At 41.1% G+C, this 72,089-nt stretch overlaps 2 protein-coding genes across 5 annotated transcripts; one reads left to right on the plus strand and one right to left on the minus strand.

The window, feature by feature from the left end:
* Window positions 1-2,234: 2,234 nt before the first annotated feature.
* LOC140719793 (dnaJ homolog subfamily C member 5B-like) lies at window positions 2,235-27,279 on the minus strand. 3 transcript variants are annotated; one of them, XM_073034666.1, is made up of 6 exons: window positions 27,037-27,279; window positions 21,803-21,923; window positions 19,219-19,355; window positions 14,085-14,298; window positions 10,047-10,143; window positions 2,235-2,835 (listed from the first exon to the last, which is right to left on the minus strand). In XM_073034666.1, exons 3-6 carry the CDS (start codon window positions 19,323-19,325, stop codon window positions 2,744-2,746), a joined length of 510 nt encoding a protein of 169 aa, XP_072890767.1. In that variant the 5' UTR covers window positions 19,326-19,355; window positions 21,803-21,923; window positions 27,037-27,279; the 3' UTR covers window positions 2,235-2,743. The 3 variants fall into 3 exon arrangements, with proteins under 3 accessions (XP_072890767.1, XP_072890768.1, XP_072890769.1); XM_073034667.1 differs by having other exon boundaries at window positions 19,219-19,369; XM_073034668.1 differs by having other exon boundaries at window positions 19,219-19,448.
* Window positions 27,280-30,525: 3,246 nt separating this feature from the next.
* LOC140719544 (glucocorticoid modulatory element-binding protein 1-like) lies at window positions 30,526-59,782 on the plus strand. 2 transcript variants are annotated; one of them, XM_073034230.1, is made up of 9 exons: window positions 30,526-30,820; window positions 34,472-34,560; window positions 44,473-44,585; window positions 45,267-45,370; window positions 49,430-49,587; window positions 51,126-51,251; window positions 54,601-54,738; window positions 56,486-56,608; window positions 58,036-59,782. In XM_073034230.1, exons 1-9 carry the CDS (start codon window positions 30,696-30,698, stop codon window positions 58,755-58,757), a joined length of 1,698 nt encoding a protein of 565 aa, XP_072890331.1. In that variant the 5' UTR covers window positions 30,526-30,695; the 3' UTR covers window positions 58,758-59,782. The 2 variants fall into 2 exon arrangements, with proteins under 2 accessions (XP_072890331.1, XP_072890332.1); XM_073034231.1 differs by lacking the exons at window positions 30,526-30,820; window positions 34,472-34,560 and adding an exon at window positions 42,962-43,226.
* The last annotated feature ends 12,307 nt before the right edge of the window (window positions 59,783-72,089 follow it).

Below are 72,089 nucleotides of genomic sequence, written 5' to 3' on the forward strand. Positions count from 1 at the left end.
GTACTTACTTTTTTTTGTATTTGCCTAATTTGTCTTCTTTTGCATGTTGATTGTTTGAGTGTGGTTTTTCATTGAACCTATTGTATTTATTTGTTCTGCTGTGCGTGTCTGCAAGAAAATGAGTCTCGGGGTAGTATATGGCGACATATGCATACTTTGAGAATAAATTTGCTTTGAAATTTGTGCCACCCAAAAGACTGAACCTTTAGAACTGTGAAGTTATTTATGGACTGTTACTGTGAAGGCATGTTTATTTGGAATAGGAGTTTATGAAAGGGAAATTGAATGTTTTATACATATACAGTTTTATGTGGCATTGATCTAAAGGAGGAGGAAGTGTAATGTTAGGGTCTATTTCTTTTAGAGAAATGACCCCCTCCCTTAGCAATATATATTGATCTGTTGTCTACATATGTGCATTGTTCTCTCTCTCTCTCTCTCTCTCTCTCTCTCTCTCTCTCTCTCTCATTGCCATGTGAATACATCAGTTAAAACCATCTCCTGCATGTGTGCTTTTATTTAATCACTATGTGGTTGTGCACCAACACAACTGTGATCTCCTGAAAAAATTCACTCAGTCAGGTTGCAGTTGATTAGTCAATGTAGGAGATCACATTTCTCAATGAGGACAAAGAGTAAGTTTGACTGTTGATGCTTTTAATCATAGTCTTTCAGGTGAAATGGATTTCCTAAGACTTGTTTGATCCATGCCAACACACACACAATTATGGAGGAACTCAGCAGGCCAGCCAGCATCTATGGAAGGAAGTACAGTCGACTTTTCAGGCCGAGACCCTTCGGGAAGACTGGAGAAAAAGAGCTGAGGAGTAAATTTAAAAGGTGGGGGGAAGGGAGAGAGAAACACAAGGTGAAAGGTGAAACCCAAAGCGGGAGGGATGAAGCAAAGAGCTAGGAAGTTGATTGGTGAAAGAGATACAAGGTGTGAGAAGGGGAAGTCTGATCGAAGAGGATAGAAGCCCATGGAAAAAAGAAAAGTGGGGAGGTGATGGGTGGGCAAGGAGATAAGGTGAGAGAGGGAAAGGGGGATGGGAAAGGTGAAAGGGGGGCATTACTGTTAAGTTTCAGAAGTCAGTGTTCATGTCATCAGATTGAAAGCTACTCAGATGGAATATAAGGTGTTGTGTTCTCCCCCCTCAAGTTTCACCTATCTCCTAGCATTTCTCTCTCCCCTCTCCCCACCTTTTAAATCTACTCCTCAGCTTTTTTCTCCAGTGCTGCCGAAGGGTCTCGGCCTGAAACGCCGACTGTACTTTTTTCCATAGGTGCTGCCTGGCCTGCTGAGTTCCTCCAGCATTTTGTGTGTTGCTCGGATTTCCAGCATCTGCAGATTTTCTCCTTGTTTTGGTCCATGAGTAGTGTTTCTCAAGACACTAAGGTTGAAAATCTCACTCACTGCAAACGGATTTTGTGTGTTGAATTTTAACTAAAGGGTTTTTTTAATACTAGAAGAGATATGCTAAGGAGAATATAAATCCTTCCAGGAAATGAAGTGATGAAGTTCCTGTAATAGAGTCATAAAGTCATGGAAAAGTATAGCACAGAAACAGGCCCTTTAACTTATTTAGTCCATGCTGAACCATTTAAACTGCCTACTCCAATCGACTGGCACTGGGATCATAGCCCTCCATACCCCTACCATCCTTTAACCTATCCAAACTTCTCATAGACATTGAAATCAAGCTCGCATGTACCACTTGCCCTGGCAGCTCGTTCCACACTTCCACCGCCCTCTGAGTGAAGACGTTTCTTGTAATGAGTGTGAAAATTTTGTTTTCCTTCACATTAACTCAACAATGGATCTAATTGAATTTCTAATCTGCCTCTTAATCCAATTTTACTTAGCCTTCAAGGACAAAGGAGAAATAGATAAATGGGTGTTCTATCAGCTGATAAGCCAAAACCTACCTAGTCAAGTGCTCCATGGAGGTTGATGTTTCCTTATCTGCGTGAATAATGAAATGGTCATGGCTAATATTGTAGGAGACGTGGCACTGGTTTACCTCCAGAGAAACGAGAACTTCTTTAGGATTCAGATTTTTTTTTGAGCATGTGTTATGAAGAAACAAGTTCATGAGTTTGGTGAAATAGAAGACACTGATTACAAATAATCATTTATTTACAGACAAACAGTAAAACATTCAACCAAACATCTAAGTCACCCTAAATTAAGCAACTACAAAAATAACCATTCGACAAACAAATATTCTGCTGAGGGTGTGCATAGGCCCTCTGTACCTGCAGCATACTTTCCCAATGGTTCTTTTGCATTAGTCGTGACCTCAATGTGATGTTGAGTGCCCTGAGACAAAGGAAATGCCTGAGACTGGGACAGAGCTTCTGCATCCTTTGAGTGGGCCAATCAGTGACTGACACTGCAGAAGCAGCTTTCAACCGACAAGTAAACTAACCTTTTGTGCTACAGCATGGAAGGGCAATTTTGGGATTTGGAGACTAGCGAAAGAAAACCTGGTTTGGCTACAGTCTTCATTCTGTTGTGGTTGCATTTTTAAATGGCCATAGTCCATGATGGTGTGGATTTTACATGGTCTGCGCATGTAATGAACTTCAGGGACCAAATGGTCTTCTGTTCTTCAACCCTTGAGATTTTTTTAATCAAATGCTAGATGGTGGAGAAAAGTTACTCATAGTAGAAGTTCTATCAAGTTGCCAAGGGTTGAAACAGCCTACAATTTCCATTGAAAGTAAATATCTCACTTCTTATTTAATTGTTTTCGCTGAGATCAAACTCTTGGCTTACTGGACTGGTTTCTCTGTTCACAGTGTACGGTTGGACCAGAATAGGGTTTAAGTCATCTGAAATATAAAATAAATTACATATTCAATGTAAAATCATTGAAGAAGCCTGTCTTATATTCAGTAGGAACTACAACAGAGTTCAACAATTAGCATCTTGGTCCTTGATGCAGAAATCTCAAGTCCAAGTCTAGAATCTTGTGATCATTGTTTTCATTTAAATTCCTCTACAGATACAATTTTCACCTTTGGCTTCAAATTGTTCTGTAGTCTCTACACCTGCATGCCACAAACCTTCCCCACCAGCCTTCGAAAACTCAAACGCGCTTCCATTTCCGGCCTCTTGAGTATGCCCAGTTTTAACTGCTTCACCATCAACTGTTTCCTTTCAGCTGCTGAGGCCCTGAGAACTAATCCATTTCTCTCCTTAAAAGCCATGGCTCTCCTTGTCCGTGTCTGTGATCTATTGGTTCAATGCTGCAGTTAAAATGTAGCTGACACTGACGTTCAATACTGATGGAGAACTATAGAGTTAGATGTGCCCTTTGTTACACGAGACCCTGAGGCACCCTTAGATGGACAGTAAATTCCATGGGACATTTTCAGAGAAGAACAGGAAGGTTATTACCAGGGGTTTACCAAATATAAATCTTTCAACAATAAGAAACAGTTTCATCCCTTTAGACAGAGATTCACCATCCAATCATTTGACTGACAAAACCTCTCCTAGTTCTTCCATCTTACTTTGGGACCTCTAGCATCTCCATGGTTCACTTTCAGAGAAGCAAGGCTCTTTCCACTTAGACTAGGAGAGATAAATATGAGAGGACATGGCTTTAGGGTGAAAGGGGAAAGGTTTAGGGGGAGCTTCTTCACTTAGAGAGTGGTGGGAGTGTGGAATGAGCTGCTATCTGACGTGGTAAATGCGGGCTCACTGTTAAGTTTTAAAAACAGATTGGATAGATACATGGATGGGAGAGGTCTGGAGGGTTATGGACTGGGTGCAGGTCAAAGGGGCTCGCGGAATAAAGGCACAGGCACAGACTAGAAGGGCCGAATGGCCTGTTTTCTGTACTGTAGTGTTCTATGGTTCTAAGGAAAGTTATTATCAGTGGTTTAGCTAATATAACTCTCTCAGGGTGAGCAAGCCCTCCACATCTAACGTTATGAACCCCAGGAATGAAAGGGTTAACATATGAGGAGTGTTTGATGGCTCTAGGGCTGTACTCTCTGGAGTTTAGAAGAATGAGTGGGGTGGGTGGGGGGATCTGACTGAAACCTATCGAATATTGAAAGGTCTAGATAGGGTAGTTGTGGAGAAGATGTCTCCTATAGTGTGGACCAGAGAGCACAGCCTCAGAACTGAGGGACGTTAACTTAGATCAGAGATGAGAAAAAATTTCTTTAGTCAGAGGCTGGTGAATCTGTGGAATTTTTTGCCATAGATGGCTGTGCAGTCCAGGTCATTGGGTACATTTAAGGTGGAGGTTGATAGGTTCTTCATTAATCAGGCTGTCAAAGATTACAGGGAGAAAGCCAGAGAATAGTTGAGCGGGATAATATATCAGTCATGATGGAATAGTGAAGCAGACTCAATGGGTTGAATGACCTGATTCTACTCCTGGGTCTTATGGTCTTATAGAGCAAGGACACAGGCCCAATTCATCCATGCCAATCAAAATGTCTGTCTCAACGAGTCCCAATTACCTCCATTTGGCCCACATGCCTCTAAATCAGGGGTCCCAACCATTTTTATGCTAATAGACAATACCATTAAGCAAACAGTCCATGGACCCCAAATTGAGATCCAACCCCTGCTCTAAGCATTTTCTGCTCATGTACCTGGAGAATACCTGAGGAGGAAGGTAAAGCTGCACAAGCGCAGGTGATGTCAGCGGTGAGCGCGGGCTTTAAAAAGCGACCCACTTTCAGGAGCGGGCAGCGTCGGTGCGGGCAGCGGAGTGCGCAGGAGCAGAGTGCTGGGCTTTGGCTCAGCGGGCTTCAGCGCAAGAGGACTTCGGCAAGAAGCCTGCTTTTCATTTATTCTGACTAATCTGGGATCAGGTAATGGGGGAGACGGTTAGAGCAGTGGTGTGCTCCGTATGCAGTATGTGGGAGGTCAGGGTCAACACAGTTGTTCTTGATGACCACACCTGCAATAGGTGCATCCAGCTGCAGCTCCTATCAGACCGAGTTAGGGAATTGGAGCAGGAGCTGGATGAACTACGGATCATTCGGGAAGCAGAGATAGATAAAAGTTATCGGTAGGCAGACACACCGAAAAGAAAGGAGGTAGGCAAATGGGTGACAGTCAAGAGAGGCAGGGGGAGCAGACAGAGAGAGAAGAGCAGCCCTGTGGCCGTTCCCATCAACAATAAGTATACCGTTTTGGACACTGTTGGTGGGGATGACCTACCAGGAACAAGCTGCAGTGGTCCTGTCTCTGGCACTGAGGTTGGACCCGCGACTAGGAAGGGGAGGAGGGAAGAGAAGGGAGCAGTAGTGATAGGGGATTCTATAGTCAGGGGGGCGGATAGGAGATTTTGTGGGGAAGATCGGGAGTCTCGGATGGTATGTTGCTTCCCTGGTGCCGGGGTCCGAGACATCTCAGATCGGGTGCAGGTTATTCTTGAGAGGGAGGGCAAGAATCCAGATGTTGTGGTCCATGTAGGGACCAATGACGTGGGTAGGATGAGTAAGGGGGTCCTGCGTAGGGAGTTCAGGGAGTTAGGTGCAAAGCTGAAGAGCAGGACCTCCAGGGTAACAATCTCAGGATTGCTACCTGTGCCACGTGTGAGTGAGGCAAGGAACAGGAGGATTATAAAGATTAATACATGGCTGAGAGGATGGTGCAGGAGGGAGGGCTTCAGGTTTGTAGATAATTGGGCCTTGTTCCAGGGAAGGTGGGATCTGTTCCGAAGGGACGGTTTACACCTGAACTGGAGCGGTACTAACATTCTTGCAGGGGAGTTTGCTAGAGCTTCTTGGGGGGGGGTTTAAACTAAATTTGCAGGGGGTGGGGATCCAGAATGTGAGAGAGGATAGCGAGAGGAAGAATAAAGGACAGGTGGGGACTACACGGTTCCGGAATATTAAGTATGTAGTAGAGGAAGGTGGGGCGGAACAAGTGATAAGGAGGACTTGTGTACAGAGGGATGGTCTGTCGGAACATGGAGTTAAATGTGTTGAAAGAATAAGTAAATGTAGGAAGGACAACAAAATTCTAGGGGCGTATAGCCCAATGGGAGTTCGGGGAGCAGGGTTAAGCACAATAGGCAGCGATTCAAACAGAGAGAGGAGAAATGGGTTAAAAATTCTATATCTGAATGCACGAAGTGTCAGGAATAAGGCAGATGAGCTTGAAGCCCAGGTGCGAATGGGTAACTATGATGTTGTTGGGATAACAGAGACATGGCTGCAGGGAGATCAGACCTGGGAAATGAATGTACAAGGGTATACGTGCTATCGTAGGGACAGAAATGTGGGCAGAGGGGGTGGAGTGGCCCTGTTGGTGAGGAATGAGATTCAGTCCTTTGCAAGGGGGAACATAGGATCAGGAGAAGTAGAGTCTGTGTGGATAAAACTGAGGAACAGTAAGGGCAAAAGGACCCAAATGGGTGTTGTCTACAGGCCACCAAACAGTAGCATGGATATTGGGTGCAAGTTGAATAGGGAGTTAACATTGGCATGTGGCAAAGGTAATGTCGCAGTAGTTATGGGGGATTTCAACATGCAGGTGAACTGGGAGAATCAGGTTGGTGCTGGACCACAGGATAGGGAGTTTGTAAAGTGCCTACGGGATGCATTCTTGGAACAGCTTGTACGAGAGCCCACCAGGGACAAGGCTATTCTGGATTTAGTGTTATGTAATGAACAGGATTTGATAAGCGATCTTGCAGTAAAGGAGCCATTAGGAGGTAGTGATCATAATATGATAAGTTTTTGTCTGCAATTTGAGAAGGATAAGGGCAGCTCGGAGGTGTCAGTGTTGCAGTTGAACAGGGGAAACTATGGAGCCATGAGGGAGGAGCTGGCCAAAGTTGACTAGACGGATAGCCTAGCAGAAAAGACAGTGGAACAGCAATGGCAGGTATTCTTGGGAATAATGCACAAGGTGCAAAATCAGTTCATCCCCCAGAGAAGGAAGGATTCAAAGGGGGGAAAGGGGCCACAGTGGTTGACAAAGGAAGTCAGAGATTGCATAGCATTTTAAAAAAAAAGGAGGTATGACAGAGCTAAGGTGAGTGGGAGGACAGATGATTGGGAAGATTTTAAGGAACAACAGAACTTAACTAAAAAGACAATACGGGGAGAAAAAATGAGGTATGAACGCAAGCTAGCCAGGAATATAAAGGAAGATAGCAAAAGCTTTTTTAGGTATGTGAAGAGAAAGAAGATAGTTAAGAACAATGTTGGGCCCTTGAAGAATGAATTGGGTGAAATTGTTATGGGAAACAGAGAAATGGCAGAAGAATTTAATGAGTACTTTAGATCTGTTTTCACTAAGGAAGACACAAGCAATCTCCCAGATGTATGGATGGGCCAAGGACATAGGGTAACAGAGGAAATGAAACAGATTGACATTCGGAAGGAAACGGTGATGAGAAGACTGATGGGACTGAAGGCTGACAAATCCCCAGGTCCAGATGGTCTGCACCCTAGGGTACTAAAGGAGGTGGCCCTGGAAATTGCGGATGCATTGGTAATCATTTTCCAATGTTCCTTAGATTCAGGATCAGTTCCTGAGGATTGGAGAATGGCTAATGTTATCCCACTTTTTAAGAAAGGAGGGAGGGAGAAAACAGAGAACTATCAACCTGTCAGCCTGACATCGGTGGTGGGAAAGATGCTAGAGTCCATTATTAAGGATGAAATAGTGGCATATCTAGATAGCAGTGATAGGATTGGGCTGAGCCAGCATGGATTTACCAAGGGTAAATCATGCTTGACTAATCTGTTGGAGTTTTTCGAGGATGTAACCAGGAAGTTAGACAGGGGAGATCCAGTGGATGTAATGTACCTCGATTTTCAGAAGGCATTTGATAAGGTCCCACATAGAAGATTGGTGGGTAAAATCAAAGCTCAGGGCATCGGGGGAAAGGCATTGACATGGATAGAAAACTGGTTGGCAGATAGAAAGCAAAGGGTAGCAGTGAATGGGTGTTTCTCAGAATGGCAGGTGGTGACTAATGGGGTGCCACAGGGCTCAGTATTGGGACCACAGCTGTTTACGATTTACGTTAACGATTTGGATGAAGGCATAGAAAATAACATCAGCAAATTTGCTGATGATACTAAGCTGGGTGGCAGTGTGACATGTGATGAGGATGTTAGGAGGATTCAGGGTGACTTGGATAGGCTGGGTGAGTGGGCAGATACTTGGCAGATGGTGTTTAATGTGAATAAGTGTGAGGTTATCCACTTTGGGAGTAAGAACAGGAAGGCAGATTATTATCTGAACGGTATAGAGTTGGGTAAGGGAGTAATACAAAGAGATCTCGGAGTCCTTGTTCATCAGTCACTGAAGGTGAATGAGCAAGTGCAGCAGGCAGTGAAGAAGGCTAATGGAATGTTGGCCTTTATTACAAAGGGAATTGAGTACAAGAGCAAGGAAATCCTCTTGCATTTGTACAGAGCCCTGGTGAGACCACACCTGGAGTATTGTGTACAGTTTTGGTCTCCAGGGTTAAGGAAGGACATCCTGGCTGTAGAGGAAGTGCAGCGTAGATTCACGAGGTTAATTCCTGGGATGTCTGGACTGTCTTACGCAGAGAGGTTAGAGAGACTGGGCTTGTACACGCTGGAATTAAGGAGATTGAGAGGGGATCTGATTGCAACATATAAGATTATTAAGGGATTGGACAAGATAGAGGCAGGAAATATGTTCCAGATGCTGGGAGAGTCCAGTACCAGAGGGCATGGTTTGAGAATAAGGGGTAGGTCATTTAGGACAGAGTTAAGGAAAAACTTCTTCTCCCAGAGAGTTGTGGGGGTCTGGAATGCACTGCCTCGGAAGGTAGTGGAGGCCAATTCTCTGGATGCTTTCAAGAAGGAGCTAGATAGGTATCTTATGGATAGGGGAATCAAGGGATATGGGGACAAGGCAGGAACTGGGTATTGATAGGAATTGATCAGCCATGATCTCAAAATGGCGGTGCAGGCTCGAAGGGCTGAATGGTCTACTTCTGCACCTATTGTCTATTGTCTGTAAATGTCTTTTAAACATCGTGGTTATACAAGCCTCTTCAGCTTCCCCAGCAGCTTGTTCTATATACATGCCACACCCTCCAAGAACTTTGGATCTTTCAATGAGGTTACCTCTCATTTTTCCAGACACAAAAGACTAGGTAGCTATCCTATGAACCTCTTCTCATCTTTTCTCTACTCTTATTACAGAAAGCATTTCTTTATAGGTACCATGCAAAATGCTGAAGGAATTCAATGGGTCTGGAGTAGCCGTGGAGGGAAATGGACAGTCAATTGAGGGGTCTCGACATGAAACGTCAACTGTCCATTTCCCTCCATAGATGCTTACTAATTTCCACCAGAATTTTCTTTGTAGTTCCAGATTCCAGTACCTTCCATCTCTTGTGTCTCTTTCACAGGCAGAGCCATCAAAACTGTACTCAATATTCCAGATCTGGTGCTATACAATTGTACTTCTGGGCATTTGAGGCTCTCCGTTAGTCACGGTCAACCATGGATGTTGTATCCTAGCTGTATGCAAGCTCGGGCAGTACGATATGGAGTGCAAGCTATAGCCCATGCAGCAGCCTCCTGCTCTGCACACAGTTGATGAATCCAAAGGAATGGTAGAGACTGATTCAATTTGGCACCAGTGGTGTCACAAGGGTTGCCAGTCAGCATTGAACTTAATCTAGGACTGCCTTAGGGACTTAAGCTTTGGACTTTTCCTCAGGGTTTAGTCCCAAAGCCTTGCCCATGAGTGGGTATGGCCGGCAGCACAAGATCAGATGAGCTGCCCACCGTGGCCGATGAGCCCCGTCTGCTTGGAGCAGTTTGTTTTAAGGCATCAGTAACCTGCCTTTGACCCTTCTCCTGTCGTTGAAATGGTTCCACCAGGCTTAGTAGCTAAGCCACATGTGAAGGCCAGGAGCTGGACTTGGCCTGTCAGAGTCTATTTGAGATGCACACCATTGGGAGCATTCTATCCCCACTACCTCCCCCAGCTTAAGGTTGTCTGGGCAATAGTCTTTTGGAATAAGTTGTAAGGCTAATTAGTACACATCATTATCAGTGGCGTTCCTTACCTGTGTGCATATCTTTTCGCAAACATTTGCCACAGCAGTAACAACAGCAGCAGCAGCAACAACAGCACGTTACGATTGCACAGAAATAGGTCACAAACTGCAAGATAAGCAAACAATTCAACATGCAGTTAGAGTCAGGTTAAACTGGAGCTGAACGTACGTATCTGCAAACCTTTATTTTCTGCTTCCATAGCCCAAAGCCCTGTCCCAGTAGTCAGGCAACACGATTCAATATTGTTTCATGTCATTTATAGAGTCATGGAAAAGTACAGCACAGAAACAGGCCCTTTAGCCCACCTAATCCAATGTGAACTATTTAAACTGTCTACTCCCATTGACCTGTACCTGAACCATTGCCCTCCATACCCCAACCATCCATGTACCTATCCAAACTTCTCTTAAACATTGAAATCGAGCTCAGATTCACCATTTGCACTGGCAGTTGGTTCCACAACCCCCTGAGTGAAGAAGTTTTCCCTTATGTTTCCCTTAAACTTTTCACCTTTCACTCTTAACACATGACCTCTAGTTGTAGTCCCACCCAACCTCAGTGGAAAAAGCCTGCTTGCATTTACTCTATCTATATCCCGCATAATTTTGTACTCCTCTATCAAATCTCACCTCAGTCTTCTAACGTTCTAAAGAATACAGTCCTAACCTATTCAATCTGCCCTTGCAACTCAGGTCTCCAGTCATGGTAACATCCTTGTAAGTATTCTCTGTACTCTTTCAACCTTATTTACATCTCTCCTGACCAAAACTGCACACAGTACTCCAAATTAGGTCTCACTAACATCTTTTACAACTGCAATATAATATCTCATATCCTGTACACAGTACTTTGATTTATGAAGGCCAATATGCCAAAAGGTTTTTAATGACCCTATTTATCTGTGCCACCACTTTCAATGAATTATGGACCTGTATTCCCAAGATCCCTTTCCTCTACCACACTCCTCAATGCCCTACCATCCACTGCGTAAGACGTAGCTAGGTTGGTCCTATTAAAGTGCAACACCTCACACTTGTCTGCATTAAACTCCATCTGCCATTTTTCAGCCCATTTTTCCAGCTGGTCCAGATCCCTCTGCAAGCTCCGATAGTCTTCTTTGCTTCCTCACTGCACCCCAAATCTTGGTGTCATCTGCAAATTTGCTGATCCAGTTAACCACATAATTATCCAGATCATTGATACAGATGACAAACAACAACAGACCCAGCACCAATCCCTGTGGCACTCTGCTAGTCACAGGCCCCAGTCAGAAAAGCAACCATCAACTGCCACTCTTTGGTTTCTTCCACAAAGCCAATGTCTAATCCAATTTACGACCTCATGTTGAATGCTGAGCAACTGATCCTTTTTGACCAACCTCCCATGCAGGACCTTGTCAAATGCCTTGCTAACATTCATGAAGACAATATCCACTGCCTTGCCTTCGTCAACTTTCCTGGTAATTTCCTCAAAAAACCCTATAAGATTGGTTGGACGTGCCCTACTACACACAAAGCCATGATGTCTATCCCAAATCAATCCCTGCCTATCGAAATATTCATATATATGGTCCCTTAGAATACTTTCGAAGACCAAGATTCCTTAAACCTGTTACCTTTACCTTTTTATTCTGACTGGTACATACAAGCTTTGTACTCTTAAAATTTTCACTTTTGAAGGCCTCCCCATTACCAGGTATACTTCTGCCAGAAAACAGCCTGTCCCAATCCTCACTTGCCAGATCACTTCTGATACCATCAAAATTGTCCTTCTCCAATTTAGAATCTCAAAGCGAGGACCAGACCTGTCCTTTTCCATGCTTACTTTGAAACTAATGGCATTGTGAACACTAGATGCAAAGTGTTCCCCTATTCAAATGTTTGTCACTTGAACTGTTTCGTTCCCTAATTGGAGATCAAAGATTGCACACTCTCTCATTGGGACTTCTACATACTGATAAATGAAACTTTTCTGAGCACATTTGACAAACTCTATCCTAACTAGTCTTTTAACAGTATGGCAGGACCAGTCAATCTGTGGAAAATTAAAATCACCTTCTGTAACAACCTTATGTTTCTTGCAACAGTCTGCAATCTCTTTACAAATTTGTTCCTCTAAATCCTATGACGTGTTGGGTAGTCTATAATATAGCCCCTTTACATAGTCATACCTAAACTATTGCTCAGTTCCACCCATAAAGCCTCACTGCTCGAGTTATCCGGTCTGTCCAGACTGAGCACTGCTGTGACATTCTCCCTAAGTAGTAACACCACCCCTTCTCCTTTAATCCCTCCCATTCCATTGTGTCTAAAACAAAGGAACCACAGAATTTTGAGCTACCAGTCCTGCCTCTCCTGCAGCCAAGTTTCACTACAATATCACAATTCCATGTGTTGATCCATGCCCTGAGCTCATCTGCTTTTCCTATACAATACTTCTTCCACTGAAGTATACACAATTCAGAACATCAGCCTCACCAAACCCAATCTTTTGATTCCTGACTTTGACTGGGGTCTTAGCAACATCTCTGTCTCCACAACCTCTCCAGTATCTGTTCTGGCACTCTGGTTCCCATCCCCCTGCATCTCTAGTTTAAACTGTACATAAGTGTAAAGAAGAACAAAATAATTGTAATTCGGGATCCGATGCAGCACAGAACAAAAGCACAATAAAATAAAGAACAACAACACTATACATATGATAGCTCACAGACCAGGATTGATTGTATGTCCTTAAAATGAACCGAGGCACAGGAGTGTCTGTACATACTGTGACTCTCAGAAATCATGATTGGGGGTGTGGAGGGGTGAGTCAGTGGGTGGAGGGGCTAATCAGCCTTACAGCTTGGAGAAAGTCACTGTTTTTAAGTCTGGTGGTCCTGGCATGGATGCCTTGTCCCTGATGGGAGTGGGACTATCGGTCCAAGAGCAGGGGGGCTGAGATCCTTCATGATGTTACTGGCCTTTTTCCAGCTCCGCTCGGTGTATGTGTCTTTGATGGTGGGTTTGCTTGGGCCAGTGATTACTTCTATTTGATTTCAGAATCTGCAATGTTGCTGTCAATGATTTTATAGTAATTTCTTTATGCGGTGATGTTCCAACGCCATCTGTATGAATTATAAATGGAACAGCCATTTGTTCCCTCCTCCCTGTCCCCTGTACTTGTTTAAAAACAGCAAATAGTTTCTCACAACCTTCTCTAGAGCATCAGTCTTTAATTCCTGGACATCCACATGAGATGACAACTAATGAGATGATTAGTTCCACAGAATCCTCAGTTAAGGTGGGGGTCCATGGCATAATAAGGGTTGGGAACCCCTGGCCTAATTCAACACAGGCCTGAGCCAGGGTTGTCATCTCATGTGGATGTCCAGGAATTAAAGACTGATTCTCTAGAGAAGGTTGTGAGCAGGCAGTCCAGAGGAAGGTGTTTGCTAACAAATCAACGGGTTACACTAAGGCAAGGACAGATATGAGTTAGGCTGTAAAACTAATACTGTTGAAAAGCCTACCAAGCCTCACTGGTTCAGCCTGCTCATGGATATTGGCTGAGGTCCAGGAGAGACACCCAACATTCAGTCTTTAACTTGTTCAGGAGGGAACAGAAAACAAAGGAGACAAAAATAGATGTGCAAGCTGACTTATTCACTCGACCATGACACTTCCTGAATAAGAATAAGGCACATTTATACTGCAGGCCAAAAACAGGGGTTCCCAACCTGGGGTCCACAGAATCCTCAGTTAAGGTGGGGGTCCATGGCATAATAAGGGTTGGGAACCCCTGGCCTAATTCAACACAGGCCTGAGCCAGGGTTGTCATCTCATGTGGATGTCCAGGAATTAAAGACTGATTCTCTAGAGAAGGTTGTGAGAAACTATTTGCTGTTTTTAAACAAGTACAGGGGACAGGGAGGAGGGAACAAATGGCTGTTCCATTTATAATTCATACAGATGGCGTTGGAAAGTGGGTGAAGTGAGCGATTTCTCAAACATCCAATGACAGGAGCTTAAGGGTTAGAAGGCGAAAGGTCACATTGTGTAGCTTACCTTCATGAAGCAGTGGTTCCTTGCGGCCATGAAGTTCTCCCCATCCTCCCCTAGCATGGAGGCCATGTGTAGCCCAGCTGAACCGTACGAGTCATAGATACGTTTCTTTCTTCGATCAGAGAGGATCCTGTGGGCTCTGTTTATTTCCTTGAAATGCTCAGCTGCCGTGGGGTCATCGGGATTTTTATCTGGATGGTACCTCAGAGCTAGCTTTCTGCATTGCAATCAGACCAATCACTAGCAGCCAGCCAAAACAAATTGTTTTGATAAAAGCACAAATCCTCCTTGTTAAACGAATCCAACTTCCTTGGTCAGCCTTTCATCTAAAGCTGATTCACCCAAGACCCCACTTTGATTCTCTCTGTACCAAGTACCATCATTATTTATTTACTTATTCTTAGAAATACCGTACAGAGTAAGTCCTTCCAGCCCTTCAAGCCACACTGATCGAACTCTAACCTAATCATTGGACAATTTACAATGATCAATTAACCTCCAACAGGCATACCTTTGGATTCTGGGAGGAATCCAGCGCACACATTCCACGAGGAGGACGTACAGAAGATGCCAGGATTGAACTCCAAATTCCAATGCCCTGAGCCTCATTTACATTCATCTGCTTTCCTTCTCGGTGCACAAAAGCCCAGATTTAAAAATTCTGCATCCTTCTCTCTAAGCTCCCCACCCAGTCCCATGTCCCTGTCTCTGCCTCACCGTCCCTGCACCTTTTCACCTTACCATAAGACACAAGAGCAGAATTAGGCCATTCAGTCATTTGAGTCTGCTCTGCCATTCGATTATGGCTATTTATTGTCCAACTAAACTGCATTGTCCTGCTTTCTCCCCATAACCTTTGAGCCCTGGCTAACCAAGGACCTATTCTTATAGTGCTTAAAATTTTCTCTGCCTATATAGGCTGCTCACTAACTTCTGAGTTGCATTGTTACACTTTAAGCCCACCTACAGGTTCCCTAAGCTGTAATAGCTGGGGGTGGTAATGGGGATAAGCTCCAACTACCTATTAAATGCTCCCAGTGGTGTGTACCTCAAATAGCCTCTGACAACAAAGTCTAGCACCTGGTCTTTACATGTGGCTTGGATACTAAGCCCAGTGGAACCATTTCTATTGACAGGACAAGGGGCAAAGGTGGGTTACTGGCGCCTTAAAACCAGTCGCTTCAGGCAGATGGGGCTCATCGGCAGTGGTTGGCAGCTCATCTAGGAGAAGGAAAGGTCTAATCTCAAGTGTGCACTGCCTTGCGACTATACCCACTCATGGGAAAAGTTTTGCAAGTAAACCCCAAGGGGAAGACCTGCAGCTGGAGTCCCTAAGGCAGTCCGGTGTTGAGTTCAACACTGGCTGGCAACTCGTGTGATACCACTGTACCAGTTTCTGCCGTTCCTTTGGGTTCATCAGATGCGTGGAGAGGGGAGCTTGCTACGTGGGCAACAGCTTGCTCTCCATATCGTACTGCCCAAGCTGGACAGCTGGGCCGCCACGCCGATGGTCAATCCTGACCGATGGAGGCCTCAACAGCTCAGCCCACTGACTGAACTCTTCCTCTGTGTCGCACTGCTTCCCTGCCTCTTTCAGTTCAGACACTCCTGGTTATGTAGTTTACAGCCAAATCTTATTGGGATAGAAACACAAGCAAAAGCAGCACATAAGTGCAAGTTGTTATCAGTTATGTTGGTAATATGTGTCACTTTTAGAGTACAGTACTCAGTCACACAGATCAATTCTTGAAGGTAGCTCTTCACTGAATTGCAGAGAAAATTTCAATACCTGGGACATGCTCGACTTAACTAATTCCAGTTACTGAACTTACCTTATCAGTATTATTTATTTGTTTATTTAACATTTATTTTTGTATTTGCATAGATTATCTTCTTTTGCATGTTATCGGTCTTGGCATGCAGTTTTTTATTGATTCTGTTGTAAACCTTTGTTCTATTGTGAATGCCTGTTATACAATGAATTTCAGGCCGGTATATGGTAACATATACATACTTTCAAAATAAATTTACTTTCAACTTAGAACTTCTGAACTTTGAATTGTGTCACATATTTAAGAACTATTCCAGCCATTCTTACAGCACAGTTACTCCTTCACATTTTTTTCTTTTTTTTATATTTTCCCTCCCCCCCTTCCCTCTTCTATTCCCTGCTCTGTCCTCCTACCTCTTCTCACTTGCCTATCACCTTCCACTGGGTCCCCTCCTCCTTCCTTTTCTCCCATGGTCCACTCTCTTCTCCTATCAGCACACACAAACTGCTGAAGGAACTCAGCAGGTCAGGCAGCGTCTATGCAAAAACATAAACAGTCAACCTTTCAGGCCTTCTGGTTTCCTGAAGAAGGGTCTCGGCCCAAAGGTTGACTGTTTATTCATATCCACAGATGCGGCCTTAGCAACTCAGTTCCTCCAGTATTTTGTGTATGTTACTCCTTCCGCCAGATTCTGCCTGCAGTGTGTCATTTCTTTAGTCCTAACCCCTCCCCTGGCCTGGCTGGTGGCTGAGTGTGGTGCCTTCCTTCCTCTGCAGGCCTGTGCCTCAAAATAGCTGCTTCCTCTGCTCTCTGCTTGATCGCTCCCCTCACTAGGGTTTTTCTCTTTAGAGCGAAAGAAGATGAGAGGTGATAAGAGGCATAAATAGAGTGGACAGCACACACCTTTCTCCCAGGGCAGCAATGGGGCTCATTTTAATTCAAGTCAAGTCAAGTTTATTGTCATTTCGACCATAAACTGCTGGTACAGTACACAGTAAAAATGAAACAACGTTCCTACAGGACCCTGGTGCTACATGAAACACAAAACTACACTAGACAGCAGAAGGCTACACTAGACTATGTGAGACAGCACAAGGCTACACTAGACTACGTAAAAACAACATAACAGACCAGCACAGGACTACATAAAGTGCACAAAACAGTGCAGGGCAGTACAATAATTAATAAACAAGACAATAGGCACAGTAGAGGACAAATTACAATATAATAATAAATGACGTAAATGTCAGTCTAGACTCTGAGTATTGAGGAATCTGATGGCTTGGGGGAAGAAACTGTTGCACAGTCTGGTCGTGAAAGCCCGAATGCTTCGGTACCTTTTGCCAGATGGCAGGAGAGAGAAGAGTTTGTGTGAGGGGTGCATGGAGTCCTTCACAATACTGTTAGCTTTGCGGGTGCAGCGTGTGGTGTAAATGACTGTAATAGTGGGAAGAGAGACCCCGATGATCTTCTCAGCTGACCTCACTATCTGCTGCAGGGTCTTGCGATCCGAGATGGTGCAATTTCTGAACTAGGCAGTGATGCAGCTGCTCAGGATGCTCTCAATACAACCCCTGTAGAATGTGATGAGGATGGGGGGGTGGGAGATGGACTTTTCTCAGCCTTCGCAGAAAATAGAGACGCTGCTGAGCTTTCTTGGCTATGGAGCCGGTGTTGAGGGACCAGGTGAGATTCTCCGCCAGGTGAACACCAAGAAATTTGGTGCTCTTAACGATCTCAACGGAGGAGCCATCGATGTGATTGGAGTGGTGTACAGCGGGATGTCAAAGATAGATTTTTTTTCACACGGAGCGTTAAGTGCATGGAATGCACTGCCAGGTCTGGTGGCAGAGAAAGATAACTAGGGACATTTCAAAGGCTCTTAGGTAGGCACGTGGATGAAAGAGAAATGGAGAGCTGTGTGGGAGGTGTAGGAGCCAAGTATCTATTTTCTGTCTGCCTGTATTGTATTTTGTGTTGTGCGGTTACTATGGGTGGATTGGGTTGCGGTAGAAGCAAAAGAGTACAGTTACATATTCACACTTTGTTTCAGGTCAGTGTAGTCTGGTTAGAGGCAGGGAGTAGGCCGGGGAATTGTTTTTTTTTTTGTTGAACACCAACGCTTAAAAACCTTAAGATTGCTATTGCTATCGCTTAGACCACTTATTTCATTATATCACTAGTTTTCATTTCATTAGTTTTGTATCGCTACAAAATTGTTCATCTTTGCTGGTTTCTCATTAAAGGATTGAATATACTGTTGTGATCTTTGGAACTTTGTTATTATGGATAGCATGTACTACCATGTCAAACCCCATGCTTAGTCTCCGAACAGTTTTGGTTTGTTTTCAAGTAACCACTACAGGAGGGAAGGGCTAGATTGATAGAGTCGTAGAGTCATAGAAAAGTACAGAACAGAAATAGGCCCTTCAGCCCATCAAGTCAAAGTCAACCCATTTAAACGGCCTACTCCCATCAACCTTCATCAGGACCATACCCCTACCATCCATGTACCTATCCAAACTTCTCTTAAATGTTGAAATTGAGCTTGCACGCAGCACTTGTGCTGGCAGCTCGTTCCACACTCTCTCGACCCTCTGAGTGAAGAAGTTCTTCCTCATGTTCCTCTTCACCTTTCACTCTTAAACCATGACCTTTAGTTGTAGTCCCAGCTAACCTCAGTGAAAAAGCCTGCTTACATTTACCCTATCTATACCCCTTAATTTCTTGCATACAAAATGAGCTTGGAGCAGAGTGAAAGGTCAGCACGACATTGTGGGCTGAAAAGCGTGTATTGTTTTATGTTCCATGTGTCTTCTATGTTGGTACAGCCCCTCTGTCTGAGTCCATTGAAGCAGAGTGCAATACAGTACAGAAATAGCCTTCAATCCAGCTTGTCTATACCAATCAATATGACCAACTAAAACAGTTGCATTTGTCTGTGTCTGGCTCATATTCTCAACCTTTCTTATTCATAATGCTGTCCAATTGTCAGCTCAGCTCCTTTCTCTGAAATGTCCGTGAGTAGAATGCCCTGGATTTTGATGTACCGGACATCCACAGACGTATTGTGTCTGTTTTACCAACTTGTCCAACATCCAATGGAAGGAAACAATTTCACCTGCTGGAGGAGTCCAGAAGAAACGCACGTAAAATGACACTGAGACCTAGGTCACTCTCCAACCAAATACACTGTTAAAGCCAGAGGTCAGTTGGAAGTTGAATACTGAGATCAGTAGATTTGCACAGAAAACAATCTAAAAGTACCAAAGAATGTGGTAAGGATTAAATAAATAGAAAAGATACAAAAACACTTTGATCTAATTTTAGAATGGAAGATCTGATTGGCCCCCTTATAGTCTTACCTGTATGCTGCCTTGACCTCTTCCGGTGAAGATTTCCTTGGCAATTGTAAAATTCTGTAAAGGGTTTCACCTTGCATTGAGTTGGATCGCTCCAGTCTGTTGGTCATTGTTGACTTGCTTTGCAAAGTGAAGATAACCTGACAGAGGATAACTTTCAAAGTTCAAAGTAAATTTATGTCACCACGTACTAATCTGAGATTCCTTCTCATGTGGGCAATCACACTAAAGTTCTAGAAACACAATAAAATCCATGAAAGACCACATCCAACAGGATGGTCAACAACCAAAGTGCACAAGCAAACAAACTATGAAAATCCAAAAAGAAAAACAAAACAATAATAAATAAATAAGTTAAATAAGTAGGCAATAAACATCAAGAACGTGGGATGAAGAGTCCTTGAAAGTAAGTCCAGTTCAGTGGGAACATTTCAATGATGGAGCAAGTAAATATGAGTGAAGTTATCCCCTCTGGTTCAAGAGCCTGATGGTTGAGGGGTAATAACTGTTTCTGAACCTGGTGATGTGAGTCCTGAGGCTCCTGTACCTTCTTCCTGATGGCAGCAGTGAGAAGAGAGCATGGCCTTGGTGATGGGAATCCCTTATGATGAACTTAAGATTGTAGGCTTGCACTCTTAGCAGAATAAGAGGTGAGCTCATGAAAGTAAATTCTTAAGGGGCTTGACAGAGTAGTGGTGGGGCTAATGTTTCCTCTTGACTGGAGTGTCTTCCCAGAGGAAGGTGTGGAACAATCAAGACAGAAGTGAAAAGTTAATGTTTTATCCTGTGTATGGAATTCACTACCCAAGAAAACTGTGAAGGTTCAGTCTCTAAAACAGATTGAGATACTTTATCTCTAGATGTTAAATCAACCTAAGGCTAAAAGTTTAGTGCTGGACAGTGGCACTGAGCTAAAATATAATCCCGAGGAGGTTCACGAGAATGATCCCAGGAAAGAAAGGGTTAATATAGGAGGAGCATTTAAAGGTTCTGGGCCTGTACTCACTAGAGTTTAGAAGAATGAGAGGGGTGGGTGGGGATTGTATTGAAACCTACTGAATGTTGAAAAGCCGAGATAGAATGGACATGGAGAGGATGTTTCCGGTAGTGGGAAAACAGAGCAGACAGCCTCAGAGTACAAGGGCATCCCTTTAGCCAACCTTGAACTTTAGTCAGATTATTAATTTTACTGTATCTCACATATACCGAGAAACAGTAAAAAGCTTTGTTTTTTACATGCCATCCATATAGATCGTTCAAAACATAAGTATATCGAGGTAACAAAAGGCAAAACTGTAACAGAATGCAGGTTATCAAGGTTCAAAGTTTAAAATAAGTTTATTATCAAAGTAAGTGAACATTATACAACTTTGAGATTCATCTCCTTACAGGCAGCCACAAAACAAAGAAACACAAAAGAACCCATTATAGAAAGACCGAAAAACCACTAATGTGCAGAGAAAACTCCAAAACGTGCAAGCAATAAAGGTAAGCAAATTGCATTTCGAATGAAAGTGAGTCCTCAGACACAAAGCCTGCAGCAGCCTGCGCAGGCCCACATTCTCCGCCTCAGTGTTTCATTTAGGGTTACAGTTACGTAGAAAGTGCAGAGCAGTGAGGCAGCTGAAATGGAAGGACCATGAACAGGTAAATTGTGACATCAGGAGGTCACGGTGGATGAATTTGGACGACATGGCTTTGTGGCCTTGAGATAAGCCTTTGAGTATTTGGTCGTCACACCTTGCTAGGCGTTTCACATGAATGGTCTGTGCCTACAGAGGTCACTTACAATCCCTGGCCCACACAGAGTGAGAGAAGGGGCAAGATGGAAGAGAGCACAAAATAAACAGGAATCAATCTCTGGACCAGTTAAAATATTTGAGGAGATTAAATTTAATTGGTGTCAATGAGCAACATGCATGAAGCCCAGACTTGACCACATCACATATTACATATTGTGGTGACTAATCTGTACAAATTTCACTCAAATGGCTGTCACTGGAAGCTCTATGACTGGCTAGTCCTGATTTAGATTCCAGATTGTCATAAATTTCCAAATTTTGTTGTCCAAACTTTATTCAAATCTCTGTTGTACTGCTCATTTTTAACCAAAATTAACCGGTGTCTTTAATGATATGTCAACCCTTGATGTAATTTCCACACTCCTTCCTCTCTCTGTACGTTCTCAAATTCAACTTTACATTTTCCATATCTGTATTTTCCCTCTTCTCATTCCTGCTTTCTCATTTCAACCTCGTATATTTTCACCTGCAAGTTCCCCCTCCTTTTGATCTCCTCTCCCCTATTCTACAGTCCATCACTCCCTCTCTCCCCCCTCTTCAGCTTAGCAATGCCCTCTTCCCTCACACTCATAATCTTTGTCACTCCATTACTCTGCTGCTCTCTCTCACCCCATCTTCCATCAGCGTCACCTTTGTAATATCTCAACCTTGCATTTTACTTGGTTTCCGGGAACAATCACAGGCTGAATTTGGTAAACACAACGGCTACACCTGAGACACCTGCACAACATGCAGCTGAAAGCTTTCAATAGAGTTATGCCAAACATTCACTCTTCTTTTCATACCTGAAATTTTTGCTATTGTTGAGACAAAGCAGTTCGTGTATAACGGGGCTGAAAATCTTGAGCACTGACTTCTGCTTCCAAAGCTTTGTTCTGTATGTGCATTTAGTCTTGTGACCAGTATCTAATAGAAAGCAAAATCACTTTCCTCATTAGGGAGCATAAGACACGCCCTCCTGACTGACTGACTGACTGTATAGAAAGCAAGAATAACGCACAATGCTGGAGGAACTCAGCAGGTCAGGCAGCATCTACGGAAAGGAATAAACAGCCGAGATGCTTCATCGGCACTGGAAAGGAAGGGGGGAAGAAGCCAGAACAAGGGGGTGGGGGGGAAAGAAGTACAAGCTGGAAGGTGATAGGTGAAGCCAGATGAGGCGAGGCGGTAGGTAGGTGGGGGTGGGGGAGGGGGAGGGAGGAGGATGAAGTGAGAAGCTGGGAGATGATGGGTGGGAAAGGTAAAGGGCTGAAGAAGAAGGAATCTGATAGGAGAGGAGAATAGGCGATGGGAGAAAGGGAAGGAGAGGCACCAGAGGGCAGGTGAGGAGAAGAGAAGCAGAAGAAGGGAGCCAGAATGGACACTGGGAAACAAGAGAAATGACCAGAAGTATAGAAAGCAATATATTCTTTCAACCTTCAAGCATGGTTCTAGTTGTGAACAGGCCACCTAGCCAGGAACTGATCTATGCTTTGGATAGAATCAGCCTTGATTTCTGACCAGTCCAGTTAATGGGTTATAGCCCGGAGAGTCAATAGGGCATGTAATTGATCCTGATGCCCTGACCTGTATCGTCAGAAAGCAGGAACAAGGCACAGGCTGTAATGCTCTTTGTGGTTGAGTAGCCAATGCAGGTTTGCCTCCATGGCTCTTAATGAAAAACAGGTTGTTAGTCAAGTTATCAAAGAACATCTAAGTATTTACCGCAGTTGGTCTTGAGATGGAAAAAGAATAAAAGTATGCAGATATACACTACGAAGGAAGACATTAAAATATTTCATGATACTTATTCAAAAAACTACACAGTTTTATTTGATTGGATTGAATTTGCAGGCAAAGAATTCCATGTAATTCAGGCTTACATTTGAGCACTTACAAACACAGTGGATTCCAGTTAATTGGGACTCATTGGGCTCAACTAAGCAGCTGGCCCAATTAGCCGAAGCTTCATGAAATAGTTAACAGGTATAAAAAAGATAAAATAAGTATCAAATTATGTAGTTAAGTGAAAAACAGAATAAATTAGAAACATAGAAAACCTACAGCACAATACAGGCCCTTCGGCCCACAAAGCTGTGCCAAACATGTCCCTACCTTCGAAATTACCTAGGGTTACCCATTGCCCTCTATTTTTCTAAGGTCCATGTAGTCACCCAGGAGTCTCTTAAAAGATCCTATTGTTTATGCCTCAACGCTGCTGCCGGCAGCCCACTCCACGCGCTCACCACTCTCTGCGTAAAAAACTTACCCCTAACATCTCTCTGTATCTACTTTCAAGCACCTTAAAACTATGCCCTCTCGTGCTAACCATTTCAGCCCTGGGGAAAAGCCTCTGACTATCCACACGATCAATGCCTCTCATTATCTTGAACACCTCTATCAGGTCACCTCTCATCCTCCGTCACTCCAAGGAGAAAAGGCCGAGTTCACTCAACCTATTCTCATAAGGCGTGCTCCCCAATCCAGGCATTATCCTTGTAAATCTCCTCTGCACCCTTTCTATGGTTTCCACTTCCTTCCTGTAGTGAAGCGACCAGAACTGAGCCCAGTACTCCAAGTGGGGTCTGACCAGGGTCCTATATAGCTGCAACATTACCTCTCTGCTCTTAGTACTACTATCAGTACTACTAGAGCACTATAAAACTGAGTATTAGTTCCTAATAGTTATCGATAGAGGAATTCATCCACTGTACACTGCTTTGTTCTCTTGATTGACTGTAAATGAACAAAATCAGTGCAGACCCATAGTGCAGACAATGGACTGCCTTCGTACAATGCTTTTGATGATTGCATGCTCCAAATCTTCATTTTTGTTGTGACGTTCAAGGTGATTGTTGATACCTTCCAATTCTTTGGAGTTTTCCCCTTATTGAAGTAGTGAGATCATTTCATTTTCACTCCCACCTATTTCTGGCATTTTCAATCATAAAGTTTGAAACCGCGGGTGAGCAAAAACAGTTTTGGTTTGTCTTACTACTTATTTCTAGCCAACTATCAGTGACAGAAATTACTGCTTTTTGAAGACAAACACATGCAACTGACACAAGTTAAAGTTCAAAGTCAATTTATTATCAAAGTATATATATGTCACCATTACAATGCTGAGATTCATTTTCTTGTGGGCATTCTGAGTAAATCCCAGAAACATAATAGAATCAGAGAAACCCATTTGCTCTCAGCATGTTGTAGTGTCCAATGGCCATGTATGGACATGTGCCTGATACTAGTTAGAAACAGTTTGGCAACAGGCTTCTGTCCCAATTAAGCAGCATATTGTCCCAAATAAATGAAGGGAATCCTGGATATTTTTTCAATTAGTTTTTGTTCTTTAAGAGTTGGCCCAAAAAAGTAAGTGCTCTGATTAACCAGAATCCACTGTATTATCTTTGAAATAAAATCAGAATGTTCTGTCATGAAGGGCTAACTAATTATGAAGTCAGCACATTCTATTGCTATGGTTTCAGTAACAAGTTCTGATGGGCATAATGAATTCTCATGTGAAAGATGTTGTGAAGGTTATTACAAAACAACAAGGCTGTGGAGATTTATTCATAGGTCAAGCCGATACTGGAGATCTGAAGCAAGGGTTGGGTGCTGGAGGGTAAATGAATGCTTGTGGAACTGGTCTGTCACATTGGCTATGCTCTTTAGAAAGACTATTATCGAGAAAAGGCAACATTTAAAAATGGCAGAAATACCACAGTATTTGCAACCAAATAACGAAATCTGCAGTGGTTGACCGTTTCTAGTAATGTACCAGTGTACTTTGCCAATCACGGTTACCTTAGCCTCTGCTGTTTTATGTTTGCTGGTACTCTGTTTCCAACAGCCTTTTCATGAAGAATGTCCTGTTCCAGAAAGGTGCTGTGCAGGGACACATACAGGAGAGCGAGCAGATAGAGATTGTCGTCAAACTTCTGTGCAATGGAGTAACTCCTGTTTATCCATCAACCCATCATTTGTTGACTGTCACACTGGGGTATAATATTGTTACTTTTCTTGTAGCTTAACTTATATAAACGGATTATATAAACAGATAAGATTCTACAGATGCTGAAAATCCAGTGTAACACACGCAAAATGTTAGCGGAATGCAGCAGGTCAGGCAGCATCTCTGGAAAGGACTAAAGTGTTGATGTTTCAGGCCAAGAACCTTCATGAATGGTCTCAGTCTGAAATGTTGACTCTTCCTTTTCCACTCTCTTTGGGTGACAGAATGGAGATCCGCCTCTTTGACCTTATGACTCGATAACATCGTGTGCGCCGGAATGTGTGGCGATACTTGTGGGCTGCCCCCAGCACGTCCTTGGGTGTGTTGGTTATTAAACTAAACAAAGCATTTTACTGAATATTTATGTACATGTGATAAATAAATCTCATGGTAATCATCAGCTTAGCTATTCTCAAGCCATCTGGTAGGCCAATCTCCCACAGTGCCATGGATATCACTGATCATCAAAAACAGCCCAAGTATTCACTCTGATCTGCATATCAACTGGTCACTAGCATCAATGCTCTGTCCTTCCAGTCAAGATGGTGCCTTCGGTCAACATCTTCTGGATAGATCATGAAACCATATATTTCACTTCTTTTATGTCTTTTAAGATTGTTTCTCATCTTAAGTGTGACTCTGGAACTGTTGGGAGACTGTGATTTGCAGTTTGGAGATAATTTGGGTGTTTCAGCACTCTGCAGTCTCCAGGGGGATTCCAGCAAGCAGAGGTAGTGTGCGGGACCCTGGTGGTGAGAAGGTTGTAATTTCACCAATTAAAGCTGAGGAGGAGGGATCTGTGGGATGATGATCATCCTGCTGTTTGTTTCTTTCTTGGTTTCATGGTTATTAGGAGAAAAAGAATTTCAGGGTAATATACTTTGATAATAAGTGAACCTTTTGACCTTCGAATCTTGATTCATCCTAAAGTATCTGATCTCATCTGAAGTCATGTTAGGGATGATCAGTTTTGTTTTCAACATCCCTTTGGCATTCTAAGAGGTTCACATAACCCCATTATGCTACACTGGTCAAGTGATGTGCATACCTTTTGTCTATCTCCTTCCCAGTTAAGAAACAGATCATGTTTTGTTTCAGTCAGCATAACTTTCCTCTCCAAAATACAAGGAACATGGAAGAGAGCGACAACATTGTGACCCCCTGGAGAATTACTGTCGAATCCCAAGCGGGTGTGTGAAAATCGTAGGGGTTGATTACCCAGACACCAACAGGTTTCGCAAATTTCAGCCCAATGACTAGCTGCTGCCCCCTACTGTACAGTGTGTGTATCTAACCGTTCCATCAGATGAATTTACAGATTGCATATCTTCATTTGTCAGTACATGAGTGTAAAGGGGGATGAATTGATTGTTACTCCAGATCTGATGCAGCACGAAAAAAACACACAAAAGATAGAGAACATAAATAACAATAATAAATATAAATACAAAAGATAGTTTATATATATATGATTGATTGTACGTCCATAAAGTGACGCTAAGCTGTACATAAGGTGACACAAGCAATAAAGTAGTGGTGGAGTTAGTATAAAGAAGAATGAAATGGGCATAAAAATATAATAAAACTCAATAAATATAAATTCATGATATTAGCTTATATTGTATGTCCATAAAGTGACACTACGTACAGGGGTGAAGCCAATAATCTGCAATGGATTTCCTGCATTCTCATTTTATCAGTTACAATTCAGACATGATCTGGAGAGTCTGCGGGGATGTCCGCATCTAAGGAAATCATTACTGGGAGAGAAAAGGAACAATTAAAAGTGGATTACGTAAAGGAAACTCACTTATACAGACATCAGTCTGTGTTTGCATTGCAGATGGATGAGACAGTTAATCTACATCAGATGTGTCTCACACTCATACAAAGTACATTCAACCATAAATAAATACACGATCTTTCCATCAGTTATACATAAATGGACATGGCACCCATATGTATAGAAACTCTGATATTCAAATTCTCTCTCCCTCTCTCTTGGACACACATACTCCCCGTACTTACCCGTTCTTCTACAGTGCCAGACAGGGTGATTTGATTATCTCAGAAATTGCTGATCTCTTGCAATTTCCACGCACATCAGACTGGAGTTTAGATAGAGTGGTGCAAAACACAAAATAAAAATCCAGTGAACGGCAGTTCCGTGGGCAAAAACACTTTGTTAACGAGAGAGGTCAGAGGAGAACGGCCAGACTGATTCAAGCTGACAGGAGGGCAACAGTAACTCAAAATAACATGTGTTACAACAGTGGTGTGTATAAGAAAATCTCTGAACACAAGCACGTCCAACCTTGAAGTGGATGGGCTACTGCACATGAAGACCAGACCAGACCAGACTCGACTCCTGTATTTAATAAAGTGACCACTGAATGTGTAAACACACAAGGCAGCCAAATGTACAGACATTTAGTGGTACTTTCACATACATGTTCTCCTCTCTCTCTCTTACACACACATCCTCCACATTTTTCTCTCACCCACACATACTCAACCATGCACTCATTTTCGCAAAGAACAACCTCAATTCGAGGACAGTTTCTCAGTGCATGGGCAATGTTAAAATGTCAACTCTTTGCAGATATTAAGGAGCTGGTGTGGAATGAGGCATTCTTAAATTCAAAATTTAAAGTGATGAGGGATGCACGAAGTTCATCCACTTAAGGAGGCTCCGTCAACAGGCGCGTGCATGGTCCCGGAAGGAATGCGGATTGAGAAACAATGTGGTGCTAGGGGAATAGTGGAAACTCTGCCATGGACAGTCCCAAAATGGCAGCGAAAGAAGGAGGGTTGGGCAGCCCCATCCGATAAAAGCACTGAACTACAGGAATGTCATCAGAAGCTTCAAAGATCTCATCCCTAGGAGAGGAAGGATCTTCACCAATAAAACATATGAAGTCATGTGGCAAATGTGGAAGCCCCGAAGCCCATCACTGGCAATGGAAAAGCACTTCTGTAGAAAGATTTGCCAAGCAGAATCATGGTCAAGACCACGATCACCCACATGTAACACGGCATGTAATGATGATGTTTATATGTGCGTGTGTGTGTGTGACAGAGAGTAAATTCAGAGACAGCCAGACTTCCCCACTTCAATACCAATTTACTATAGATGCTTTGAAATATAAATGACTGTAGTTTACAGACACTTTATATAGCTGATAATAAGCCGTGGGCTTACATAAGGCAGAGATAGCGACAAGGAGGACGAGAGAGAGAAAGAGGGAGAGAGAGAGGGAGAGGGAGAGAGAGAGGGAGAGAGAGAGAGAGAGAGAGAGAGAGAGAGAGAGAGAGCGAGAGAGAGAGAGAGAGAGAGAGAGAGAGAGAGAGAGAGAGAGAGAGAGAGAGAGACCGCATTAAATTAAATTGTCTTGTGGAATAGTGACCCCTGTTGTGCACAGTTATCATATAAGGATCAGTCAAAGCAATCATGCACCTTTTAGGTCTCATAAATAATATCCAGGAGTAAATGAATGCAAGTGGCTGCCAGGCAAATGTTCTGGCGCTTATTCTCTCAGTCTTATCAGCTATTGCTAATTTCTACATGGACTTCATGGAGAGGGCTCAGAGTTCATCACCCTTACGCCTTAAATGCTTCTTCAGATACCTCGACGACACTTTCGTAGTGTAGCCTCATGGACTCCAGGCACTCCAACAGTTCCATGACCATCTGAGCAGTATACATCCAAACATTCAAATTACAATGGAGATGGAGAAGAATACTGTGGTTGCCTCCCGTTCCTGAACATTCTGATATGACAGAAACAGGATGGTGGCCTCAGCCCTAGCGTCGATCAGAAACCCACTCACACAGACTTACACATCAGCAATAATAGCCACCGTCACTCCTCCCAACATAGAGCGGTTCCTTCTACTTTGATTTACCATGCGAAAACTATTTCGGACTCAGAGAGTCTTCCTGAGGAAATAAGACAATTACACACGACTTTCCTGTAGGATGGCTACAAGGTGAAGGAAATCAATCGGGCCCTTAAAAGGAGCAGGAAACTTAACAATGAGGAGGAACCCATCACTACCGCCTGTCTTCCCGATGTTTACACAGTTTCTGGAAGGATTGCTAGGAGCCTGAAGAAATACCAGATTAGTACTATCCACAAGCCTGTTAGGAAACTCAAGTCACAGCTTATGCAGGTCAAAGATGACCTACAACTCAGTTTGGCTGGCATTTACAGGATTCCCGATGAATACAGAGCAGTGTATATCGGCCAGCTGGGATGCACAGTGGAACCTGTATCAAAGTGCACAGGAGGTGTATCAGTTTGGATTACCCAGAGAAATTAGCAGTAGCAGAACCTTGGATTTGCAATGGCCATTGGATTGGCTTCGACAACACAATGCCACTGTGCCATGACAACGGTTTTTGGGATCGCCTCATAGAGGAAAACATTGAAATAAAACTGGAGGGAAAGAATTCCAACAAAGACAAGGGTCTCACTCTAAGCAGGAACTGGAATTTGATTGTAAGCAAAGTGGGAGAGCAGAAACCTGGTTGGATCAGGACTATCAATCAGGAGGGATGGACTACTGGGGCTGTAAGTACTGGACTAGACATGTCCAGGCATCATCCTTGAAGAAGATGGCTGTCGTCAAAATGTTGGTTATAATCAATCCCCGTATCTGGCTGGAAGCCTGAGAAGAGTTTATTAGTCTTATTCAAATCTCAATGATTTGCAGAACATTTGCACGTGGGAATTTGAAGTGCTTTAGCTTCTCTTTTGGAATCTGAGCCATCGGTATGGCAGTTTTGACTCTTTACTGACCAACTTCAAACCTTCACAATCAGCGCCAACAGATCAAAACAAAAATAAATTGACTTCTCTTCAAGACCAGAGTTCTGCTGTCTCTAACCTATGTTAGGAAATTCAGAGACAGCCAGGCTCTCCAATTCAATACCAATCTAGATGCACTATAATCCATGCAATGCATGAAGGTTGTAGGGCCAAGGGTTCCTCAATAGAATTATGTGTTTGTTCCATTTTTGGGTAAAATCTAATAAATTAATCCTAAAACATTGTCACTGCTGTACATGTTACATGGCCTGCAGATTCGCCCTGGATTTCTTAAATAATATTTAGATTTTTTAAATGAGATTAGGCCAAAAGTTATGTGGCTCCAGAAACTCTTTCCTACGCTATTTTACATGCCGTCCAGTTAGATCTTTTCAGCACACCAGTACATTGAGGTAGTGCAGAAGAAAACAATAACAGAATATAGTTCAAATTATACAGAAAGTGCAATGCAAACAGACAATCAGGTATAAGGCCATGAGCAGGTAGATTATGAGGTCATGAAACACAGCTTGAATTGCTAATGGAGCAGAAATATTTCTAAAAATCGAAATACTGTACATTCCTGCCATAGTAACTTCACGCCAATATAAACATGGCGGCGATTAAGGTAGTCACAGTTGGTTGGAGCAGCGGAGGGTTCCAACGTCACATCCTGACGTTCTACGCGATGACGTTTGCACGTCTTTGGCGCTGTCTGGGAGCCGTTAGTGACGGAAAAGCGCCGAAACAGCGACGGTGAGGCCTCGGCGATTTCTCGGTGGTTAGCGGCGCTCGGAGGCCGCGAGTGGGCCGGTGGGCCCGGCAGCCTCGCCCGCAGTCGGCAGTCGGTCGTTTCGGGCGGAAATAGAGGGGGAAATGGCGAGCGCTGTGCCTGTCGGGGATGTGGTGGTGGTGACGGCCGAGGCCACGAGCCTGGAGGGGGAGAGCTCGGAGGAGAACAAGACCCAAGTCATCCTGCAACTGCAGTCGGTGCAGCACGGGTAAGCGGGGCCGCAGGCCCAGCGGCTCAGTCCGCACATTCAATACATTGATAGATACGTATGTGAATAAATAAAATAAACTAAAAACCATTGAAATACGAAACTTTTAGTGCATGAGGATAGTTTTAAATATCACTAAATCGTTCATAAATGTAAATAGATTGAAGAATGTGTATTTGAACAAAGTTCTTCAAGTTACCGTAATTTACGGAAATGTAAACAGCTAAATATTAGAATAAGCTTCATTATTATTTTTCAAAGCAATACACAAAATGCTGGAGGAGCTCTGCAGGTCAGGCAGCATCTGTGGAAATTAACAGATTAGCAGTCGATGTTTGGGGCTGGGACCATTCAGGGCTATATTGCATACTTTCGTTTATACATTACTCTAAACAGCTTATTAAAATATGAAGAAAACTTTGCAATGAATTAATGTAAAAACTTGAATTATAAATGTAGTGAAGAAATCCAAACTGGAAAACAGCATTATTAAAGCCAAATTCAAATTTAACTGTAAATACAAAAAGTATTAGCTATGTAATTCTGATAGTTAAGAGTACAATAGTAACCTATTAAAATAGCCTATTATAAATCTTATTATAAATCTCATTTTAAAATGAGATTGTAAAGAGTTTGTTTCCTGTTTAAAATCTGCAGTTAGAATGTGAGATTAAACAATATGCTGTAAATATATTGTGCTCCGGACAGTATTATGAAGAGCTTATGCTCTGGGAGAGGGTTACGTAAGTTTAAGTTGATCGCTAGTAAATCTAATAGGGAGTTGAGAAGAAAGCCCTTTAACAAGAGTTACTTCCTGGGGTGGTTCTCTTGGCTGATCCTTTTAAGGAAAAGCTGCATGAATACCTTGGGGAGAAAAGAACAGGTTATGTTGTTTGTGCTGGATGAAGTCAGGTGGGACAAGGTGCTATGGTGTATAAACACAGACCAGTTGGGGTTAATGGCCTGTTTCTGTAATTGTAAAATCATATAAAATCAAACATGTAGTTGAATGCAACTTTTAAAGCTCTATTGGCAAAGCATTATATACTAAACCTGACTTATAAATACTGTATAAAATACAGATGATCTAAAATTAAATGTTTTAAAGCAAGCTTAAATTCTTATAGCAAATTTATTAATATTTGGTAAATGTAATCTGAAATCATGTTTAAAGTCCTATATATGGTACAACATTTACAATGCAGGTATATTTGAAATGTTATATGTTGAAAATTCAAAGCTGATGCCCTCCTCTGGACTGTTGAGCACAAGATCTAAGGTGTTCAGAAAGAACAACACACAATTGGAATTACCACCTTAAGTCCAGGTCTTCTGGTGTAAATAAAAAATAAATTCTATACCTGTTGGAAGTTATGTACAAGTGAATTCTGTGTGTCAGCCAATATAAATCATTCAGCCATTAATTGGTCAAAACAGATGATCTGCTCATTATCCTATTGTGCAATACTCCCTACAGTTCAAGCAGAAAATAGTTTTAATTGGCTGAAAAGCACTTAGATGTATTGAGACCAGGAACTTTCTGTTCAAATCATGCTTTTACAATTCACCATATTACCCCTGATGCCTTCAGCCTCCTTGATTCTACATTGGATGAATATGTCTTTGATTGTTATTTCATTTACCTTGGAGCAATTAGAAATGCCTGATCAAGTTCCATATTGCTAACTCAATACTTTTTGCATTTTGACTGGTCATCTTCAGAAACAATTACAGTGCCGTAATTTGGAGACCTGACCATGGAAAGAAGAGTTGGGGAATTCTTTACTAGAATAACATTAGAATCAATATTGTTCGCTATAAAATGATTGGGATGCAAAATATTGCTGTCAGTGAATGCTCCTGAGGGAGGGAAATCTGATATTGTTCGGCTGGTCCAATATCCTACCATTGTGATTCTGAGAGGCTGTGTCATGCCACTTGACTATTAGACCCATCACAAAATGTCAAAAAAGCTGGGCAGGTCATCCAGTATCAACAAGAGTATACCCAGAGCACTTGGTCCTGCAAAATTCTCTTCATGAGTAGCTGAAGTAGGAGAGCTGCCTTTCACGTTATTTGAAACAATAGCCTGACTTGGTCATGCTTATTGTTTTAGCCAACATCCAAGACTAGCTTCAGTGGCATAGTTGGAATTGGCTATGGCATCTGCAAATTGCTTAAAGCTTTTTTTGTAGCATGGAATGAAGCCTGTTAGACTGTTTATTATCGATACATAGCCGTATAGATAGCCCTGAATTATCCTCATTTATTTCCACATTAAGAGCCCTATTTATGTTGAGAGCAAATAAATGCACGTTAATCCATCCATTGATGATACCACTCTAAAGCATATACCCACAATTTCTTGGCACCATTAGCTATCTAGAAGCTTACTGGACCAGTGAAATACTGTCTTGATCTAAGTTGGAAGGGGACAGTGGAATTTTGTTGTTCTGCTCATCAGAGTTGTCCAGTATCTCAGGCCATTATCTGAAATGACACCAGGAACAGCACACAAAGCTGTGATGTGACAGATGTTGTAAGTACATCATGGAAACCCTCTGCTTTATTCTGTGCTCGAGGCTTAGTTGGTCAAATGGAGGTGATAAATGGAAGTTGGCTAGTCCATTAAATATTTCCAGGAAGCATACAGATATTTCTGAATGCATTAATTCCAAAGGCTTGCCAAGGTGTTTGTCATGGTCCATACATACGTTAAGAAACAATTTTGCTAAGATACTGAAGGACTTGCCTTTAGACCTGTCACAGCAAAATGACCTAAAATGAAGAGCATTTCAGAGGTCAGTTTCAACAGTTTGATGAAGTTCTTCAGGTAGATGAGGCTCATTTCAGCATCATTTGTCATTTAAATGCTGTCATTATCAATATATTAGTGGATAAGAAGATTGAAGTGACTGAGAGAATGGGAGAAATCCCTTCTGTCAGAAGTCTGTAAATTGAAGTCTTACACTAGCGATCTAGGTTAGCATTAGAGTGCAATAGAATGTCTTGCTGTACTTTAGTCCAGACTTTAAACTGTGTTCTCAGATGTTAAGACTATCCAAGTTCCCATGGCACTGTTTCAAAATGGAGTTGGACTTAGTTGGTACTGTAGCCAAAATTCTTTCTCTGCAAGAGATGCAGCCACAAATAATTCATTCAGTATAGTATTGAGAGAAGTTTTACGTGTTGAGATGCTGTTCAAATGTGAGTAATTTTGTATATAATATACCAGTATCTTATGATTGATCCTCAGTCTTGCATTACATGAATGATTTTTCACTAAAACTACTTCCACTGTTCTTCAGAATCTGAAATATATTTTTCAGACTGCTGCAAGTTTGGCTAGATTAAATCTTTTTCTATTTTGAAGGGTGAGGGTTTATGTTTGCTTAACATATTGGTTCTCAGGGATACTTGGAGATCTTTTACTGCAGTAGTAGTGTGAACTGGACAAAGAGTAAGTAAATTTAATTGTTGCCCACACCAGCATAAATTCAATATATAGACGTCAAACTTGAAGAATTTTTTTCTCTCAGAATTCCCAGAGGCACTACTATATGTTCTGTCCAAGATGCTTTTTATTTTTCTTTGTGTAGTTAGTGAGTTCTTTCTTTTGCCTCTAATGCCCATTTGAAATTATTTCAATAGCATGTGTGAAGAAGGAACTGAATCGAACTGCAATGCTTCAGTTGTTACTGTGGAGACTCACACTTTACAGAAGTTAGCAGATGGTGAAGGTAAGAGTTTGAGAACTTTTCCTTCTTTGTTTTAATTGTTCGCATGATTTTTTTCTCTGAACATTGGGGTTGGTCTTTATTTTTTAATTGGATTTTTTCGGGTTCCATTTAATCAAACATTGAGATAACTTTTGTCTTCAAGTATCATATCCCCTGAATGCTGAGTTGAACAATTTATGAATGCAGCAATTTTTAAAACAACTCATTAACCTTGTCAGGTAAATGTATGAGTGGTTATGGTGGTAACCTGTAAACGTAAAAAGGATAAAAAGATGGGAATTACCGAATTTAGAGGATAGAAGAATGCTGTTTTTCCCTAACATTTGTTGGGATCAAAATAAATAACATTTCAATGACACTCTGACCTCCGATAATATCTTGAAGGTATATAGAATAATATGTGATAGTTTTCTAAGTAGTGTCATTCAGTAGCTCAGGCTATTTGCCTTGAGTTGGCCTGACTGGGTGTGTGAATGGAAAGGTTGGGAAAAGGGCTTGTTTTGCTCTTGTTGCTGTGCTGCCTCTGCTGTTCTTCGGAACATTGTTGCCATGATGTGCTGGTTTGCGGGCTGCCCCCAGCATATCCTCAGGTGTGCTGGTTATCAACACAAATGACACATTCCACTGTATATTTTGATGTACATATGCTAATCTGAATCGGAATATTTTTTGAACTCTAGCAAACGCTGCAACTTCCCTAAATTGCTTCAAATTCTGCTTGAAGTGTTACTATCCTGGTATTAGTTATGTTGATGGGGTTAGTTATGTCTGTGTAAATGCTTAAAATCTAGATTTTTTTCATTACAAGCACCAACGTCATAGAATGTTTATTTGTGAAATTGCATTTGTTCTGTGATTTCATTATATACTCTGATTTCTACAGATGTTTCATCATTCATGGGAGAACCTGTCCTTTTATAGATTCCAGGGGCCCTTTCAGGAGATGTTTCCTACCATAATATGTATCAAAAGTTCAATTTGTTGCATGGCAAAACTCTAATGGCTGGATGAAGTTGTGCTGTTTCTTAGATCTCGCTATTTGTTGCCTTTGACATCAGATAGAGAGTAGGGGTCAGGCAATTGTTTCAGCTCCCTAATATGAAAAAAAATTCAGCAAATCAACGTGCCACTTGTTCATTGAGTTTAACAAAATGCTCCTAGCTGGCATATTACTTTGGATCTACTCAATCTCTCTTGTAGTTAGTAGGTTTGCAGTTAGGACTTGTGCTCAAAATGAACCCCTTTGTATTTAAAAAAAAAAACAAAGAAATTATCTATGGCTGTCCTTTTGAGATTGCTGTATGGTCATCTTTGCTTTTTTTTAAAAAAAAAGGTGATGTGTGGACAGGTGAGGAGAGGTTTCTTAGTGTTATAAATCTCAGAGGGCTTTGATGCTCTGTTGTTGCTTTATCCAAAATTGAGGTCTGTAAATCAATAGGACATATGTGGGTTTGGTTAGAACGCAGATGAGGTCCAGGAACTGTCGTGATCTTATTCAATGACCAAGGGGCTGTTGGCTCCTCCCTGTGTTGATGAGGTGCTCTATCAACAAGAATCTGTGTAGACGTTCTGTAATAAATAACAGCATGTTTTTCACTGACTTTGGGTGAAGCTTCAATTATGAGAATACTGAAGCACAGAAATGATTCATTCATACTACTGAGACCATACCAGCTCTTTCACTAAACAACCTGGCTCTTCACTGAATCTCTCTTTGTATTTAACCATTTCCCCTCACACTTTCAAATGTTTATTCATTACATTAGATGGGCAATTTCAAATCTTTGGCCCTTGAACATCGAATTTCAGCTGCTGGTGCTCATGAATTAGCCAGTTAGCCTAACCTCAATGGTTGGGAAAGTGTTGGAGTCTATTACTAAGGATGAGGTTTTGGGGTACTTGGAGACTAATGATAAAATAAGTCAAAGTCATTATGGTTTTTGTAAAGGGAAATCTTGCCTGACAAATCTGTTAAGAGTTCTTCGAGGAAGCAGGGTGGACAAAGGAGAGGCAGTGGATGTCATTTATTTGGATTTTCAGAAAGCATTTGATAAGGTGCCACACATGAGGCTGCTTAACAAGATAAAATCCTGTGGCGTTACAGAAAAGATACTGGCATAGATAGAGGAATGGCTGACAGGCAGGAGGCAGCAATTGGGAATAAAGGTGGCCTTTTCTGGTTGGCTGCCAGTGACTAGTGGTGTTTCTCGGGGGTCAATATGGGGACTACTACTTTTAACATTGTCAATAATTTAGATAATGAAATTGATGGCTTATGGCAAAGTTTGTGGATAATGTGAATATAGGTGGAGGGGTGGGTAATGCTGAGGATGCACTGCAATTGCAGCAGGGCTTAGGTAAGTTGGAAGAATTGGCAAAAAAGTTACAATGGAATTTAGTGTTGGGAAATGTATGATAATGCATTTTGTAAAAGGAACAAAAGATGTTGGATTAAGGGTGGAGTGCCGCAGGAGGGGTGTGGGACAGGTGGCTGAGGAGGAGTGCCAGGGGCAAGGGGGGCTGCAGGTGCAGACACACCCAGCCCTGAAACACCAGGCAAGGTCATTTGATTACAAACAATTGGTTTATGATCATTTCAGAATGTTTCTCTGGTGCATCTGCTCCCTCCCCTCTCCATGCCCCTTTCCATTCTCAGTCCACAATAGAGGCCCATATTAAAATCAGACTTATCCCTCACGTATGTCATGATATTTGATTTTTTGCAGCAGCATAATGCATTACATAAAATTACTGCACTACTGTACCAAAGTCTTAGGTGCCCTAGCTATACTTGTGTGCTAAGACTTTTGCACAGTACTATACGTTAAGAACATTTAAAAGACTGTTCTGGGTGAATGGAGGGTTGTGAACTGTAGGAGGGATGGGTTAGATTGGTTGTGGCATAGGCTTCTATAGCGGAGCACAACATTGTGGCCTGAAGGGCCTCTGCTGTGCTGTACTGTTCTGTGTTCTTTCAGATGTGCTGAGTAACAGCGACTTTGTCCTTGCAAGCGTAAAAGGCATCTCGGCAGAAATTTGAAAAAGAGAAATATTTAGACAGATGAATTAATTGAAAAATAATATTTTCCTTTAACCGTCATCAGTAAAATGAGTGATCTGGTCATTATTTCATTACTGTGTATGGAGCCTGGCGATGTGCAAATGAAAGGCTATTTTTCCTACATCTTAGCAATAATTGTACATCATTACACGCACGGTCTAAATGTCTCTTTTCTGTTCAAGTTCATTGAAACAATGCAGAGTAAATATGCAAATCTTAGATCTGAATGCTGGAGACAAATCTCCTAAGTGTTTTATTCTCTGATCTACAGCATTAGAAGACTGAGTTTTAAACTGGCTAATGTAAGGTGGTTTGGCTACTGTCTTGTTTCAAAGTTGATGGAAGTTCATGGTGTTGACAGGGAAAGGATTTCCACAGTTACTTTGAGAAAACATTTAAACCTGCTTTTATCTTAAATAGAGATGATTTGTTCAATCTGTAAAGTAGAAAAGCTTATAGACCAGAAAGTCCATAGCCTAGCTTTTTGCTCTACTCCCTTTTATCCCTGCTATCATAGGGACAGAAATGTGGGCAGAGGGGGTGGGGTGGCCCTGTTGGTGAGGAATGAGATTCAGTCCTTTGCAAGGTGGGGGACATAGGGTCAGGAGAAGTAGAGTCTGTGTGGATAGAACTGAGGAATAGTAAGGGCAAAAGGACCCAAATGGGTGTTGTCTACAGGCCACCAAACAGTAGCATGGATATTGGGTGCAAGTTGAATAGGGAGTTAACATTGGCATGTGGCAAAGGTAATGTTGCAGTAGTTATGGGGGATTTCAACATGCAGGTGAACTGGGAGAATCAGGTTGGTGCTGGACCACAGGATAGGGAGTTTGCAGAGTGCCTACGGGATGCATTCTTGGAACAGCTTGTACGAGAGCCCACCAGGGACAAGGCTATTCTGGATTTAGTGTTATGTAATGAACAGGATTTGATAAGCGATCTTGCAGTAAAGGAGCCATTAGGAGGTAGTGATCATAATATGATAAGTTTTTGTCTGCAATTTGAGAAGGATAAGGGCAGCTCGGAGGTGTCAGTGTTGCAGTTGAACAGGGGAAACTATGGAGCCATGAGGGAGGAGCTGGCCGAAGTTGACTAGACGGATAGCCTAGCAGAAAAGACAGTGGAACAGCAATGGCAGGTATTCTTGGGAATAATGCACAAGGTGCAAAATCAGTTCATCCCCCAGAGAAGGAAGGATTCAAAGGGGGGAAAGGGGCCACAGTGGTTGACAAAGGAAGTCAGAGACTGCATAGCATTAAAAAAAAGGAAATATGACAGAGCTAAGGTGAGTGGGAGGACAGATGATTGGGAAGATTTTGAGGAACAACAGAACTTAACTAAAAAGACAATACAGGGAGAAAAAATGAGGTACGAACGCAAGCTAGCCAGGAATATAAAGGAAGATAGCAAAAGCTTTTTTAGGTATGTGAAGAGAAAGAAGATAGTTAAAAACAATGTTGAGCCCTTGAAGAATGAATTGGGTGAAATTGTTATGGGAAACAGAGAAATGGCAGAAGAATTTAATAAGTACTTTAGATCTATTTTCACTAAGGAAGACACAAGCAATCTCCCAGATGTATGGATGGGCCAAGGACATAGGGTAACAGAGGAAATGAAACAGATTGACATTAGGAAGGAAACGGTGATGAGAAGACTGATGGGACTGAAGGCTGACAAATCCCCAGGTCCAGACGGTCTGCATCCTAGGTTACTAAAGGAGGTGGCCCTGGAAATTGCGGATGCATTGGTAATCATTTTCTAATGTTCTTTAGATTCAGGATCAGTTCCTGAGGATTGGAGAAAGGCTAATGTTATCCCACTTTTTAAGAAAGGAGGGAGGGAGAAAACAGAGAACTATCGACCTGTCAGCCTGACATCGGTGGTGGGAAAAATGCTAGAGTCCATTATTAAGGATGAAATAGTGGCATATCTAGATAGCAGTGATAGGATTGGGCCGAGCCAGCATGAATTTACCAGGGGTAAATCATGCTTGACTAATCTGTTGGAGTTTTTCGAGTATGTAACCAGGAAGTTAGACGGGGGAGATCCAGTGGATGTAGTGTACCTCGATTTTCAGAAGGCATTTGATAAGGTCCCACATAGGAGATTGGTGGGTAAAATCAAAGCTTAGGGCATCGGGGGGAAGACATTGACATGGATAGAAAACTGGTTGGCAGATAGAAAGCAAAGGGTAGCGGTGAATGGGTGTTTCTCGGAATGGCAGGTGGTGACTAGTGGGGTGCCACAGGGCTTGGTATTGGGACCACAGCTGTTTACAATTTACGTCAACGATTTGGATGAAGGCATTGAAAATAAAATCAGCAAATTTGCTGATGATACTAAGCTGGGTGGCAGTGTGACATGTGATGAGGATGTTAGGAGAATTCAGGGTGACTTGGATAGGCTGGGTGAGTGGGCAGATACTTGGCAGATGACGTTTAATGTGAATAAGTGTGAGGTTATCCACTTTGGGAGTAAGAACAGGGAGGCAGATTATTATCTGAACGGTGTAGAGTTAGGTAAGGGAGAAATACAAAGAGATCTAGGAGTCCTTGTTCATCGGTCACTGAAGGTGAATGAGCAAGTACAGCAGGCAGTGAAGAAGGCTAATGGAATGTTGGCCTTTATTACAAAGGGAATTGAGTACAAGAGCAAGGAAATCCTTTTGCATTTGTACAGGGCCCTGGTGAGACCACACCTGGAGTATTGTGTACAGTTTTGGTCTCCAGGGTTAAGGAAGGACATCCTGGCTGTAGAGGAAGTGCAGCGTAGATTCACGAGGTTAATTCCTGGGATGTCTGGACTGTCTTACACAGAGAGGTTAGAGAGACTGGGCTTGTACACGCTGGAATTAAGGAGATTGAGAGGGGATCTGATTGAAACATATAAGATTATTAAGGGATTGGACAAGATAGAGGCAGGAAATATGTTCCAGATGCTGGGAGAGTCCAGTACCAGAGGGCATGGTTTGAGAATAAGGGGTAGGTTATTTAGGACAGAGTTAAGGAAAAACTTCTCCCAGAGAGTTGTGGGGGTCTAGAATGCACTGCCTCGGAAGGTAGTGGAGGCCAATTCTCTGGATGCTTTCAAGAAGGAGCTAGATAGGTATCTTATGGATAGGGGAATCAAGGGATATGGGAACAAGGCAGGAACCGGGTATTGATAGTAGTTGATCAGCCATGATCTCAAAATGGCGGTGCAGGCTCGAAGGGCCGAATGGTCTACTTCTGCACCTATTGTCTATTAATAACTGGCACACAATCTATCCAGTGTTTATAGGTGTATAACTGCTAATGATGCTCTAGTTCTAAATGAACCTTCACTCATTACTTCAAACTAACCGCTTAAGTCACTGATGTTGCTTGTAAGGTGCACAGTCCATCAATATGGCTGGCATCTGGACAGCATGTCAGTGTGAGGTGACCAGGCTGTCACGTTGGGCAATAGACCAAACCAGTGCAGAAACTGTGTGCTCAGGCACTGCTCTATGTGATTGAGAAGGAACGAAAAGGTTGAGAAATTAAAAGGAGAAGGAATTTAAGTGAATCCTGATTTTATATTTTATTTTAAAAGTTTTTATAATTCTGACTACATATTTCCTTTATTTTGTCCCTTATTGGGTAGTGTTTTTTTATATAGTAGGGCCAGTGTAGAATGAGTCATGTAAAAGACCCAGATTTGACTCCTGGGGCTTTCTGATTCTACCTGAAGAATTGAGACAAGCTATTACACATGGACTTTGTCCCCATAGGTCAGTGAAGCAAAATCAGTGTTTGTGGCACTTATAATCATCTGGGATCTCCAACTAGAAAGAATATGAATGACTTATGTGTTTGTTTATAGTGCTCAGTGCTAGCTGGCCAAAGCTCTGTCCTGCAACATAAGTGTGCCACAGGGTATTTATTGCCTGTAGAACAGTCATTGTATGTGATGCTGCAATTACGTGAATCACAATATAGCACAGTAATGTTGGAAAGAAGTACCTATAAGTATGAGTCTGATTAATAGTGGGGAAAAGTGTTTTGCAATTATTTGAAATAACTAATATATTTAATATTTTAAGTTTAAGTGAGTGGGTGAGAACGTGGCAGATGGAATATCTGAGTACACAAAAATGGGAAGTCTTCCACTTTACACAAAGAAAAATAGGGTTCTGACTGGGTGGTTTTATTGAATCACTAAGTGTGTGTGTGTGCACACGCGCATCAGGCACTGGTTCAGATTGAAGGCATTTCCTCTCCTTGCATCTGAAGTTCCCTCTCTCGTCTAAGGAGTAGTAAGTTGGCTTGAAAGTCCCCATGAAAGAGGACATGGGGAATTTGTAAGATAAGACTGTAGTTCAAAAGAGTAGCTTGGATGACTATCAGAAATCAATGCTTCATTTAAATATGTACTTTTCTCTCCTGGTTTCTTGGAACTGTGTAACTTGTACTCCACTTTCTATCTGCTGTATGTTGTCTTGTCAAAATGCTGCTATATATGTTGGTTTTGATAAAAAGATTTTCATTTGTCCTCTGCCTCTGTTTTTTGTCAGCTAATGTTTACACAGTGATGTGGGCAGTTTTAAGATTGAAAACGTATAAATGCAGATTGTTGTGGGGGGTGTAGAAGGTGGTGTTGCTTTACATTCATGAATGTGACATAGTGTTGAATTTGATACCCAGAGTAGCAGGTGCTGCTGGTTATGTCTGAGTCCCTGCAAAGTGATAAATAACATGCAGAGTTGATTGTTTTGCCTTCTACTTTAGCATGCTGGTAACTGAATCCTTACCTCCAACATATCAACCAAGATGACAAACTGGAACTTGGTGATTGCTGTACCAAATTATTGGGGCTCATTGCCACAGTGGGCTTTCATTTATATTTTGTGCAAGATATTTAGAAGCAGTTAATGCAGTTTTTCCTGGCCTGTACCCCTTACCCCAAGTAAAGAATATTTGCTTTGTCAAAGAAAGATTCCTGGATGTACAGGAGGAATTAATTTGATACCTAAATTAATTTGGCACATTGGAATCCAACACCTCAAACGTGAGCAGTATATTGTTTAAATCCAGGCCAGTTTAATACCGTGAAAGTTATCCCTATTCAGCTGTGAAGGCTCTACAATGAGTCCCAAGACACAATCAACAGTCATTCAGTGGAAGTGTCACTCAAATATCACTGGATGTCATGTATTAAAATAGTACTATATATGGAGTAAGCAGTGATTGGTGTATTTGGCTGTGCTGTGCTAGATGTTTGGTAATAGTGTAGAAGGTTGGTTGTGCTGCATCTTAACCCATGCTTAACTAGATATACTTGATGTGGCCATGTCCAAGAGCTTTTCAGTTTTGTAGACTGGGATTGCAGAATCAGGATAGCACACTGGCTGAGGACTGGAATTTTTTAAAACAAAAAGCAAAGGAGGAATGAAATGAGAGCAAAATAAGCAAGAAAGTAGTGAAGTTGTTTTTCTATTTGCTGTTGGGGGTAGATGGAGCAAGCTGCCAGAGGAAGTGGTAGAAACAGTACAATTAGAATGTTTAAAATAGATTTAGGTAGGTATTTGTATCAGAAAGGTCTACAGCGATTATAGCCGGAATGCAGTCAAAAGTGACTGGGTCAGGTAAGCAAGGAGTGTGGGTGAGTTCGAACAAAGGGCCTGTTCTATGCTGTATCATTCTATGCCTGTATGATTTCTTTGCTGTATTTGGAAGTATGTCGTGCTTATTTGGAGATGTCTGATTTTTATTCCTGCTTTAGTTCTCTTGTGCAGATTCCAGTCCTTGGGCCTTTATTGTTCTATTATGTTTCTGCAATGTTCCCTCTTCTAGTCCTGTAACTTGGTGGAGAACTCTACGTGTCTTCATCATGCTTGGATCAGCTGCTCTGCCTTCAGCTGTCTAGACTGAAAGTTCAATGTTTCTTTGTTAAACCTTCACTCGCTACTCATTTTATTAAGGTGTATTTTAAAATTTGTGTGATAAGGCTTGGCAAGCACTAAGCTCTGAACTGGTCACTGGGCAAAAAGCTGTAGATGTCTGCACTGGATGGAACTGAAAGATTGGTTGGAAAATAGTTTACAGCAGTTTTGGATGATATCCAGTTGATGTTCAAAGGGGTATTCAGAATAGTGATTTATTGAAACAATCTCGATAAAAGACATAATCTCAGTTTAAAGGATCAGCTATTTAGGACTGAAGAGAAATTAATCAAGGCTAGTTTATCTTGAAATCATCAGTCTCTGGCTGTTAGTCTGTTGTCAACTGAGCATATGTTCCAAGATTTTTGAAAAAAATTTTGTGTAACTTTTGGGATCATGATCAGATCATGACTGTGGGATTAAGGTGCTAGATTGGTTCTGATGTTTAATAGTGCCACATGCCCAAGTGACTTGTTTCCATTCCGTTTTTCTTCCTGCCATTAGTTCAGGATTTTAAGTTGTTTTCCAAAGGGAGGTAGAAATAATTATCAGAAATTTGTCCTAGTTTACTCCTCTGGGTATGAGTGTCATTGCCCATGCAAGCTTTTACTTCAGTGTTACTTGGCCTTAATAAGGAGGTGGGTAGCGACTTTAGTAATTTGTCGAAGTTAACCATGTTGCTTCAGGTCTGAAGCCACATATAGGTCAGAATAGGTAAAGATAGACATTTCCTTCCCAAAGGGATTCTGTTATAAAAGTCATCTGGTTCATCAGTCTGATTTATTCACAGTCCATTTCTGAAATCAACTAAATCACTAATAAATTGATTGCTATGCAGATCTAGCTCTATAATAGGATTTGAATAGGTTTTTTGATTACTTGTCCAATATCATAACAACAATGGGTACCTAATGAGTGCAGTAAAAAATGTTTTTTTTTTAACTTTCAGATATCTGCAATGAGGATGTTGAAATCGCTTATCCTATTACTTGTGGGGAAAGCAAGGCCATTTTAATGTGGAAGAAATTTGTTTGCCCGGGGATTAACGTGAAATGTGTAAAGGTATGAACAACATAAAAATGTTCCAGCTACAACTACTCTGGTATTTTCGATGAGTAATTGATGTGTTGTCTAAGATTGTGATGAGTCAGAATAGCAAAGGCCTGTGTTGGACTCTTGGCTGGTGCAGACTTGTGTCTCATGGCACAGAAATAAGGGTGGTGCAGTTGGATTAACCCTCTGAATTTAGAGAAAACATATCCTGCTGCCAATTTCTTATTGTTCATCCATTAACTTCTCCCACGCATGTAAAATGTGGTTCATGGCAGTGTTATGAAAAAGCTGCATTTGTAGTTTTGATTTGCAAATGAGGGGCAATCTTTTATCCATGTATGAAGATTTGGACCCTACCATGAGTCAGTTCTTTATTTGCAGCTGTCCTGTTTTAAAAGGTTGGTAAGTCCAATCTTGGATCACGTGAGCTAGCATTCCTCAGGAATGTCTTCTGAGCAGTGAATCTTCACAATTATTCATTCTAGAGTGCAAGGGTGTCAAAAGTATGGGGAGTGAGTAGGAAAGTTACTGAGCTCAAGATTCAATGATGTATGATCTTATTAAATGGTGGGGAAGGCTCAAGAAGCTAATTAATCTATTCTACTCCTACTTATGTTTATGTTCCTACTACCAGCAGAACTGATGGTTCAAATTTAAGCTGATTTCTTCTGTTTTTGTTTTGTTTTCTAGTTTAACGAGCAGCTCATAAGCCCAAAGCAATTTGTACACCTTGCAGGGAAATCTACTCTGAAAGACTGGAAAAGAGCAATTAGAATAGGTGGTGTGATGTTGAGGTTAGTATCACTTTTCCAGAGGAGTTATTTTTGTTGACTGTTTCACATGTAATTTTGAATTACCATGTCGAGTAGTTGGTTTTAATTTTCAAAACACTTTTGTAATCTGACAAGTACTTTCAGCACCTTTGAAACTCTTAACCTTAATTGCTTATCATTTACCTACCATTGCTGGCTTTTCTCTCCTACTTTCACATTACAAAATATTTTATCCCATTTTTCTTGTTTAACTATTACTGCCATTTCTGTTGGGGTTAAATGAGTTAAATCATGAGTCCCACATTTGATTCCTGCCGATGGATTTGAAGAAGTGATACTTTGCTGTTGGTTGTAAACTTTATGATCTAGTGAATTTTAAACAAAATGCTGAAAACTCTCAGCAGATTAGGCAGCATCTGAAGAAAGTGAAAGAGTTTGAATCAAAAAGCTTTAGTCAGATCAAGGCAAAAGAGCTTATGGTCGACTGAGTCCTGCTATCAGCAATTCCCCTTAACCAATCAAACCTGCTATGTCAGTGCAGTACTTAAGGAGATTTGCTGTTGCTAATATGGCTTTTCAGATATGATGCTAAGCTGAAATGTCTTCATTTCAAGTTGACGTATAACATCTCATGCGCTTATTTGAAGATGAGTATTGAGTAATTGCTCAAATTTCTTGGCCATTATTTATTTCTCAGCCAAAAGAACCACAAACAGACAAAATAGCTGCTCAAGACCTCATTGCTGCTTATAGACTATGGGTATTCTTGGATCAAGAGATACAAAAGTGTAAAATTTCTTGTTAAATGCACCCACTCTTTATCAATCTGTAGCAGTTCATGAAACTTCCACATTTGGATTGGCATTTTATTCTTGCACTGCTACACTTACAATATCTTGATTTTTTTAAAATATATATATATATATATATATATATATATGGCAAAGTTCCAAATTTAGCAGCCAAATCATACTCTTCCTTTTGAGGAGTTCGGGTGTCTGTTATATAAATGCAAACATCTTGGGTTGTGAACTTACGGGATGTGACTTGCACCCAGCTTGTCAAAGAGACTCAACTATACCGCAAACGTTTTAGATATCTATGATAATTCCTATCCTACTATCATTTATTCCCCCCCCCCCCGTGTCAAGCCCCATCCCTTTAACCATCTCTAAATTTTCATCATTTTCATATTTACTCATTCATTAATCAGTGATAAACTCAAGGATGTTATGCTGACTGGATAAACACATCACTGACTTGGTCCTTAGTGAACCAACAGCTCTGTTTGCAATGCACTTGTCAACACTGCCACAGGGACTTTTGTGGTATCCTACACAGAATATGTGCTGACTGGTGATGAATTGGCATCAGTACTGGACCGTAAGGCAGATGGTTTTGAGTTGAGTCCGGCCAGGTCCCAACCTGGGCAACAGCAGTATCTGCATGGAAGAAAGGCATGGCAATCTACTTCTATATTTTGCCAAGAAGACCCTACAGACAGCTACTATATCCATAGCATCGTCATCAGTCGATGACGACTTGATGGCACTCAACAATGACAACACAGGATATGCTTGATCCCATTCCCAATAAATTGTCTTGTGGTGTTGAGCTCTGATTTTAATCATGTATTGGTTTAGTTTGCAGAATTTCTCCATAGTCCATTGAAATAGTTTTGGGCTCTGGCCCATCACTGTTACTTTGCCTGTAGTGTGGATTTTAGTTTGCAAAGCAGATAAAACAAATGCTACAGAATTGTCAGTGTATTCAACAGCTTTTGACAGTGAGGTGGAAGGGTCTATAAGGTTATGTCGTCGTAAGGTGCTGGTGAGGCCTCATTTGAGATATTGTGAGCCGTTTTGGACCTTGTCTAAGAAAGGATGTGCTGACATTGGAGAGGGTTCAAAGGAGGTTCATGAAAATGATTCCTGGATTGAAAGGCTTATATACAAAGTGTTTGAAGGCTCTGGGCTGTACTCACTGGAAATCAGAAAAATGAGAAGGGATCTGATTGAAATCTATCGAAGGTTGGAAGACCTTGATAGAGTAGTTTTGAAGCGGATATTTCCTATGGTGGGGAAGTCTAAGACCAGAGGACACAGCCTCAGAACAGAAGGGCACCCATTTAGAATGGAGATGAGGAATTTCTTTAGCCGGAGATTGAATCTGTGGAATTTGTTGCCATGGGTGGCTTTAGAGTCCAAGTCACTGGGTATATTTAAGGCAGAGATTGATAGATTCTTGATTACTCAGGACATGAAGGGATATGGGGAGAAAGCAGGAGATTGGGGCTGAGAAGGAAATGAATCAGCCATTTGATATGAAGCAAGCTCAATGGGCCAAATAGCCTAATTCTGCTCCTATAACTTGTCTTATGGTCTTTGAAGTAATTGATGTAGTATGAAGTGAAAAATGCATTTCATATTTTTGGTCTTCCAGAACTTTGCAGTCACTCTAGCTTTCTGAGGTGATTGCACTGATCTGGACCCAAGCAGCTGCCTGTCTTTGTGTCAAGAATGACTACTGCATTATTGTGAGGTGATCAGAATATGGTACTCCCTTTTCCATACTACCAGGTTAAAAGCGCTAGGAAATCCTTGAAGGAAAGTTTCAGGATGAGCTTAATTAGAATGAAATAATGATCATCCTATGGATTGTGTATGTCTTTTATTTTCTAGCTTATTTCTTTTTAAATTGAAAAGTCAGGTATTGGATTAAAATCTATAGTCCCAGATGTCATTAAAATTGCTTTTTGTGATCTTAATCTTTATCAATTTAGTGACCCTTTCTTTTTAAACTACAGTTGAGCACCCCTTATCTGTCATGCTTGTGGTCGGAAGTGTTTTGGATTTCAGATTTTGGAATATATGAACCTATATAATGAGATACCTCGGAGATCCAAGTTTAAACGCAAAATCCATATACATTTTCATATACAGCTGTACATATACTTTGCAGGTATCTATATTTTTAAACTTTGTGCATGAAACAATGTGTATATTGAGCCATCAGAAGGGTAAGTTATCACTACCTCAGGTGGATAGTCAGTGACTGGTATCACCATCATTCCAGATTCTGAATTTATGTGCTATTGGTAAGCAGTCTTTGTCTTACACTTGTTTATCACACGTGTACTGAAGCAACCTTTCAGCATGTTAGGTTTTAATCAATGTCGACCTTGGAAAACTCATTAAAGAATTTCTCTGCTGTTTTGTGATCAGCAGGCAACTTATCACCACAAATTCTTAAATATTTACTGCAGTATCTTTTAATTTCTGTAACCAGCTGCTGAATATTCACAATTAACTTCAATATTCAGTTTGTTGTGGTAGATCTTTGCTTGTTTCATGATAAGCGTACTGTTAAGCAGCATATTTTCACTTCAACACTAACTAATCCACTCTCTCGATACACAATCAAGATCTTAATTTTTCACTTTTCTATTACAGTGTTTTTCTATTTCTCATTAACTTCTGTTCATTACATATGTGAGATCTCTTAGAACTGTCAGTGGTGCCTGGAACTTTATCTTGTGGAATTTTCCATTTGTGACGTCATGTCAGCGCTCAAAAAAAAGAATCAGGTTTTTGAATTTCAGATAAGGGGAGATCAACTTGTGGTAGATTATAGAAACGTTAAGAGTTCCATAACCAGGAACAAATGACCAGTTTTTCAGGCAGGCAATATTTTCTCATCTCAAAAGGGAAAAGCTTTTCTATTTGCTCTATATATCAAAACAATTAGAATAACATTAATTCTGATTATCACAGTAAATATATGTTTGTTTTTCTTTCAAATATACCATTTAAAAACTGTTTAGTTCCTCCTTAGTTTATCTCTTGATCTCTGCAATTTTCTCTTCAATATCCACCGTTTCCATTTGGAAGGTTGCAATTATCAGATTTTGTTGTTGTTTTATTTTGCAATCAAAAGGGGAAGGAGCAAAAGTGAGTACCAACTCAGCCAAGATCGTATTACAGGATAAAATCTAAAATGGAAATCAAAGACCTTGGTGTTTAGTGTGCTAGAAGGGGCTCTATGTATTGTGTGTCTAACATGTGGTTGCATCATTGGTAGGAAGATGATGGATTCTGGGCAGTTGGACTTTTTTCAACACGATAAGGTCTGCACCAACACCTGCCGCAGCACGAAGTTTGATCTTCTTATCAGTAGTGCTAGGGCACCAGTTCCCAGTCAGCAGAGCAATGTGATCCAGACTCCAACCTCTATTGAAGGTAAGTGTAACACTACAATGATGGAGTGAAAGGACTGAGTGATGGAGATGTTGCAAATTCATCAGGGAGCTGTGAATTGTGCGCAATTTCAGTAGCCACAAGGAGGCTGATAAACCTGATAAAATGCAAGCTTTGTTGAGTGTGACCCCCAAAAAAAAACACCTCTGGGATTGGAATGGTCAGGTTTCATGTGAAAGTCTTCAGCAACAATCCTGTTGGAATGCTGAGTAAGTGATATGTCTCAGCATTTCATGTTTTTGGCATTTACTGTTTACCTTACCTGTCTCAACACAATATCGTATAATGTTAGTAAACTTTTATTCTACTGATCATGCATTCAGGCTGCACCATGGTGGTTGAGAGTTTGAGCTGTTCTTTTTAAGTAACTCTGAAGTTATGGTGTCATTATAAATTAGGGGTGGAAACCTGTTGTCCTTGTCCTGGTTCGCCAATATTAATCCATTCCTACATGGACAAGGTTCACTTACTATTGAGGCCACTTAAAAGTGTGATAAGTGAACCTTAATGACAACAGGACACTATTGCATCTAGCAATATAAGGTAGAGGGCAGCATTCAGCAAGGAGATGATATGATCTCCACTCCTTGGGTTGCCTATGCCCCAGCCTTGTATTATAATATGAGATAATGCAGACTAAATGTATTTACAATACTTGTGCTTTTTAAAGCCTAATGCAGAGTGAATTCTGTGGCTGGAATATCTGGAGCAGTAGTTGGTTGAAGGGCTGCCTAATGTTAGCAAATTGGACTTCATGGCATCCCCTGCCTACCTCATTCTTTAACATTTGTTTGTCAGCTGTGCAATGTGTTGTTTCAGTGGATATTGGACCTTCTGGCTCAGTCATACAGAACTCTGCATAGTTTTTCATGTAGATTACGTACTGAAGTACAGAAAATATTTACAGGTTAGAATTGTGTATTTAAGATGGATCATTGCAGTTTGATAGATTGGGGTGGACTGGAGTTATGCAACTAAACTACACATAAAGTAGGAATAGGCTAGATGTTAGGCGGTTCTCTTTTTTCCTAGAGAGTAGTGAGCTTCTGGGATGCATTGCCGGTTGGTGTGCTGGGTGCTGACTCTCTGCAGGCCTTCGTCAGAGAAAGAGAGAGAGCTGGACCGATCCCTGGCTGGGACTCAGATCACATCATACAGAAGGTAAGTCAATTAGCAGTTAACTGTATTGCTTAAGTGGGTCAGAAAGGAATTTCCCAAGATAAATTGCCCTCTTCTGACCACACCAACCATGTATTGGTCATTTTTTTCCGGTGATTTTAAATTAGATGTATGTTGGCAGTGAATTGAATTGTTATATTGCTCTAGGTATCATGAGTATGGTGCAGACTTGATGAATCAGCTAGTTTTTTTCTGGTTTCCATTTCCATATTTAGGATTGTGTGAGTTGGTAAAGAGTGGTGCAGGCAGGTTGTAAATGAAGCAATCTGACTCTGAGGAAAGGGCTTCAATTTGGTAACATTTAGTTAAATTGTATACTCTAAGGACTGTTGATTTTTCAGGCAATGGGACACACATCACTGTATCTGAAGACAATACTGAAGAATGCATTGAGTGGAGTCCAGCTCTTACCACAGTGGCAGTTACTACAGAGGATCTAAACAGGAAAGATGGTGAAGAAATCTCTGGTAATTTTCAGGTTTCAGACAGGATCCTTTCGAGTTAGTAGTTGTCTTGATTGCCTTTGTTGGAATGATATGTTTTTTCAATGAAATTGTTTGCCTGCTCCGGTTATAAAGTGCAGTCTCCCATAATGCTGAAGCAAATACAAGCACTTTCCCAGTAACTGTAAAGGCCATCAAGTTCATACTTATATTCTCTCTCCTTTCGGTTTATCTTGAGTAGGAAAGGATTAAAGTCAACTGGCCTCTCCACTTACCTTAGAAGCCACAAGTCTACTGTGGAAGCAAATCATCCTCCATCCCAAGGGACTGCCCAAGAAGAAGAATAAAGTTGTATCAGTTGATAATACAATGCTGTGGTCAATGTCCCTGTCCAACATCTGAACACAATAAGCAGTGTTGAGAGAGTGCTGCCTTATCAAAGAGGTATTGTCTTTGAAGAAGACATTGTTGATGTCTCATTTACCTCTACTGATTTCTTGCCCAATATCTTTCATTAAGATGACACCACCAAGACAGGTTTTGATTTTAATCTCATTTATGTAAGTGACTGCTGTGCATTAACTGCCTACATAGTGTAAGTGGCAGCACTTCAAAAATAATTCATTTCTGATGACCTCCTCAGGCAAGTCCTTGGATCTGAAAAGGCATAATTTTAAATATATTTAGGGTCATTCTATTAGTTTTCAATGCTTTTGACTAAGGTGTTACTGCTGAAAACATAAAGCAACCGATAAGTCTTGGCCGGATGCTCACTGTACTTAGGCTGAGCAAGTGCACGTTCATAGTCCATACTTAAATGTGAAATTATAAAATTCAGTGAACTCGAGTTGAAAAAACAATGCCAAGGCATAATGTGTAGAAACAGTCATTCTCCAAAGGAGGCCATTTGGCTCTGTTCTTGTGCAGGGTCTTTAAAAAGAATTGTCACTTGGTCTTCCCTTTCTATTTCTTCCCGTATAGCCATGTAAATACTTCCTTTCCAGTTGTGTTTCTACACAAAATTATAAAGAGTTCAGAAGTTTCAGTGAGTGCCCAGTGGATTCATTGATAGGCCATTAAACCACTTTCTGGTTCAATCTCTAGTATGCTCTGATCCAATCGCTTTGATATTATGTAGCAGCAGGATGCTGCAATTGTGTTCAGTGCTCCAGACCTGTGGAGGAAATGGCAGAGCACAACTGCAGTAAGCCAGTGGATACGAATAGTGATAATTTTTAATATCATTAGGCTGAATTGTACCTACTCACTTGCTGCTTGTGCTGTTCTTTGTAGCCTGGGTGTCCTTGGGTAGCTTGGACCTCACTGTTGCAAAGCAGTAGAAACTGAAGCTATATCCCTGAACTGACTTTGACCTTTTGACAGTTTGATATTAACAGAACCCTTCAAACTGTTTTAAAATAGCTCATAATCAGAAATATTCAAAAGTGAAAGCATTTGTTTATGACACTAAGGTTGGAGGTGTTGTGGATAGTGTGGAGGGCTGTCAGACATTACAGCAGAACATTGATAGGATGCAAAACTGGGCTGAGAAGTGGCGGAGGAGTTCAACCCAGATAAGTGTGAGGTGATTCATTTTGGTAGGTCAAATATGAAGGCAGAGTATGGTATTAATGGTAAGACTCTTAACATTGTGGAGGATCAGAGGGATCTTGGGGTCCAGGTCCATAGGACACTCAAAGTTGCTGTGCAGGTTGACTCTGTGGTTAAGAAAACATATGGTGCATTAGCCTTCATCAATCGTGGGAATGAGTTTAGGAGCTGAGAGGTAATGTTGCAGCTATATAGGACCCTGGTCAGACCCCACTTGGAGTACTGTGCTCAATTCTGGTCGCCTCACTACAGGAAGGATGTGGAAACCATTGAAAGAGTGCAGGGGAGATTTACAAAGATGTTGCCTGGATTGGGGAGCATGCCTTATGAGAGTGGGTTGAGTGAACTCGGCCTTTTTTCCTTGGAGTGATGGAGGGTGAGAGGTGACCTGATAGAGGTGTATAAGATGACGGGCATTGATCGTGTGGATAGTCAGAGGCTTTTTCCCCAGGGCTGAAATGGCTAGCATGAGGGGGCACAGTTTTAAGGTGCTTGGAGGTAGATGTTAGGTAGGTTTTTTTACACAACAAGTGGTGAGTACGTGGAATGGGCTGCCAGAGACAGTGGTGGAAGCGGTTACAATAGGGTCTTTTAAGGGACTCCTAGATGGGTACATGGAGCTTAGAAAAATAGAGGGCTATGGGTAACCCTAACCCTAGGTAATTTCTAAGGTAAGGACATGACATGTTCGGCACAGTTTTGTGGGCTGAAGGGCCTGTGTTGTTCTGTAGGTTTTCTATGTTTAAATGTTTTCTTTGTGTTTCATATTACATTAATTATTTTTTTTAAAAAAATTTCAAGAAAGTTGTATGTGACCCTATTAAAATCAAAATGTTGCACTGCTTAAGAGCTTAATGCATCTGACACCACCCCTCTCTTCCCCCCCCCCCCCCAACTCACCATAAATTTGTTCCACAACTGATTCGCTACTCAAACTAATGGAAAATCAGGAGATGGGATTTTCTGTTCATTCTACATAGCCAAGTATTGAAATCAGGTACAAATTGAACCATACACTATAGCATACTGGCAGTGTTTTATGCAGTTATTGTTTTGAGGTTTTTACTGCTCACATTGGTCAAAGAAGTGGAATGCTCGTTTTGCATTCACCGTGATTATTGGCTGCTAAAGTAATATACTACATTAAAGCATATGAGCAGAATTAGGCTATTCAGTTCATTGAGTCAACTCCATCATTTGATCTTAGCTGATTTGTTATCCTTCTCAACTCCACTCTCCTGCCTTTTTCTGGTAGCCTCTGACACCCTTACTAATCAAGAACCTATCAACCTCTGCTTTAAATATACCCAGTGACTTACCTCCACTGCCATCTGTGGCAATGAATTCTACAGATCCATTATCCTCTGGCTAAAGAAATTTCTCCTTATCTGTCCTAAAAGTTTGTCCTTGTATTATTTGTCCTCTGGTCCTAGATTGTCCCACTATTGGTACCAGATTTCAATGAAATTACCCCCTTCCCACCCCCGCGCCCCATTCTTTTAAACTCCAGCAAGTATAGGCCCAGCCCGTCAAATGCTCCTCATACGTTAACCTTATTATTGTGGGGATCATTCTCGTAAACTGTCTGTGAACCTTTCCGATGCCAGAACATCCTTTCTTAGATATGGAACCCAAAACTGCTCACAATATTCCAGCCCTGGTCTGAAAAATGTCAAAAGTCTCAGCATTACATGCTTTGCATTATGAGCTGATCTGGTACTGGGAGAATATCAAATTTATAGACTTGTTTTACTTGCTGCAGAGGATACTTTGGCTTTCTGGAAAGGAATAGCAGATGTGGGTTTGCTGGGGGAAGTTGTCACCAATATTCAAAAGGAGCTGATGGAGATGCTATCTGGTGTTCAGCAACGGATGGGTCAAACTCCACTTCAAATTACAGGTAAGTAGAGGAGTGTTATGCTTCACATAATAGAGTACTGTCTATTAAATGATAATTTTGCAAAAGTGGTTTTCAGCCTAGTCCCTGCTTAGGATCTTGCAGACATAGAACCTTTAGTCCAATATGTTGTGCTGACTCTTTAACCTACTCTAAGATTAATCTAACCCTTCCCTTCACTTCCCACTTAGATCCACCAACTTGTCTAATCACTTTATTGTTCAGATAATTTAGTATTTTTAATAGAGGATAAATTACTATAAAGCTGCTAGTCATAAACTCCAGTTCATCCCTATTCCTATTGAATGTCTCATTATGACTAGTTAACTACTCCAAGCACATTTAATACCACCTCCTGAAATCTATTTAATTACTAGTTTGCTGCCAGTTTCCTCATATCTTGAATTGTCTTGGACCACTTTGTACATGATAGATGAAATCTAAACATCTATAAGTGTTGAAAATGTTCAATTATTTTGTTTCTCTTTCTAGTATGAGGTTTAATTTAGTGGTGTCTAGACTAGGCTAGAGCTGATAAAAAACCATGCCACATATGTGGCACTTTGACTAAACTTTTGAGACCTCTTTGCATTTTCCCTTGTTTGGGCTCTCAATATGTGTATATCTGGTGTTTTGGAAGAATTCTTGATTCATTAGTGGGTACTTTCTAAATTAGAATCCAAAATATTTTGGTATTGACAAGTTGAGATAAACCATAACTCTGTTAGTATACCTAATTGGCTCTGAATGTTTAAGGTTGGAAAAGGCTTATTAGGGATAGCCCTTGTGATGGGAGGTTATATCTTAAAAGTTTGAGGTTTTTGAAGAGGTGATGAAGGTGATTTGAGGCTAGGGCAGTGAGCTGCAATAAAGTACCTCAGGGTAGGCTGATTGAGAAGATTAAGGCATGTGGGATCCATGGAGACTTGGTGTACTGGATTCAAAATTTGCTTAGCCATAAAAGACTGAAGGTAGTAGTGAAGGAGTGTTCTTCTGATTGGACATCTATGACCAGTAGTGTTCCACAAGACCTAGTCAAACGATTTGGGTGAAAATGTATGTGGACTGACTAGTAAGTTTGCAGTTAACCCACATGGCAGAGTTGTGGATAATGAGAAAGGCTGGCAAAATATTCAGCAAGATGTAGACCAGTTGAAAATGTGGACAGAGAAATAGCAGGTGGAATCTAATCCAGACAAGTGTGAAGAGATGTACTAGCACATTTGGTAACTTCACAACCTCACAGTGCTGGACCTGGGCTCAATCCTGACCTTGGGTGCTGTCCTTGTGAAGTTTGCATCTTCCTCCTGGAACTACAAGGTTCTTCTGATTTCTTCTCTCATCCCAAAGCCGTGTGGGTTGCTAGTTAATTGGTTACAGCAAATTCTTCCCGGTGTGTTATGGTAGAATCTGGGGGGCAGGGGGAATTGCAGGGTTGCAATTGTTGTAAATGTTTGATAGACCAACATGGAATTAGTGGACCTGTTTATGTTATACCTCTTTGACAGATCTTCAGCTTCAACTGCTCTTTCCTTGCTGAGTTTCTCATTCTCAAAATCCAGTCATCTCTACCTTGAGAACATTGAATACTTCAGCATCTGTAGCCCTCTAGTTAATTTTTTAAAAATCCAGCCGCCTTGAGTGAATACATTACTTTCATCTACCATGATAGCTTGAACCTTTATTCTGAAGCTGAGCTCTGGTTTGGGGTTAGAACGACATAGCGGAATATTTTACGTTTCGGTTTCAGATGCTGCAGTTCTGAACAACATGGCACACACTTTTGGTCTCCTAGAGACTGTGAAGAAAGTATTAGACAACAGGAAGAGTCAGACTGATCAAAGCCAAGAACAGATTCATAATGATCTTGCTGGTAAGTTACTTTTTCAACCTATAATGAAGGAATTCATTAGGTTGTACTCTTGCTTTAGGACGAAAGGGGCAAATACGTCATTTCTTGGGCATCTGCTGACACTGCTAAGAATTTTGCAGGGTAGTTCTAGCTTCAAGAAATACCAAGCCACTTGTTATTGTACCAATCAAATTAGAGTCAGACATTGAAGAACATTGCCATTAAAGGAAGCTGAAAGCATCAGACTCCCACTTTTGTCAGTTCTGGTCACTTTTATTACTTGAGGTACTCTGTAGAGTTAAGATCTGGAATAGTTAGGTTGTCTTACTGAGGACAATTTACTTGGTGATTTTTGCACTTTTAACTGCTGAAAACTAAAGACAAATTCACTCTGAAGTGTGAATGGAGATTATTAATTAGCTGAACTCTCAAAATATAGTACCTATTCCTAGGGATGGCATTCATTTTGGTTAGATAAGCCCTTCAACTAGGGTTCTTTATGTTCCAGTGGCAATGATAAAGCACTCTGCTATGCTTCTGAATCTTAAGTACTCTTAATATTAAAGATTTGCCATCCAATCTGATTGGGATCATTGATTTATCAGCTTCTCTGACAAATTCTAACATTTCAGTAACTGACACCTCCCATTCAATTTACAAAATATCACAGGTTTAACACAAAACATCCCATTTACATAGTAGGAGAACTGTCAAAATAAATTCTGACATGGCATGACATAGACATTAAGGCAATTGTTCAAAAACTCAAACAGACTTTAAAGAATCTTGAGTGAATTAGAAGTGTGCAAGTTAATAAAGGGCATTTCAGAGCTTGAGGCTCAGGGGCTGAATGGAAGGCTACTAATGGTGTACAAGTGACAAAAACTGGGAGGGGGAGTGGTCGATGGATTGGCAAATGTTTCAGATAACAGGAAGTAAACAAAGAACCTTGAAGGGAGAAGGACTGTAAAATGCTCTTGATTACAGGTACGTACTGTTACATATATTAGTGGAATCTTTTATATTCAGGTTAAATCTCTTCTGAATATTAGTTTTAATAGTTCATTACACTTTGATTTACCCCATCACTGAGTTTTTCCCACAATTTGTGGACTCACTTCCAGGGACACTTCAGCTCAAATTCTCGTTATTTTCTTTCTTTTTGTATTTGCACAGTTTGTCTTTCGCAGAAAGGTTGTCCGTCTTGCTGAGTGCAGTTTTTAATTGATGCTATTGTTTCTTGTATTTACTATGAATGTGCAAGAAAGTTGCTCTCTGGTGTATACATTTGAACTTTTTAATTATACCCAATAATTTTTTAGTTCCTACAATTTTGCATGTGTTGAGCCCCAAGCATGAGGTGTAGTAGGGGCATATGCAGTTGGCAATGTTACCATTTTGATATTGGAAAAAACACTTGTTTTCCTTTTCCCAATTCCTAACAATAGAACTGGAACGTCAGCTGGAGGAGCAGAGGAGACGAGCCAAGGAACAAAAATTGAAAAACCAAACGTTACAAAATGTGGTGCTGATGCCAATTGCTACTCCCAAACCCAACAAGCGCCCTCGACTCCAGAGACCTGCCTCTGCCAGCATTTTGACCCCAACCACACCGGTTCAACAGCCCCAGTTCACTGTCTTATCGCCTATTGCGATCACACCAATAGGAACAAACTTTTCTGTTGCCAATGTCACGACCATGCCCATGGCCCTTGCTCAGCAATCCAGCCCTGTCACTGTCCACACACTGTCAGGTGGATCACAGCTTTTCACCAGATATGCTGCCGTAGTCAGTGCGCCCAAGACAACTACCTCTGACACGGTTACCATTCATCCTGCCTCCAGCCTTGCCCTGCTGAGCACGGCCGCCATCCAAGACAGCAATGCCATCACGACAATGGCTGGTGTCAGTGTCAGCCCCGTGGAGCTGGTCACAGTGGACTCTGGTCTGGCCTCTGTCGTTCAGAGCCATAGTGTTGACCAGTCGACAGCAGAATCACAGACTGTGATTGAAATTCACCCTGGGCCGGCCATGGATTCAGACCAAGATGGTGTGGCAGAAGCAGATTGTGATGACAAGACGCCTGACACGGACAATGAAGCCCAAATACAAGCCATTGAAATTGTGGCCCATGAGGATCAGCAGGATGAAGGAAATGAGGAAAATTAAAGACACAAAGCAAACATTTGAGCTTTAAAAGTAATCGCTTGGCTGTATCTGAATGTACTGTTACCAAAATGTAGTTAAGTGTAAAAGGTATGAATTTTGACATGATTTTTTAAAGGAAGGAATGCAATATTATGATGCGTTCTCTGTGCTCTGTTCCAGCCGTGGATTAGAATCCGCTCCGGTTTCCTTCATTTTGTACGCTGCTTTTAACCAAGTGTTTGAGTAGCATGTAATCATCTCACATTGTTTGCCCCTTCTCAAAACAACTTGTAATGAAGATGCAGTCTTTGGTTTTCTGATGTAATTGAATGCAAAGTATGTACTAGATCCACATTCTTAAAATTGCTTATCACGAATTAGCCACTGCTGGCATTTGTAAAACAAAGTGAATTGATTCGGTTTAACTTGAGCCATATTCTGTACATGACATCCACATTTGATTCCTTTACCTGAAAGAGGTAGGAGTTGTTCAATCTTAAAGAAAAGATTTTGAAGGACAAGTGGCAGTGGGTGACAAAATCACTTAACAAAAGTTGTACTCTTGCACTGTTGCATTGGATAATTGGAGAGAAATTTGGGAAGCAATCACTGCTGGTATAATAGGTGAGAAATCAACAACTCCAGATGGTGCAGACTGATGCAAAATAACAAGTGGTTGGAAATGAACAGCGGATGCATCAGCATTTGGGGGAAAGGTCTGCATCTTGAGACTCTCCTTCACTCTTAGTAATGAAAAAGTCAACAAAAGATTAATGTCTCCTCTTTTTGGATGCTGCACATCTTGCTATTCACTGTTGATTTTACTCCTTTAATTGTAACCTCCTTGCCTACCCTTGCCAAAATTTGAACAGGTTCCTTTTGTGGAAGGGCAGCTTCATTGTGTCTCCTTTTCAATGATGTTTCTTAATGTGAGCCTGTAATGTTTTCATTTGCTTATTATGAATCCACAATATGTACATTTTTTAAACTAAACCAACAAAAGATTAATAGCATTCCTATATAGCAATTAAATGCATGTGACGGAAGGTGATTGAAATTAATCAAATGCTTTTATTTCTTTGTCCTGTGTAAATATACATTTATTTTTGTAATTCACCTCTTCCACTGACTGTTGCTAACAGGTACAAAATCGAACTTGATGACAATTGATTTAATTCTAATAAGCTGATCTTAACCAGGCGATTAGTACAGCTGGTCCCAGTTCCTTTGAATTATGGAAAGCTCAGACCACTTGCCTGTTCTTTAGTATCTGTGTGGACATTGGATAGAAAGCTATCTGACTCTTTAAAGGTCACAATAACCTATGGGGATATAGTCAATATATTGTCTATATTTGCACACCAAATCAAACTAGATTTTAGAGTGCTTCGAAACAATTGTTTACATTGAATCAGTTGTCCTTTAACACTAATTGGATGAAATCATGAGTCACTCAGCTTTAGCTAGTGTGGGTCAGGACATGAGTTCTTCCCTCTGAGGAGAGAACAGCCATGATTTAAATCTTATCAAACTGTCCTACAACCAGCAATTCCCTGCTTCAGGCCAGGAACTCTGCTGCAGTCTTACAGTGAGATATCTGGTTTAAATCAGACTTCAAGGAAGGGTCACATGGTCATGAAGCACTTGTATGTTGTTTAAGTTATGTGGTAGCGTATCATAGCTAAAAGACTGTTCCTTTCAAGAAATATTGAGAGGGAATGGTATGTAGACATCAAATAATAATTGTAAAATCCATCCTTTTTTGGCCAAACCTTTACTCAGTAGTCTTACTATCTCCTTTAGAAAATGGTGACTATTTTAAGTACTTTGTTTACGCCCACCACTGCAGATTCTCGTTACATCTGGGGGCTGCCTCTGAGCATTTCTCTCATTCTGTCCTTTCAGACCTTAGCTCAACCTTTGGGAATCAATACATCAACCAAGGACCCGCAGAAAGCCCACACACTCCACAGGGAGGATATACAGAGGATGCTGGGATTGAACTCTGAATTCCGAGATCCCAATCTGTAATAGCTTCACATTTGTGTCTAGGGAAATGCCATTTTTTGAGAAGTGAAACTAGTTTAGTGGGCTGGCCATAATCTTCTGAATATAACTACCTATTACTTCTGATAGAAAGTGTCAAAAAAAAACATTCCTAAATTTTGCATTACTGTATGACGTCCATTATTTTGGGTTATTAGAAATTGCAAAGTGACTGAGAGCCAATGCTAGACCTTTGAATTCCATTCCCCAGACCTACAGGTTTTTATTTTGAAAGTTGAATCATTCCCTTTTAAATTATAAACTAGATATTGATTAATTGAAATGGGGCCTTGTGTGTATTTGTAAGGAACAAAGAAAATGGGGTTGATGGCAAACACGTTAAAGGCAGGGCATATGGTATACTCCTATTTATATTGTTGTCATCTCCATTTCCATCGTTGTAAAGCATTCCACTGTCTGTCAAACAGTTTCCACCAGTTATACCTATTTTTCTAGCGTTGGGTCTTAAGGTCGCACTGCCCAACAACCCTGATTTAACCCTAATCCACTCACAGGACAGTTAACAGTGACTATTTAAGCCACTGTGGGAGGAAACCCGAGGACCCAGAGAAAGCCCAGAGGATGCCAGGATTGAACTCGTCTAAATGACACCCCAAGGTGTAATAGTGTCGCGGTGAAACTAATTTCTAATTGGTGAAACTGTCTTAATGGACTGAAAATTGAAATTTAAGATACAGCATTCAAAATCTGAAGCAAAATTGGAAACCATGAGATTCAGTGCATTGTAATTGTGCTAGAGAGTCTGTGCTAGCCATTAACCATTATCACATTGCCCAAATTGAGATGAGTTATGCAAATTCTGCAAATATTTGTTACAGGGATGTTGACGGCAAGTTAACAAATTGGCTTGTATAACTTAAACATTAAAGATCAGTATCTAATATCACCCAGTTTATGTAACTAAACTGCAAGCATACTAAAAGGGTGGGAAGAGTTGCCAGATCTTTCCAAAATATGATGTACCATTCTGGAAAGGATATGCACTACTGTTCAAAAGTCTTGGGTACGTGTATGTAGATCTGACTTTTGGACAATAATGTATTTGTCAACATGCATGAGTCAAGAGAAAGTTTGTAAATCTGGCAGGAGCAAAGGACGTTGGAAATGGTGAGTGTGGAGTACCGCAGGAGGTGTGCAGGTTAGTGGGCAGAAGAGTGCCAGGGTGGTTACAGGTGCAGACACTCCCAGCCCTGAGACACTGACAAGGTCATTTGATTCCAAACAATTGATTTATTGATCATTACAGAATGTCTCTCTGGGTGCTTCCCTCTCCCTCTTCCTTACCATGATTCCTCTCTCCCTACCCCTTTCCCACTGTCAACAATACAGACCTATATCAGAATCAGGTTTATCATCACAGTACAGTATTTCTTGGGATTTCTAGTGGCACATCAGAGAACCTTTGCTGGACTCCTTTCAAGTGATTATATTATGAGTATTAAAAAAATGATACAGTACAAGGTGGATAAGAGTTTGAAGGGGAAGGGTGAAGTATTTACTGTGCCATGTAAAAGTATTCAACCCTCCAACTCTTACTTCACAGAAGTCAACTGAGAGTTTTAATCATAAATCACATGCTTTTTTGCACAGTAGAACCCAAAAAAACAAAAAATTGTAAAGCATAAAAAACCAAAAGTTCAAAAACTGAAATGTCAGCAGTTCAAATGTAAGAAGGGTCTCAGCCCAAAATGCTGACTATCTATTCATTTCCATAGATGTTGCCTGACCTGCTGAGTTCCTCCAGCATTTTTGTGCATGTTGCTTTGGATTTTTAGTATCTGTAGAATCTCTAATGTTCACCCCCTTTGCTCAGTACTTAGTTGAGTCACTTCTCACAGCTATTACAGCCAGTGGTCTCTGGATAAGTCTCTTATTAGCTTTGTACAACATGATGGAGCAAGATTTTCCCATTCCTCCTCACAAAATTGCTCAAGCTGTGCCAGGTTAGTTGGGGAATGGTGGTGGACAGCAATTTTGAGGTCTTGCCAGAGATGTTGAATATCTGCCATACAAACTACAGAAGCTCCTCCAATTTTCTTCAACAAATTGGGTGAATCAGTAAGATGTAATATACAGTATTACACCCGTGGAAAGTGCAATTACAAAGGCGATGAATACTTTCTCAGCTTCAATTTTGGGTTTAAATTTTAATAAATTATTCACGTGTTTCGCTATTTTTCTTTTGATTTGACATGCACAATGTTTTGTGGTTTAGCTCAAAATCCTACTTCAATATAAAAGTAGAAAATGAGAGAGTGAAATGTGAAAATAATTGTGGGGGCTGAATACTTTTCAAGGCACTGTAAGCTGGTGGAGAATTAAGTGCTCCGATTTCTTCCCACAGTCCAAAGATGTACTGGATAAGTTAATTGGTAATTGTAAATTGTCCCGTGCTTCGATTAGGGTTAATTGAGGTTGTGGGGTGGCATGAAGTGCCTTTTCCCCCACTGTATCACTAAATAAATAGAGCCATGAAAACCAGAGTTAAGGCAATTAGTAGAAAAGGCAAATATCTGGTTGCTATCAGTGGGATAAATAGAACCAACTAGTTCCCCTCCACCATCAGCCTTCTCTATCTGACACAGCTGATCCTCTCCCTCAACAAATTTTCCTTTGGCTCCTCTCTCTCTTTCTCCAGACTGAGGGTAGTCAGGGACCCCAACTATATCTGCTTCTTTGGTGTCTACATAGAACAGTACATGTTCCAAACTTCCCCTGATAAAGCTCCTGAACTTTTCCTTCAATACTTTGGCTGTATTGGTGCTGCTTCATGCACCTATGCTGAGCTTGCCAATTTCATTATTCACCACTAACTTCCACCCTGCCCTTCAATTCAATTGGTCCATTTCTGACATCTCCCTCCCCTTTCTCAATTTCTCTGACTTCATATCTGGAGCATAACTGTTGGCCAACATCTGTAAACCTACAGATTCCCACAGTTATCTTAACTACCTCGTCACCCTGGTTCCTATAAAAATGCTTTTCCCTTTTCGCGGTTCCTTCATCTCTGCCACATCTGCAGCATTCTATTCCAGGATGTCAGAAATATTCTCCTTCAAAGACAGTGTTTCCCTTCCTCCACTATTAATGTGCACTCAACTGTATCACTTCCATTTCCCAAATAACTGCACTCATCCCATCTTCCTGCTGCCTTAACAGTAATAGTTCCTTTTGTCTTTACTTACCACCCCAAGAGCATCCACATCCAACATATCTTCCTGGAACTTCCACCATCTCCAAAAAGATCCTACTGCCAACCACCACCACACCCCCACCCTATTTTCCACAGGAATTATGCATGATCCTGCATGATTCCCTTGTCCATTCATCCCTACTAAACTCCCTGCAAACGGATTAAGTGCCCACTATCTTCCTCCCTCACCTTTCAGGACCCCAAATATTCCATCCAGGTGAGGTACATCTTCACCTGTGAATCTGCTGGTGTCGTCTATTCAGTCAGGTGCTCCTGATGTGGCCGCCTCTACATTGGTGAGACCCATTAAAAATTTGGAGGACCATTTTGTCGAGCTCATCTGCTCCATTGGCCAAAAACGGAACTTCTTGGTGGCCAAGCATTTTAATTCTGATTCCCATCACTTTTCCAACATGTCAGTCCATGGCTTCCTCTTGTGCCAAAATAAGGCCACCCTCAGAGTACAGGAACAACACTTTGTACTCCGGCTGGATAACTTCCAAGCTGATGGCATGAAAGTCGATTTCATCTTCCGGTTTAAAAAAATACGCTTCTCCCTACCCCTCCCTTCTTCTCCCCACTCTGACCTCTTACCTCTTCTCACCTGCCTATCACCTCACCCTGGGTCATCTTCCCCTTTCTCCTATTGTCTTCTATCAGATTCCTCCTTCTCCAGCCTTTACTTTTGCTACTCACCTGGCTTCACCTGTCACCTAGCTATTCTCTTCTCCCCCTCACCCCCCACACACTTTTATGCTGGGGCTTTCTCCCTTCCTACCCAGTCCTGAGGAAGAGTCTTGGCCAGGAATGTTGACTGTTTAATTTCCTTAGATGCTGAGTTCCTCCAGCATTTTGTGTGTGTTGCTTTGGATTTCCAGTATCTGCAGACTTATGTTAATAGTTTTAAAAGTCCAGTCAATGTGATGGGTGGGGGGGAAGAGATGGTTAGTGTTAGAACTGAGGGAAAGCTTGTGATGAGGTAAATTTCAACAACAATCAAACCAAGTGGTGAAACAGTCAAGGGGTTAAATATTATAGTTCTTTTTCTGAACTTCCACTTTTATTTATTTTTTATTATAGATACAGCACAGAACAGACCCTTCCGGTCCAGAAACCCACTAGTTTTACCGTATCCTAATCATAGGACAAATTACAATGACCAATTAACCTACTAACCAGTATGACTTTGGACTGTGGGAGGAAATTGGAGCATCTGAAGAAAACCCATGCATTCCACAGGGATGACGCACAGAGGATGCTGGGATTGAACTCTGAACTCCATCCCAAGCTGTAATTGTGAGGCACACTGCTGCACTACTCCGGTGCCCAAACTTGCCATACTGACGTAGTGGAGGCAGTTGTTGGGGAAGAATCATGTCACATTAGCTGTGTTATTTGATTGGTCGAATAGCAAGTTTATAATTGCATCTTTACAGTTGAGAATGAGGAAATGGCTGAAGACAACTTTGGGGAGGGGATTGATAAGTATTCAGATTGATCTTCAGCATGAATCATCACCCAACAATAGGGAAGAATTGTTTTGAACTGGGATGAACTATATAGAGTCTGTAAATATTTGCATCTCAATTGTAATTTTATATATTTGAACATCATTGGATGTTTGGAAGTGACTATAATCTTGTTCATGATATTTACTTGCATAATCAGTGAATGGGAAGATAAGTATAACAAGTTCTGGGATAGCAGGTTGCCTGCAGCTGCACTGGGTATTTGAATACATAGTGCATATTGATACCCATGAAGCACCAAAGAGGCCTGGCATTGGTATAGAATCAATATGTGATGCCTAAGATCTACTAACAACTCAGATCCCAAAAAAAAGTGGATCTTTGTGTAAACTTTACAAAGACAAATGATTTGGGGATTTTCTATTACTTGCTAATACCAGCTCTACCTTCAGGGTCCTACAAGTAAGTGGAATAACAAAAAAAAAACCCAGAAAATGCAGGAAGAGCTTTGCCATTTAAGCAGCATCTGTGGAGAAATGTATTTCTTTCCACATTGGGTGGCACCTTGCTGTTTTTTTAATGAGGCTGAGGTGCTGGCTTGGCGGTCAAACCAGCACAGATGGAAAGCATGCAAGGAACCGGCCAGATTTGAACTTGGGACCATTCACCTCAAAGTCTGGTTCTGGTGCCGATGCCACTACACCACTGGCCAGTTATCTGTGGAGAAAGAAACCAGTTAATGTTTGGGTCAGGATCCCTTCTGATGTGGGAGAGCAATGGATAGCTTAGTTTTTAAAACATCTGGACAAGGGTAAACTGTAAAGCACAAGACTATGGAGGTTATCTCAGACAAATGAGGTGATATGGAACGTATGTACTGATAACTTGGAAAACATTTTACAGAAACAGAAGAAGATGTAAGGATATTGAGTAATAATGAGACAACAGTTTACTGTAAGTTGGAAATGCTAGAAGATTGCCTGATAGAAGCTGCAATATTCCTCTAGTTTACATGGCATCTCATTGGGTCATGGAAGAGACCACAAACATGCATGTCAGAAAAGGAGTTGCAAAATAAAGCTCTGTGGACACTGCAAATGATTACCCAATCTGCATTTATTGTTTTTCTATGTAGAGAAAGCCACAATGAATACTGAATGCAATGGACTAGTTCAAAAGAAGTGAAAGTGAGTCACTAGTTCACCTGAAATGATTCTTCGGGTGTCTGGATAGTCAGAAGTGAAGAAGCGAATGGACTGGACTTGCATCTCCGTCAGTTCCAGAGAAAGATGTGGTGAACCAGGAATCTGGTTGGTGGGGATGCAGAAGTATATTATGGAGTCAAAGTGAGTGGTCCAAATGAAATTCAAAATGGGAAGAAAGAAGATGCCATTGGTGGCTGGATTATATTGCAATGGGCAGGAATTGCAAGCTACAAAATTAATTAGAATTTTTCCAGATGAAGTATGGATTCAGTTGAACTTGATTTGATGTTTGCAATATAAGTTCCCCTGCATTGGAGAACCAAATGCAGACCATAAGATATAGGAGCAGAAGTAGGCCATTTGCTCCATTGAGTCTGCTCCGCCATTCAATCATGGGCTGATCTAATTTTTCCTGTCATCCCCACTCCCCTGCCTTCTCCCCATACCCTTTGATGCCCTGGCTAATCAAGAACCTATCTATCTCTGCCTTAAATGCATGCAATGACTTGTGCTCCATGGCTGCTCATGACAACAAATTCCACAGATATACCACCCTCTCACGGAAGTAATTTCTCCACATCTCTGTTCTAAATGGACGTCCTTCAATCCTGAAGTCGCGCCCTCTTGTCCTAGACTTCCCTGCCATGGGAAATAACTTCGCCATATCTAATCTGTTCACACCTTTTAACATTCAGAATGTTTCTAAGAGATCCCCTCTCATTTTGCTGATCTCCAGGGAATACAGTCCAAGAGCTGCCAGACATTCCTCATACGGTAACCCTTCATTCCTGGAGCTTCTGGGTTCAGTCTGCGGCAGTGTTTGCACGCCATGTTAATTCTTAATCCCATTCCTCATCTGATCTCAGTGGCCTTCCTCTGCCACAGAGAGGTCCACTGTAAACTAGGGCAACAACACCTTCCATCTAGGCACTTTGCAACCTTCAGCACTTGTGCTCCATAACAAATTGTTTATTTATTTAGCAATACAATGTGGAGTAGGCTCTTCCACACTGCTCCTGCAGCCCCACAACTATGATTAACCCTAAACTACTTATGGGACAAATTCCAATGATCAATCAACCAGTATGGGCCTGTACTTTGAACTGTGAGAGGAAACCAGAGGATCCAAAGAAAACCCATGCATTCCACAGGGGAAATTGTGCCAGAATTGTGTCTTAATCAATCTCCATTGACTCTGTGTCCACTTCATTATGTTCACCTATACATCTGCTCTTTAATGCAAGTATCTAATCAGCCAATCACATGGCAACAACTCAGTGCATAAAAGCATGCAGAAGTGGTTAAGAGGTTCAGTTGTTGTTCAGACAAAACATCAGAATGGGGAAGAACAGTGATTAAAGTGACTTTGACTGTGGAATAATTGTTAGTAAAAGGCAGGATGGTTTGAGTATCTCAGAACAGCTGATCTGGACTTTCACACACAACAGTCTCTGGAGAAGCAGTGCCCAACCTGGGGTCAATGGAGCCCTTGCTTAATGGTATTGGTCCATGGCATAAAAATGGTTGGCAACTCCTGCTCTAGAGTTTACAGATAATGGTGCAAAAAAAAAATAAACATGCAATGAGCAGCATTCCTGTGGGAGAAGACACTTCATTAATGAGAGAAGTCAGAGGAGAATGGCCAGGCTGGTTCAAGCTGACAGGATGGTGACAGTAACTCAAATAACCACGCGCTACAATAGTTGTGTGCAGAAGAGCATCTCTGAACAAGCAATGTGTCGAACCTTGAAGTGGTTGGGCTACAGCAGCAGAAGAACACGACCATTTCAGTTCATTTTCAGTAGGTATAGGAGATACCTAATAAAAAGTCTACTGAGTGCATAGTCGTTCATCTTGTATCTCACTCATCCCCCAGTTCTGTTTTGAAAACTAAACTCTCTGAGGAAGGGTCCCTGATCGAAACATTTACTATTTTTTCCCTTCTTTCCACAATTGCGGCTTTGCTGGCTGAGATCTCCCCATATTTTAATTCTTATTTCAGACTGCAGCTTTATTTATCATGGATTAAATGAATTTTAAGTTACAAACTTAAGAATCATTTTTGGTTAACATTGATACATGTATCTAGTTTGAGAGATGGAAGTCTAGTTCTGTTGATAACTAGGTAATTCATTCTGTAATTTGAAAGCAGTTGCCTGTTTTGATTTATACTCATGCATTGATTCAATCAAGAATATGGATTTCAGGGACTTCAAATGACTGCAATGTCAGTGAAAGGTGATAATAACTGATTTTTTTCTGCACATTTGGTGTTTGATGGTCTTTTGTTTTGATGGGTTCTATTAGGTTTCTTCTTTTGTAGCTGCAAGAAAATGAATCTCAAGGTTGTATAAAGAATACATACTTTGATAATAAATGTACTTCAAACTTTGAACTTTGTTATTCATAGAACTATGCAGCAAAAAAATCAGCACATTTGACTCATTGTATCGTCTTCCAGAGTTGGCACAGCATTAAAGTGTTTAAAATGTTCCATGTGGTCTGTGGGCACTACTCACAGGCCAATTGTATTCACTACTTCATTTGCTCTTGAAGGTAGAAGTAGTAGTGAATCTTTGAGGTTTGCATTCCTTCTGGCGAAAGTATTCCTGTAGTGTTATTCTGTTAACAGGTATAAGATTTATTTCCACTAATGATGGAACAGGTTGCGTATGCAGCTAGGAGAGGAATTTCCGGATATTCATGTGTCTGTGGGCCTGTTCCCCCTGTTCTTTCTAAGTTATTAGAAATGAGAAGTGTTGGAGGTGGTAGTGGCATAGCTTTGGCAAGTCTTAGACTAAAGAGAATGAGTGATATAGGAGAAAGCAAAAATATTATGTATCTCACATGTGAAACAACATACTATTGTGGAAACCAAACCCTTGAAAGGATGTACAGTATGTCTTGGGAGTCTTGGTAATGTATCAGTGAATCTTTGCTGCACTCCTTGCAAGAGATTATGTTATGAAAATAAATTGCATATTCAATTTCCATGGAATATTTTTAAAAATGAGTGTAGTGTCATAGTATTGGGTATGCTCTCCAAGAAGTTCTGAACTCAAACTTTTTGAGGGATCAAAGGAATACTTTTGTCAGAAGGAAAGAGTGAGCAATTTCAAGTTTCCGGGTGACAATATGTCTGAGGATCTATTCTGGACCCAACATATTGATGCAGCTACAAAGAAGGCACAACAGCAGCTATAAGGAGTTTGAGGAGATTTGGTATGTCACAAAAGACACTGGCAAATTTCTACAGATGTAGTGTGGAGAGCATTCTAACTGGCTGCAGCAGCATCTGGTATGGGGTGGGTGGAGCTACTGCACAGAATCAAAATAAGTTGCAGAGAGTTGTAAACTTAGCTCCATCATGGGCATTAGCCTCTGCTGTATCTAGGACACCAAGAATCAATGCCTCAAAAAGGCAGCATCCATCATTAAGGATCCTCCAACCCCCCCACCATCACGCAGATATGCCTTGTTCTTTCATTGCTACCATCAGGAAGGAGATACAGAAGCCTGAAGGCACACATTCAATGATTCAAGAACGGCTTCTTTCCTCTGCCATCTAACTTCTGTATGGGCATTGAATCAGTGAACACTACCTCACTATTTTATTTCTGTTTTTGCTTTACTTATTTAATTTAACTATTTAGCGTGTGTACATGTATATTTACTGTAATTTAGTTTTTTGCTATTATGTATTTCATTGTACTGCTGCAACAAAAACAACAAATTTCTCTACATATTAAACCTGATTCTGAAGATGTCAAGTCCTGACCTATGTAGATAGCTACGGTACCCTCTCTAAAGGGAGTTCATACTACAGCCACCTACTCTTGAAAGGCTGGATCACATACCCACTATTTGAGCAGTGAGAGGGGATACTTCCAGTTAGTGAAGTAATTTAAACACAGTTCATTTAGTTTTAGTGATACACATTTAAAATGAGAAAATATTCTTGAAAAATGTTTAAAAACTCACGAAGGATTTCTACTGTATGAATGATTTCCAGATTACAAACAATTTCTAAAACTCAAAGTATTTCCAAAACACAGGTATAATTCCTATAAGCTAAAAGCTAAAAAGAGGTGTTAGTGGCATAGCTTTGGTAAGTCATAGACTGATGGGAATGAATGGTGAGGGAGGAAGTAAAAATATAACCCTAAATGTTATGTAGTCAAATCTTCAGCCTTATTTCCAAAAGAAATAAATATCCACCATTATTTCTGGCATTATATACTTGTAAATCTTATTTGCATCTTTTCTAGAGCTATTACCTATTGTAATTAATTACCGGAACTTAAAAGTAAAATCACTACTGGCAAAATGATCTAATAACTCTAAAAACTTGATAGCAGTTTCTCAAATAAGGTCTATCTTCCATAGAGGGGAATTGGTTTATACCGAACAATTGTAACAAATAGCAAGTTATAGTTTGTTTGGCTTCGTCATGGAAGCTTTGACTCAAATATTTATTTTCTAATTCTTACCTAATGACCTTAACACTTAATTGATTCTGTAAACAATTTGAAAAGGCCCATAATACTTTCCTTGGACAGGGTGTGTGCTCTAAGTTTGCCTAGTTGTGGATCATTCTGGTCTCACAACCGGTCTTCCCTAATGATTGCTGTCCTGAGGTCAATTTGAATTCCATGATACTCGCAGAGAAGAAACACATTTACATGAACATCTCCCAAAATATGCTAAACCCTGTGAGGTCAATGAAATATTTCTGGAATAAAGGCATTGGAGCTATAAGACAAATGTGATAGTTAATTAGCACACAGCATGACAGAAAATTGTGATTATATAGTACCTACAGCGCAGGAGGAAATTGAGCATATTAATTCTGTGCTCTTCTGTGTTGCGTTGAGACAGTTCAACTCCCTGGCCCCTTTCCAATAGCCCAGCATTTTTTTTAACCTTCAATTTTACCTTCATAAACTACCGTTCAGTTTGCATCCACTGCACTTTAATACTTCGCTTTTTGTATCATTTATTCACTGTGTAAAAATATAACGATGGATCTTTTTGCCAGCCACTTTAAATCTGTGAGAGGCATGGTCCTTCACCACTTTCCTTAAGCGCATAATTTTGTAAACCAATGTCAGAAACTCTTGAACTCAAAAAAAAAGTTGGAACTATTCAGTCAAAGAGCAATCAACAGACGCTGGAAAAGTTATATACACAGTGGATTCTGATTAATTGGGACACGTCGGAACCAATATATTTTTGCCTAAATTAAGCAGCTTCCCCAATTAACTGACGTTTCATGGAAATAGTTTAAAAGGTGTAAAAAGGATAAACTACCATTTAACTGAGCAATATATTATGTATTTAAATGAAATACAGAACAAATTGGAGCACTATTGATACTATTACAGTACTTTCAAGACCATAAAGTATAGGAGCAGAATTA

This window comes from Hemitrygon akajei, chromosome 32, assembly GCF_048418815.1.
Source record: "Hemitrygon akajei chromosome 32, sHemAka1.3, whole genome shotgun sequence".
In the NCBI taxonomy this organism is placed as follows: Eukaryota; Metazoa; Chordata; class Chondrichthyes; order Myliobatiformes; family Dasyatidae; genus Hemitrygon; species Hemitrygon akajei.

What these genes read in the sequence shown, in the direction of transcription:
- LOC140719793 (XM_073034666.1), bottom strand. Translation starts at nt 19,325, where the DNA reads ATGACCAACAGACTGGAGCGATCCAACTCAATGCAAGGTGAAACCCTT. An exon ending in GAGGTCAAGGCAGCATACAG is followed by an intron (nt 14,299 to 19,218) that starts GTAAGACTATAA and finishes ATTGCAATGCAG; the next exon opens with AAAGCTAGCTCTGAGGTACC. An exon ending in GCGAAAAGATATGCACACAG is followed by an intron (nt 2,836 to 10,046) that starts GTAAGGAACGCC and finishes TTTATATTTCAG; the next exon opens with ATGACTTAAACCCTATTCTG.
- LOC140719544 (XM_073034230.1), top strand. Translation starts at nt 30,696, where the DNA reads ATGGCGAGCGCTGTGCCTGTCGGGGATGTGGTGGTGGTGACGGCCGAG. An exon ending in GAAGTTAGCAGATGGTGAAG is followed by an intron (nt 34,561 to 44,472) that starts GTAAGAGTTTGA and finishes TTTAACTTTCAG; the next exon opens with ATATCTGCAATGAGGATGTT. An exon ending in TTAACGTGAAATGTGTAAAG is followed by an intron (nt 44,586 to 45,266) that starts GTATGAACAACA and finishes TTTGTTTTCTAG; the next exon opens with TTTAACGAGCAGCTCATAAG.